The sequence below is a fragment of the Triturus cristatus genome, chromosome 6 (assembly GCF_964204655.1).
Source record: "Triturus cristatus chromosome 6, aTriCri1.1, whole genome shotgun sequence".
In the NCBI taxonomy this organism is placed as follows: domain Eukaryota; kingdom Metazoa; phylum Chordata; class Amphibia; order Caudata; family Salamandridae; genus Triturus; species Triturus cristatus.
Window position 1 is genome coordinate 1,345,019,691 of NC_140589.1, and position 72,089 is coordinate 1,345,091,779.

The 72,089-nt window shown below is 45.8% G+C and overlaps 2 long non-coding RNA genes across 2 annotated transcripts; one reads left to right on the forward strand and one right to left on the reverse strand.

Moving 5' to 3' along the window:
- Positions 1–16,215: 16,215 nt before the first annotated feature.
- On the reverse strand, positions 16,216–17,303 carry LOC146821403 (uncharacterized). Its single transcript, XR_014963158.1, has 4 exons — positions 17,227–17,303; positions 17,007–17,090; positions 16,828–16,918; positions 16,216–16,653 (listed from the first exon to the last, which is right to left on the reverse strand). It is a non-coding gene; the product is annotated as an uncharacterized LOC146821403 (long non-coding RNA).
- Positions 17,304–23,398: 6,095 nt separating this feature from the next.
- On the forward strand, positions 23,399–24,474 carry LOC146821404 (uncharacterized). The gene is made up of 3 exons (XR_014962708.1): positions 23,399–23,422; positions 23,559–23,642; positions 24,195–24,474. It is a non-coding gene; the product is annotated as an uncharacterized LOC146821404 (long non-coding RNA).
- The last annotated feature ends 47,615 nt before the right edge of the window (positions 24,475–72,089 follow it).

Here is a 72,089-nt window from a genome sequence, read left to right on the forward strand (position 1 = left end):
GCCCCCCCCCCGTCAGTGGTGATACTTCACCTGGGGGAGAATGATTTGGCAAAATTGGGGAGGCGCGTGCTTATTGAGGAGATCATTTCCACTGCGGGGTGGGTGGCCAGGGCTTGCCCGGGTTCCACAGTAGTTTGGTCTCAACTTATCCCTCGGTGGCAGTGGCGAGGGGGGGTCTCGGTCAGGGCGTTGAACCACTCAGTACGGAGGTTCAACACACAGTTGGACAAATTATTTCGGACCCCCCAGTTGCAGACGATTCCACATGGGTGTATCTGGGGCGAGCAATTTTACTTGAAGGACGGGGTGCACTTGACGGAGGCAGCGAACGTCTTGTGGTCTAATAATGTCTGGGCTTGGTTGGAGGGATTTGCAAAATAAGCGCGCTCTTGGTTTAGGTCTAGGTAAAGGGGAGGCCAGATCGTCGGTGAACAATGCTGGCCTGTGGCGGTAAGGTCATGACCGGTGAGCAACTATTTGAAGGTCTGAGGGGGCGGGCATCATCCTACGGAGGTGCCCGCCCAGGGGGAGGGGCTATTTGCCCCTCCTAGAACTTCAGGGGCAAGGTAACTGGTGCTTCAAAGGGGCGCGGGTTGGGAAGTCACGCTTTCCTTAGGCTGGTAGCCACCCCGCGCGCGCATACTCATGACGTCACCGGATGGCGCAGAGTAAGGGCCCTCCTTTAGTGGGTAAATGAAGTTCACGGCGTGGACCGGGTAATTACCGGGCCCGGCTGCGCATGCGCACACCTTGTAGGGGAGGCGCAGCTAGTAGGACCTGACACCGGTTAGCGACCTTGCCATATGGCCCAGAAATGTTAGTATACAAAAATGCAGAGGAGGATGTTAGACTCGGTTAGGAAACAATCTGTATTAGAGTCTCTGTTAAGGATAGTCACTCACACCTGTTGACAATGATGTATCTAATGTCCTGCTGAATTTTTGTATAACTGTTTATCATGCAAATTTAAAAAATTTATTGTTTTGTACTTAATAAATACGGCCGGGGGGTCTCGCGACCTCCCGCCTTCCAAAGATACCACGTCTATGTGCTGTGTCCGGGGGTGGTGCGGTTATAGGGGGAGGGTGGTAGCCAGTCACTGACCATGTGGAAAGGGGGGGCTCTTGGCCCCCCCGCCTGCATGGCGGTGCGGCGACCTCCCCCGGCCCTCTCGGTGGTGGGGGCGTGTCCACTGGGGCGCGCCCCTACCACCGATTGGCTGCTTACATGACCCGGATGTCGCTAATCGACATCCGGGTCGGAGGGGAGGGGGGGTGGGCCACTGGGGTGGGTTAAAGAGGTGGGGAGCGCCCAGGTGACCCCCTTATTGCCTGGACGCTCCCCCACACAACGGACGTGCCCCGGCGCTCAGGGCGCATAATTTTCCCCACCCACCATCCCTGGAGTACGTGGTTGACGCATTGCTAGTCCGACTAGCGGACACTGGGCGCAGAAAAATGTTAAGTAATGTCAGTTTCTGATGAGGTTTTTCTTTAGGATTTTTTCTCCCATTTTAGTGAGCAATATTGTAATGTGCAGTTATGTTCTCGACTATGCTTTCTCGTAGGCCTTTTTTCTCCCAAGGTAAGGAATGATACTGTTTATGTGGAACTGGTGCAGTCGTGTTTAGGCCTTTCTTTCCCTTATAGCTTTATGGTGTTATACATGACGTGTGATTTTAGTCAGTGTAGTTGTTCTTTAGAATTTTCTCCCATAGGTCGTCGTATTTATTAGGTATGGGGCATGCGGTAAGGTCATGACCGGTGAGCAACTATTTGAAGGTCTGAGGGGGCGGGCATCATCCTACGGAGGTGCCCGCCCAGGGGGAGGGGCTATATGCCCCTCCTAGAACTTCAGGGGCAAGGTAACTGGTGCTTCAAAGGGGCGCGGGTTGGGGAGTCACGCTTTCCTTAGGCTGGTAGCCACCCCGCGCGCGCATACTCATGACGTCACCGGATGGCGCAGAGTAAGGGCCCTCCTTTAGTGGGTAAATGAAGTTCAAGGCGTGGACCGGGTAATTACCGGGCCCGGCTGCGCATGCGCACACCTTGTAGGGGAGGCGCAGCTAGTAGGACCTGACACCGGTTAGCGACCTTGCCATATGGCCCAGAAATGTTAGTATACAAAAATGCAGAGGAGGATGTTAGACTCGGTTAGGAAACAATCTGTATTAGAGTCTCTGTTAAGGATAGTCACTCACACCTGTTGACAATGATGTATCTAATGTCCTGCTGAATTTTTGTATAACTGTTTATCATGCAAATTTAAAAAATTTATTGTTTTGTACTTAATAAATACGGCCGGGGGGTCTCGCGACCTCCCGCCTTCCAAAGATACCACGTCTATGTGCTGTGTCCGGGGGTGGTGCGGTTATAGGGGGAGGGTGGTAGCCAGTCACTGACCATGTGTGGTGGCGCAAGGGTAAACTTGCGTGACGCATCTTTCCTGGCGCATCCCTGCTGATTTGCAGGGATGCGCCAGGAAACATAAATCTGACCCTTAGTTTAGACTAACTTTGAACCTTTTCCCACTTTATATGTGTGCTGTACAGTGCAGCACACATGCAAAGTCAGAAAAGAAAGGATAAATAAAAGCATTACTCTTTCATAGCGCCCATGCACCACCCATGGAATGCCCCTTGGCGCTAAGTAACGGAAAGCAGCGCTTTGCGCAGCGCTGCTTTGTGTTACTTTCAGGTTATTTTCCAGCATGAAACAGGTTGATTGGTGAAAAAGATTTTGTCAAAAGTGAGGCAAAGACAGCGTTAAATCTTAGTAAATAGACCCCTCTGAGTCACAAAAGAAGTCCCACAAACCCTTAGTAAACCTGGGCCTCTGTTGTAGCTGGATTCAACCACTTCCCCAGTGGAAGAATCAGAAATATGTTAGCTCAGTTCCAAACACTGTTAAAGAAACTTGCCAAATGGGAGGCAATACCGCAAGAGATAGTTTCTTCACTGAACGACCAGTGTGTGTTCGCTCAGTTTGTGTGCACCATGAATTTATTTTTACAAAGCTTCGAAGTGGTTGGGTCTCAGGAGTTTAACGTGGAACACAAGGGAGAGTGAGTGACGGCAGCAGCTGCTTTACAAAGCGCCTTGAAGTGTATCAAGAGAATTTCCTATGTTAAGGGCTATGAAAAAAGGGTTGACTATATTGTGTTGGTTGAAATGTGTCCTAATTTGTTTTCACATCTAGTAAACGTTGCATTTCCCTTGGCCCCATACCCAGTTCAGTCCAATCAGGTTCGAATAAAACCATAGAACTGAACTGTAGTGATTAGGGCCGCGTTCCAAAGGTGTTTCAGATTTATTACACGGCAGATGTACACTTTGTTCCTCTTACCTCAATGGAATCATTTCTTGATGTGCTGCATGGCCTGCCAAGGAGGGTTGTTTATCAGTCTGCTGCCTTCCCTGCACCTCCATAACACAAGGATATATATGAACCTTTGTAACAGCAATTTGACCCTCTTGGCCAGAAGAGGCCCTGTGGACTGCCAATTCGAGATTTATAGTTTACTGTAGCATAGCACTGAAGAGATTAAAAAAACTGATGTCCTGAGGATGTAAAGTTTTCAGTTTTCAGTTTCTCACACTTGTATTTATTTAAGATGAGCGCATTTAAGCTATTATTACACAGCTTGTGTGTACAGGGCCTAATGTCTGATCACTTATATATGTGCTGCGCTCTGATGCCAAGACTGGCTTAGTTAGTAGTAATTGAAGCCTTGAAATACATTTTACGAAGTCTGTTTCTATTTGAGGTTGTGAAAATCAGATTTAACAGGTCAGTGGTGATTTTGTGGAATATGGGTTAGTTTTGTTTTGGCATCTTTGCATCTCTCTGAAAAGTGGTTCCTTGGGTCCAGGTTGAGTCTGCCCGCAGTCTCCTTTGATTCTGGACAAGTCACTTAATCTCAAAATGAATGTGTCTGTTTGTAATGCAATTGGTGATCATGTAAAGCGCCCCGATATCTTCTGGTCGAGTTTGCGCTATGTAAAACTGCCAAAATAAACGAACAAAAAAAAGTGCCTGTAGAAACCTGCTGCCAGCTCGCCCACATGCTGGGGTTGCCCACTACAAATGCTGCCTATTCTTGATTCCACCTAATGTCTCTCGCTTCCACCACCCAGTATTTCCTGTCTGTTTAACTCACTGATGGGTTCTTTTGCATCCCTGCTTTATCCCCTTGTCTCTGTTTTCTTACCTTGCTTTACTTCCGTCTTTCTCCCTTTTTTGACTTTATCACCCTTGCTCTGGGCCAAGCCTGTTGATGATAAATAAGTTGCAGTCCCCACAAATAAAGCCAGCGCCCACCACCTGCAACCACTGGCGCAAATTAAGCACTGGAGGCACTAATCCCACATGGACTCCACATGATACCCCTGTTCTCCAACCAATAAAGCCAGAACGCGCATAAGTAGCCATTTTGAAGGCAGGTGGTAGGGTTCAATATTTTGGTAACCCTTTAAACCCCAAATCAGACTTCTTTGGGAATTAATTTATCTTTGGGGCTCGCTGAAGTCTCATATTGCATGAGGTGACACACAGTGACCTACCAATTCAAAAAAGAAAACTCTTTAGAGGGATGGTGGAAATAGTAGCAGAGGTGGAAAAGATACAACGCCAAGTTGGAAGAGCTAGCCAGTGATTTTGCAAGAGACATGCAATGCAGAAGAAGCGGTGGTGGAAGAGACAGCTAGTATTTGAGGAAGAAACATGCAATGATTGTGGCGGAGTGATGGTGGAAGAGTCAGGTACAGGCAAAAAAGATGGTGGTGTTGGAAAAGATAGGGAAAATGAGACAAATTGTGATGACAGAAAAAGACCAGAAGTGGTAATGGAACAGACATGTATTGATGTTGGAAAAGAGAGTGGAGATGGAGGAGACTGATTATGTGATGATGAGACAGGTAGTGAGATGGTAGAGAAAGGTATAGGAATGATGAGACTGACAGTGGAAGAGACAGATAGAAACAATGGAGGGTAGGTTGTTCAAGCGCTCTCGCTACGCTCGCACGCCTAAGGGAAGTACAACAATTATTTTGCGCCCCACAACTTTCAAATGTCACCAGCCGCCACTGCTGCTGAGGACGGGACAGCGAATCACCCCTCCCCCCCCCCGACTCTGACAGTAGGCGAAATTCACCTGTTTTCCCCTGGGGGCCCTGGAAGACGCATGGGCAAGAACTAGCCGCAGAGGGGGGCTGGAGCTGGCGCTGTGCTGTCCCTGGGCTCCCGCTTGTGTACTGTTGAGTGGTAAGGGAATGAGAAGTGGCCGTGATCCGGTGTGGCGCTGTCCAGCACAGCAGTAATAGTGCATAGTGGAGCGACTGCAGGAGGGCCCAGCTATGACGAACTGCTGCCTCGAGCTCACCATTGAAGTGGGACACGACGCTGTGACTGGGGGCTGTGACCCGTGGCACTGAAGTATGCCGGAGCAGTCTAAGGTGCTGGCAGCTGCTACATAGTCCATAAAGCACACTGGATGAAAAGTGTGACTGAGCGCCAACGCTACTAGCGAAAAGGGTGAATCGACCACCTGAGAGTGGGGTGGCCACTGCTGGGACTGAACCTCCCTTGCATTGCGAATACACCGAAACACTGGAGAGTGCATGTTGGCGGGCCAGAGAGCATGCGTTGGCCCAACAAATATACCGTACTAGGAGGGTCATGGGCAAGGGAGATCCCAAACTGAGAAAGCTAACTTTTGAGAAGCCGGGTGGCAGATCGGATGCCACAAGTACATCTATGGCGGAAGGAGGAGATGGCGCGGGCCCCCTGCAGGCAAACCTCCAGGGTAATGAAGCGTTACTGACTGAGTTGCAAGCAGATTTCAAGGCGCTTCACAAGCGCTTTGAATTATTGGACAAACGGCTTGATAAAATGAGAGCCCGGCTGGATCAACACGAAGGTCGACTGGAGACAGCTGAGGGCAGAATTTCAGACCTGGAAGACGGCACTGCGCGACCACAAAAAAGATAAAAAGAATGGAAAGGGTGCTCAAAACAATGGCCCTTAAGAACGAGGATTTGGAAGCCAGAGGACAGCAAAATAATATACATTTTATGGGAGTGCCAGAGTCTACGAACACAGGTCGCTTGGATTGTTTTGTAGAGGGGTTGCTGGTTGAGCTGTTTGGCCAAGAGTCCTTCACTTCTACATTCGTGGTAGAAAGAGCACATTGCATCTTAGGGCCCCGGCCTACCCTGGCTGTCCTCCGTGTCCCATCATGACGAGGCTCCTTAATTTTAGGGACTGAGACACTGCATTGCGTATGACTCGAGAGAAAGGAACGATGGACTGGCAGGGATCGACCATAGTCTTGTATCCAGACTTTACGGTAAAGGTGCAGGATACACATAGGAAATTTTGCTTTGAGGAAGGCGGGTCTGAGATAAGGCATGTTGTACCCTGCAAGGCTCAGAGTAGGCATGGATGGTTGGTCCTGCATTTTTGAAACACCAGCTACAGTTCAAGAATTTCTTCGAACCCGAGAGATGAATGGATATCAACGGAAGTCCTCGACACCGGATCGCTCGCCTGGGATGCAGGACTCTGGTGCCAGGGCCGATTTGTTCTCGGCTAGCTGATGGACTGCTTGCTATACACATGGTTGATGAGTATTATTTGAACTTTAGTACATTGCTGAATATTAGGATGCTCGCTGTCAGAGTGGAAGGCCAATTTCAATGTGTGTTTCATTGATAGAATGCAATTGGGGACTAGGCGTTGCGTTGTCACCCCCCTAGTGCTTAGGCACCTATATTGTTTGTATTTTGGATTTCAGTATTATGATTCTTAGATGGTTTGGGAATTGGAGGTTTCCCCTAGCTAGGTTTGTGGGGGATGGGAGAGGGGTGGGAGAGGGCTGGGAGGGATGGGTTAACTTCACAGAGTGTTTTTTGTTGCAAACGTGTAGACACATGATTGCAATATATGTACTGACCGCGAGATTGAATAGTAGCTTAGATACAAGATTGAAGAATGATGCATGGTAATAACGTTGTTGATACCAAAGCGTTGATGTCTTGGAACGTGCGTGGCCTTAATGATGCTTGGAAGAAGAAACAAGTACTACACTACCTGCAGGGGCATGGCCTTCCTGCATGGCATTTATTTACAACAAAAACAAGCATTGGCATAGCCAATAGGTCTCGCCTTTGGGACCTTATAAGTGTTTAGCCATGCAACAGTTGCATAACTAAATACTTATAAGGTCCCAAAAGCGAGACCTATTGGCTGATGCAAAGCGGCCATGCTCGGCACAGGCCAAGCATGGCCTGGGTCAGCGCATCGCCTGACCCAGGCCATGCGCTGGATCAGGCGAGACCTACAGACATACAGTGATTGAAGATAGGATGAAAACCGACGACTATTGTAAAAATCTACAATTCAAGGATGTTGAACTTCATTTGTTTCTAAGAGATAACTTTTGTAACAAACAGCACAACGTGTGTCTTGGTTGTTATAGGTCACAGGTGATGTTTAAGCCAGCTGCATGCTTCCTGGCGTTAGGTGCTTTCCCCTCTTTTTAACTCGTTGCTTTTCAGGTCTTGCTAATATCAGCTTTACTGTTTGAAAGATATCATGGGAGCCCAACAATTATACCAATACAAATAATATACAGTGAGGGGTTTTGGGCGAGTCCACTTCAAACATTTTCTTCTTTGGGTGAACCCTCTTCAGTCATTGTTTGGATGAGGTATTCATCAAAGCATTTGAAAAGTCTGTACATTTTATGCTGGTATATTTTGCATTGGTGATCTGGCAAAAAGTAGTCTCTTCTTTACCTCTATTGAGGGGCTTTCATTTTAAAATCAGAGCTCCTGGTGGCTTCGCTGCTGCTCCCCTTTTATAATGCTTGACACACACTATGCTGCTGACAGCCTATCCACCAGTGGCGGCACCTAGAGGGAGTGCTGCGGCCGGTGAGGCGGGGGTGGGGCAGGGTGGGGGGTAGTAAACTCCAAAATATGGCCAAACAGAGTTGAGTAAATAAATAAATAAATAAATAAATAAAACAAATTACATCGCGCACTGCATAGCCGATTTGGAGTTGCAGCGCGCGCAATTTAATTTGTTTTATTTATTTATTTACTCAACTCCGTTCGGCCGTATCCAGAGTTTACCACCCCCACTCCTCCCCTCCCCCGCCCACTGCCCTGCAGCACTCCCTCGAGGAGCCGCCACTGCAATCCACTCAGAAACATAGAGGGGTTGATACATATTTTGTATTTCAATGAGTTAGGTCAGGAAGCATCCCTCATCAGATACACAATCCCTCACCCACCAAAGTGGCATGATTCATTATCGGGCTGAGCTCCTCGCAAGACGTGTGTTGCAATGCCCAGCGGCCTCCAACGAGGGGGTCTTTCCCGGAGATCTTTTCCTTACCCAAAATTGCCCGGGTAATGCCCTGCATCTAGGTTAGAGGAGTGAAAGATGGTATATTGGGGATAAGTGATGTTAAAATTGGCTATGAGTTATCAATAAATTATTTTTTATTTATGCTGAGAACTCAAGCCAAAATTGAGAACAGATGTAGAACCTAGAAGGATACCAATGAATCCCAGGTTAAAAAAGAGGCCAACATGTTTACTGCGTAAGTCTGCTCACAGAAGAGTCAATGGCAAATCATCAGGACCGACCAACAGAGCCCTAACATACCTAATTAGCAGTGCTATTCGTGTAGATATGTAGGTAATAAATCTTGCTTTAGATGAAACAAAGACATTTAAGGAGTAGGCCTCACAACGGGGATCTTCTATGTATGATCTCTTAAAAAAACGAAGAAATAAACACAAACCAAACATGAAAAACACTTATTTAAACATTTAGTTGTAGCAGGCAAAATTGTGGAAGAATGATGATGATCATGCCCCAGTCATGCATTCAAGGGAACTTTGCACACAGCAAACAAGAATGTGGTCACTCAGCAGTGGTAGTCATTATACATCTTACCCATTATCTAAAGTGAACAGGCCCCTTTGAATGCCATTGAAACACTTCTGGAGCGCCCAACTGATTCAGAGAAAGTGCATGCCTTGGCATAAAAGAGCATATTTTCTCAATCTAGCAAAATCTGATATTAAGGGGTGGTGTCCTACTTACTGGGGTCGTCCGACAGCGTGGTGGAAAACCTACCTGCTCACCAGCATTACGATGATGTTTATTGTTGCCGGAGTGTCTGTTTTTAATGCAGCCGGTGAAAAAGGAATGCTGATGAGGTGCGTCAAATATGTCATTAAGATGTTACTATGATCATGCACATCTAGAACGCATAGCAGCATGTTGGTATGGGTCACCATCTTGGATGGTGATCAACATGTGACAGAATAGGAGACATTTACAATGTTTCGTGGCATACAAAAAATTTAAAAAAGCTCTGGTATGATAAAAACCCATTTTAAGGGAGTTACCCTAAAATAAAAAGATATTTATGGGGAAAAAAATGGAATTCTTTTATTAAAAAAAGATGTTTAAAAGAAGCCATCAATTCAGGGCTAAAAAAGAAGAAAAGAGAGAACGTTGTTATTTGCACTTAATTTTACGTCCTATGTGAAAGCAGTATTCTTTGCTGAAAAAGTAAAAAATAACTTGTGGATGAGGTAACCCATCCTACCCCCACTGAGGACTGCAAATCCCTAGTCCTATGGCAGAACTTTGACATCATCACCGAAATGGCCCTCCCTGAAAGCATTCTAGAAACTAAACCCTCTAACCATCCAATCGACCCCATCCCCTCTGACATTGCCATTGACTTTTACACCCACACACTCTTCTACTGGACCAGTCTGATAAACCTTTTCCTCAACCAAGGCTCCCTTCATGCTGCCCTTAAAACAGGACAGGATACCCCACCTCTTAATAAACCCTCTGCTGATGCAAAAGATATCAACAACTTTCGGCCTATCACCAACCTCCTTTTTCTTGCTAAAATTACAGAAAGTTGTGTGGCGAAGCAACTTTCCTAACATATCAAGGTCATCTCCCTCCTTGCCAAATTCCAATCTGGTTTTACCCAAGGCTGCAGTACAGAAACAGCCCTACTACAAGCGATCGATGATGCCCTGCGAGTACTTGACTCTGGTGAATCTGTCTCCTGATCCTTCTTGACCTATCCGCAACCTTTGGCACTGTTAATCACAACACTCTTTTGAACACATTGAAGCTAAGAATGGGTTTTGAAGGCACAGTGGTCAAATGGTTCGAATCTTTCCTCTCGGGCAGATGCCAGATGATCGAAATAACTAATTGTCTCTCCACTTCAATGGCTATTGGACAAGGCGTCCCTCAAGGCTTGATCCTTGCGCCCACACTGTTCAACCTTTACATTGAACTGCTGGGTAATCTCCTAAAAAAATCTGGGATCAATTATCACCCATATGCGGACGACACACAAATCTACCGAAAGGTATCTTCCACTCATGACATTTCAATCCTCAACACCACTCTCAACTCCATCCACCACTGACTGTTCACTCATCAACTGACACTGAATCCTTCCAAAACAGAATTCCTTCTCCTCTCAACCTCACTATCTCCTCCTCCCATCCAATCTTGGATTAACAATCTGAACATTCTCAACAACAAGCTTATCATTGTTGATAGTGACAAATCTCTAGGCGTCATCCTAGACAAAAGGCTCAGCTTACAATCCCTGATTAATACCATCGCTAAGAATGCACACTACCAACTGTGCCTCCTCGTGGGTGGGGGGAGGGGGGGTTGGCGTTTCTTTCCTGAAAAAGACCTATAAACCTTGGTCCAATCATTTGTTCTTTTCAGATCCGACTGCTGAAACTCTATCCTTGCTGGCCTCCCCAAATCCTATCTTTACCCTCTAAAATCCATGGGCTAAAAGAAATGATCACATCACACCCATACTGTTGTCTCTTCACTGACTTCCTATCGAAGCAAGGTCAATTTACAAGACTACCTGTATCACCCACAAAGCCTTGCACATCTCCACCCCATGCTGTCTTGCTAAAAAACTCAAAATCTCAGGAGGCTCTAGACCTTCACGCAATGCGGATAACTTACTGCTCGAACCTCCTACCTTCAAAAGGGAAAGAATTATGGCTCAATCCTTCTCTGATAATGCGGCCAGAATCTGGAACTTACTTCCTCCATCCCCCTGAACCACCACCTCTTTCTAGACCTTCAAAACAGATCTTAAAACTCTCCTCCTCCAAAGGCACTTCCTGGAATAAATCAACCGATTTCTTGACCATTACGGCCATCTAGAACTCACATGAGGTCAACTTTGTAAATATGTTATTTACACCCGTTTTAACCTAACGCTGACACCTTTTATTTTTTACAATATAAATATGCTACTTGTTGCGTTGTAACTGCATATATGTAACTTGTTAACATTCTCAGTCTATCTTTTGTACCTTTGTAACTGTATATATGTAACTTGTTAGCGTGTTTAGTATATCCTGTGTACCTTTCGTTACTTACCTGGTACTTTTGTAAAGCGCTCTGACACCTTCGGGTAAAGTTCGCGTTCTATATAACTGCATTAAATACACAAATAAATAAATAAATAAAAGCAGGACAAATGGAGGCAAAAAACCAGTGGGATGGTTTACGGATATTCAAAAATACAATAGGAATATTGTATTGTAGTTGTATATGAGGATTTTTCTAATTTCAAAGTTTATTTCGGATTCAAAGGTACGTGAAACCACATATATTGAACAAAGAGACACATCCTCATGTAAAAAGTAAGTGTTAAAACCCATAGCAATATTAAAATAACTTTAAACAATAAACAGTGTGTGTCTCAATATAACAATTCTTCAATAAGCTTGAAATTCATTGCCATATGATTAGTAAAAGAAGGTTGTAGTTAAAATAGGTGCAAAACAGCATTTCAGAACAAAATGTAAAACATTTCCCTGATGATCATACTACAGGATGGTTTGCCCTTAGCATAAGGACCTTATTGCGAATTAACCACGCAGAGGATAAGAATTTAGCAACACTGATACAGATCTTCTCATCAGTGTACGATCTCATTAATCTCATTGCATGTTCCATTCTCCTTGTGCCTTGCAAAATGCACATAGGTTTGATCCACTTCCTGTGAGGAGAAACTTAAGCTTTGCAAAAGAAAAATTAATGATGTAAGGTTTCCTTCTCTAGATTGCAGGTGGGACATAAAGCTTCTAGTACAATAGTTTGATCCCTGTAGTGTTTGCAAATACAAACGTTGTTGATGGGTAGTGTGCTGGATCTAAAACACATAAACAGCTGCTTGCCTAAAGGGCAAATAAACTTGTCAGGGAAAGGCTCAAAAGATGGAACTGCTTTGATATCTAAAAAGCTGTCTGTACAACTACCCTGATTACATTTTCTTAATTCCTCATCCCATAGGAAGAGTTTTAATTTATTTTTAAGCATTGATCTTGAAATAGAGGCGACATCATCAGGAGAGTTCCATAAGGCAGATAGGTAAAGCATGGAAGTCATTTCCCTAATAAACCTTAACCAATGGATTTCCAGTGAATATTTAGACGCATTTGTTCAGTGAGTAGGAACCTATACAGGGCCAACTCTCCCCTAGACCATAATCTATGCCATTATAACAGAGGGCGCATTTTACAGACTAAACAATTGGAAAAATGCCAATGTCTATAAACTGAGTAACAAAAAATAACATCACTATTCATTGTTAACGTGGCTTTTGCGTAAATGGGCACCATTTGTGGTGGAGTGCCACATACGTTGTAGCTGTAAAACAAAATAACAACACTTCTCATTGTTAACGTGACTTTTGGTGTAAGTGGGTGCAATGTGGGGTGAGAAATACCATACATGTGGACTTCCCGCAAGTGTACCTTCTAGAACGATCCCATCAAGGCATGCCATGGGAATCATTGAATGAATAATGATGTTAGTTTGTCTTACAGCGTTGTGATGAAAAACCATAAGTAACGGGATCACCCCCACACAGTTAGTAAACCTTAGTGTGTGTACTAGTTTTTCACTAGGCCTTTTGCCCTCAAATCACTTCTGATCCTGAAGAAAGCCTATCTAATTTCGGTACAAAGGCTGAAACATGTAGACCATCATCAGGATATTCAAGACCAAGTCTGTCTTAAAGCTATCCACCCTTTTCTTTTTTAACCTTGTCCCAGGACCTCAGCATTAAAGTACCTCGAGTTTGGAGGAGGATCCTAGAGACATTTTTAACCTGTACACTCATCTCATGTTTTTCATAAAAAAACACCCACTCCGCTGTAATCAGGCGTCGAATCACACCTAGGATGCACTCAGCACCCTAGGTCGGAACCCGATGATGAAGCATGCCACCAACTAGTTTGGTGGGTGAGGGTTCTTCTAAAAACCCAATGGGTTTTCCTTATATCTTGGCCTGTTGAAGCAGTGAAGTTGGATTTCCTCCTAGTGCCCGTCTTTATTGTTACTTTATAATGTTTTCAGGGGAAAAGGACGTGCCCCTTTCTTCGCTCTTTCATTGTTTATGCGATTACATAAGATATACATATCTATATGAATGTATATGTATATATATGGCCTGTGACATGTGTCAACAGCAGTTCCCTGATGTTTATAAATGGGCCATTTTATAAATCTTGCAATCATCGGTAAGTAGGGTAATGAGCAAAGTGTCATCCAAGGAATTTCATCATTAGACCCATGTATATCTGCTCTAAGTTTGTAGACCCAGCGTTGTTCTCTGATCAGAAGTTTCCTTTGTGTGTCTGGTCCATCACGCAATTTTTCAAGAATGATCCACTTCAAATCATTTGCTTTTCCACTCATTCAGGCCATGCTGGAAAGTCTGAGGCTTGTCAAGCCACTCATTTGACATTGTGAGCATGGGTGGCTCACTTGTACCTGCTGTGAGCCACAAGGTTTTGGCTGCTTGCTGGAATATGAAGTCCCTATCATCCTTTGTACAGTAGCTCTGAAGGGATGAAGCTCGCCTGACCGCTGCCAAGCACAGTACTTTGCAGACTTTTTCAATTTCTATGGTGTGTATGGTTCCTGGTTATATGTGGATATATCCGAAATGCCCAGCTGCCGTTTTGCTAAGTTTGTAATATTAAAATACCATATACAGAGAAAACCAGTGCAATCCTAAAGGAGGAAAGACAGGTTAGTAATTTCAGTTAAGTACACGACTTACAAGTTCACTTTTTGGAGGGTTTGACCAACACTGGGTAAGGTTCGGACCAAGGTAGGTACTGCATCACCAGTTGCACCTGGGTGGCCGGGTGCAGAGGTCGCTGGGCCCAATGTTAACCTATGGGAGCTGGGGGCACCTCGAAGAGGCATCGGTTGCAGGTAGGTACCCACGGTTTCCAGGACAAGGCCCAGGGATCAGAGGTGAGCACAAAGAGGGCCACAAGTTGGCACCAAGAGTGCACTTACAGTGGCACACGGGCGGTAGGTCGCAAAGCAGGCGTCGGGCTCCCAGTGGAAACCAATGGAGATCATTGGTCAAGGAAAAAGGCTGCCGGCTTGGACCAGGAGGCTATACGAAGGTGACCAATGGCTGGGCAGGTAAGTTGGATCCCTGGGGGACACTTGGACACCATCAGCTGGACTCCTCAAAGTCGTGGGATGGAGGATGCTGGGGTGCCCTTTGGTGTCGGGTTTTCCCAGATGCTTCTGGTCACGATCGGGGGGGACCCTTCGAACAGAGGCTGCAGGCGTTGAGGGGGGATCCTGGAGAGGTCAGCCATCAATGCAGGCAAGGTCAGGATCACTGTGGGGACTTCACAGAATAGGTGGGGACTTCTCAGACTATGGGCGTCGGATGCAGAGTGTGCGGGGTTCACAGATCCGCCTAGTTCTGGAGTCCTTGAAGTTGGGGTTTCTTTGTTGGACAAATCCATGTCCACGGAAGAGGAGAGTCTTTGTTGAAGTCAGCTCAGGCCGCCGGACATGCTGGTTTCTTCAAGTGGGGTCGCTGGAGGAGGAGACAGGCCAGTAGGGCTGGGGCCAAGACAGTTGTCTCCTTCTGCTGCACGGCTCTTGAGTCCTTCTTCGTAGGTCATCATAATCTGAGAAACAGGGTTCAGGGAAGCCCTTAAATACTACATTTAAGGGTGTTAATGGGGTTGGAGGGCAGTAACCAATGGCTACTCTCACATAGGGTGACTACACCCTTTAGGTGCCTCCTCCCTTTGAGGAGAGGGGCACATGCCTTTTCCTATTGGGCCTATTTCTCCAATTTAAGATGGAGAATTTTCAGAAGAGGGATTCACCTTAGCTCCGGGCCACCCTAGCGGTGTCCCAAGCCAAGGTGGACTCTCCTACTTTGCTTTCTAAGTTGTCCGCCTATCCTGCATTCAAAAGTGGGGCTGGGACAGGAGGTAGGCATCTCCACTAGTGGGAGCTGTCCAAATCAGCATAACATAAGGTGAGAGCCTTTGAGGATCACCACCAAGTGTTGCTGTTCCTGCAAGTGGGAGGTGTAAAGCACCGCCACCAAGAGCAGGCTTTATTTCTGACCTTCGAGAGCACAAAGGCTCTCACCCCATGTGGTTAGAAACCTGTCTGGTGGTGGCTGGCTGGCAAGGACCAGTCAGCCAATACACTACAAGCTGGTCGTTTTTAAGGGGCATCTCTAGGATGCCCTCTGAGCACATTTGTATAATAAATCCAACAATGGCATCAGTGAGGGTTTATTATGCTGAGAAATGTGTGCAGAAAGTCCTGTTCGCGTTGGAGAGGGCTATGGGGAGCAAGAAGAGCGTCTCAGGACTCTGTTGGCATGGCGCAAAGAGTTTGGTGGAGCTTCACATTGGCGGTCCCCCATGGGCAGTCAATGCTGCTGTGCGAAGAGACAGGCTGGAGGAGGCTCACACTGGATTTCAGCAAGGTCACAAAGAGCCCAAATGCTTGATTTAAGCTTGCTGAGCCACACCAAGGATCCATGACCTGAGGGTCACCACTTGGGTGTCAAAACATGCTGCAGCTGGGTCGGGGAGCTGGTTGGGGTACTATTTATATTGCTAAGGCTGAGAGCAGGAGTCCAGCGCACTAGCCCTTGGAGTCAGTCTGGAGTCCAAGGTTCAAGATGAAGTTGCAGGCCCAGTTCTTCTTCCTCGTGCAAGTTGGCCACAGGCCAGCACAGCAGGGCAGCAGTTTCTTTAGAGCAGCAGCATTCCAGCAGAGTGGCAGTCCTTGTAGCAACTTCAGGAGATACTATCCCTATACTGGGACACGATGGTAGAATATTGCATTAACACAACAATCATAATATTCAGAAAGAGCACAAAATATTCCTTGCATTTATTATAAAAAGTGTATAAATTTCATAAAATCAATTATACAATTGCATGGATTTTAAAAACACAAAAAAAACACTATTTCAAGATTCGCTAGTTTTCACTTCAATACAAACAATCAGCCTGTTATGAGCCCGCATAACAGAAGACAACAGAAGACAGTGCACTTTGTCATAGATTACACATCCTAGTGGGTCGTGTATATAGGACCGTGGTTAGTGATATATAGACACCGTTATATCTACTGAAGATCAACCACAGTTCTCCCTCGGATTGTGTTATTCAGATGCGTCGACGCGTTTCGATGGTATTACTTATAAAGCCATCTTTATCAAGACAGGTCATAGGCTACAGGTCCTCATCTATTATACAGGGACCTACATAAGAGAAAGAAATTCTTTTATTAAACTCATCATAGTAGTTTGTTGCTACACGGAGATCATTTTACTCTGTTTGGTTAACTCTACTTGGAAATGTGTTAATTCTATTCTTAATAGATATCCTGTTCTATTCCAGGTGTACCTGTCAATAAAAATAAGGTTATGCTTCACCTGTTTGTCTCTATTCCAACTTCACGAACTATAATCAGTGTTCTCTTATTATGTAGTGTAGTGGAGCGCTGTATGTTCTCGTTATTTTATGCTGTAATAGAAAAAACAACATAATGTTGTTTTAAGGTCATAAGATCTCCCTCCCTCGTGGCATGGAAAAAATACTCCATATGACTTACTAAATATATTCAGGCTGATATTCCTGATAGGTTTTTCATAAAAGTGACGGGGGTCCGTAGTGTTTCTCCCTCAATGCTCGTCACCTATTATGGAAAGAAAATAAATGCGCTCGTGTTAGCGCCGCTAAAATCTATCTTGTATCTCTCATGTAGTTTAGCCAGCACAATATCCGCCACCACTACAAGAGGATATTTATATAGGCTAACGCTGTAGTCTCACCTTATGGCCTCAATAACATCGGCTTCGAATGCGGAAGTGCTCCTGTAATCTCTCCCCTAATCCTTGTCTAAAACGGCTGTTTATTTGTTCGTACAGACATCGACCGTGATTGGTTGAATTTAGCACGTGTTCCCTAACCCACGTGATGTTATTATTACGTGTGGGGCTTTTTTTGAAAAAATAATCTTTATTGCTTAACCTATCGAGCACAGAATTGTAGGCGATTAATAAAATATCCCTACACTACGTGCCTTCCCTTATCTACCCTGCGATCGACCCTAATTCAAATGTCGATTCCAATGCATATTGTCGTTTTAATGCATGTGAGACCCATAAGACATAGTTATCCCATTCATAGAGTCGTTATACCGACATTCTGTGTGACATGACATCCTCGTCAATTTTTTGTCATATACATTATTTAACATTATCTAGCATGCGGTACACGGCTACATATTCATCAGAAACTTCACCATTTTACAGGGATGCATAATTGTAAAAGTACAGTGACAACAATCATCGTCTAGAAGAGACTAATAGCATGTCAAATTAATCGAACAATCTTTACATTTTTAAGACATACATAATTATAAATGATTGTAAAGGTGTTTACAACTATTGATCTGCCTTTTAAATTGGGGTTACAGTGATCTCTACTAGAGGTAAAGTGATGACCAACGTCCTCATGGGGGGATTTATAATGTGCTGAATCAAAACAGGAAGGTCATAATGTTCACATTATCGCTACCCATATATTGTGTCAGTTGCATATGAAAGCAACACAAAACATTTATCATTTCTTAGGGATACATATCACTGAAGATATTTTGCAACTTGTGATATACAAATCAAATTGGAAGGCAATTATGTTTATTTTTTATACCCATCCTATGATACATAAGTTCCCTATGTCGTATTCAGCAACCAACATATAGGGATCTACAGGTACCGTAGCACCAGTAATATACCTGTTACCCTTTCTAGTATGCCCATTTTTTTAAGTGCCGATGATACTCATCCAGTCCTCTTTCGAATTCAATCCCCTCTCAACTGTATTTAAATGACATATGAACCATTGTTCCCTCTTTTTCCTTTTGATGTTCAAGTCACCCCCTCTTCTGTTCACTGTCACTTTCTCCAGAATAAACCATTGGATTGAATCCCAGTTGTGGTTCGCTTCTTGAAAGTGATCTGTCAGAGGGGCATTGACTTTCCTGGTTTTTATTGCCGATTTGTGCTCCAAAAGACGGATCCGTAGTTCCCTACTCGTTTCCCCTACGTACCCGAGCCCGCAGGGGCAAATTAAGAAATAGACTACGTTTCTGCTCCTGCAGTTATTCAAGCTTCTAGCCCAAATTGTTTTGTTGTTATGGATAAGGTTTTTCGCTTCCAGGCATTGTGGACAGATGGAACAGGTTCCACATTTATAGTTGCCCTTAGCTTTTTCTCCCTTCATCGTGGTTTGGGATTCATCTTTGTTGTCATATGTCCTTACTAGTGCATTACGTAATGTTTTATTTCGTCTAAATGAAAATAATGGCTCTTCTAATATGGTATCTGATCCATAATTTAAAATCTTCCAATTTTTGTTGAATTTTAATCCGATTGCTGAGATTGGAGAATTGGGAGACAAAAACTATACATCCTGCTGCTTTGTCATTGTTTTTAACTTTATTCATCTCCAATAAGTGGTCGCGATTATAAAATCTCGCTCTTTTGAAGGAGTGTTTAATCAATTTACTAGGGTAGCCTCTCGCTGCTAGTTTTTTCTTAAGAAATTCGGAGTGATGGTAAAAATCAGAGAGAGAAGTGCAGTTGCGCCTAAGTCTTAAAAACTCTCCAAAAGGGATATTGTCCTTTTGAGAACGTGGATGGTTGCTGCCATATAAGAGAAGTGTATTTTTGTCAGTGGGTTTGGAGTATGATTCTACCTGAAGAATATCTCCAACATTCTTGATTTTTATATCTAGAAACGCCACCTCAGAGTCACTGTAGTGTGCCGTAAATCTCAGATTCGGATCACGCAAATTAATCCATTCAAGAAAACGCTCTAGATCCTGGCTGGCACCGTTCCAAACAAAGATGATGTCATCTATATAACGGTGCCAGCAGGTGACGTTTTAAAAAAACGGAGCCATCTCATTGTAGACGTGTTTCATTTCAAAGTCACCAACATAGAGGCATGCCAAGCTCGGTGCACAGGCAGCCCCCATGCTGGTACCTTTGATTTGGATGTAGGCTTCGTCCTTGAATAAAAAGATGTTATTTGTAAGTACCATTTCTATACATGACATTATAAATTCCTTATTAGCTCCCTCTAAATCCTCATGATCTAGAATGTTTGAGATGACTCTTATGGTGTCATTCTGGGGGATATTTGTATACAGGGCTTCAATGTCCAGGGTCACCAGAAACTGGGTAACCCTGTTGAAGCCCTGCCCCTCAAATACGGAGATGGCATGTGCTGTATCTTTGAGGTAAGATCTCTGTTTCTGTACGATCAGTTTAAGGAAATGATCCACATATCTGCTGAGGGGCTCCAAAATGGATCCCACACTACTGACAATTGGTCTCATGGGTGGATCAGTGGTACTTTTATGAATTGTTGACAAATATAATACAGAAGCAGTATACCCATATTTAGGCAAAGATTATTTTAACAATAAAAATGACTACAGATGGGACAGACCTCAATATACTAGACCACTCTATTCACGAGGGGGTATCAAACGAGTCACCTTTTCTGAAACGTCAGGTTCCAGTAGTGAAGAGGAACATGAAGGGGAAAGGAATGGGAGAGGAGCTCCCACATTTGAACGGGAGTCTTTTTTGGGCAGGCATCAGAATCGGGGGCAGAGGGGATACAGAGGTTACAACCGACAGGAACCCTCGAGAAACCATCAACCTCAGACTGGACAGGAATATGTAGCCACCCGGAGCAGACAATATTGGAGGTAGAAGAACTCCCCATTATCAATCTATCTAAGAGGATTTTAACCAGAGATGAAATTGAAATTTTAAAGAAAGGCTTTAGCTTTGCACCTAGTGCCCCGCACAACTCATACGAATTGGAGAGTGATTTAAAGAGTTTTTTTAGAAACATTAGGCTTAATAAATTTTTCGAAGATAAACACTATGCACCTGCACCTAACGTATCCGGTTTGAAACCGAAATCCACATTTACTCCTAATTTAGGTCAAGTTGACAAAAACGTGGAGATATTTGAGAGAGTTGTAGAAATGGAAATCAAAAATATGAGGCAGGCGGCTTCCAAGTACTACAATAATAACCTCCCTTTTGATCAGAAAAAAGCATTAAAAAATCTACAAGAATGCAATCTTATAACTATTAAACCTGCCGATAAAGGCGGAGGCGTAGTTATATTTGATACCACGGACTATGAGAAAAGGATGAGGGACCTCCTTAATGTGAGGGAACATTATCAACCCATCCGGTTGACAGCGATCGATGTTCTCAAAAGAGAGGTGGCATCACTCTTAAACTTAGGGAGAGAACAAGGATGGATATGTAAGAATGAATATAGATTCCTACTGAACTCACACCCCATGACACCTGCTATTTACGGACTCCCCAAAATTCATAAAAGTACCACTGATCCACCCATGAGACCAATTGTCAGTAGTGTGGGGTCCATTTTGGAGCCCCTCAGCAGATATGTGGATCATTTCCTTAAACCGATCGTACAGAAACAGAGATCTTACCTCAAAGATACAGCACATGCCATCTCCGTATTTGAGGGGCAGGGCTTCAACAGGGTTACCCAGTTTCTGGTGACCCTGGACATTGAAGCCCTGTATACAAATATCCCCCAGAATGACACCATAAGAGTCATCTCAAACATTCTAGATCATGAGGATTTAGAGGGAGCTAATAAGGAATTTATAATGTCATGTATAGAAATGGTACTTAAAAATAACATCTTTTTATTCAAGGACGAAGCCTACATCCAAATCAAAGGTACCAGCATGGGGGCTGCCTGTGCACCGAGCTTGGCATGCCTCTATGTTGGTGACTTTGAAATGAAACACGTCTACAATGAGATGGCTCCGTTTTTTGAAAACGTCACCTGCTGGCACCGGGATATAGATGACATCATCTTTGTTTGGAACGGTGCCAGCCAGGATCTAGAGCGTTTTCTTGAATGGATTAATTTGGGTGATCCGAATCTGAGATTTACGGCACACTACAGTGACTCTGAGGTGGCGTTTCTAGATATAAAAATCAAGAATGTTGGAGATATTCTTCAGATAGAATTATACTCCAAACCCACTGACAAAAATACACTTCTCTTATATGGCAGCAACCATCCGCGTTCTCAAAAGGACAATATCCCTTTTGGAGAGTTTTTAAGACTTAGGCGCAACTGCACTTCTCTCTCTGATTTTTACCATCACTCCGAATTTCTTAAGAAAAAACTAGCAGCGAGAGGCTACCCTAGTAAATTGATTAACACTCCTTCAAAAGAGCGAGATTTTATAATCGCGACCACTTATTGGAGATTAATAAAGTTAAAAACAATGACAAAGCAGCAGGACGTATAGTTTTTGTCTCCCAATTCTCCAATCTCAGCAATCGGATTAAAATTCAACAAAAATTGGAAGATTTTAAATTATGGATCAGATACCATATTAGAAAAGCCATTATTTTCATTTAGACGAAATAAAACATTACGTAATGCACTAGTAAGGACATATGACAACAAAGATGAATCCCAAACCACGATGAAGGGAGAAAAAGCTAAGGGCAACTATAAATGTGGAACCTGTTCCATCTGTCCACAATGCCTGGAAGCGAAAAACCTTATCCATAACAACAAAACAATTTGGGCTAGAAGCTTGAATAACTGCAGGAGCAGAAACGTAGTCTATTTCTTAATTTGCCCCTGCGGTCTCGGGTACATAGGGGAAACAAGTAGGGAACTACGGATCCGTCTTTTGGAGCACAAATCGGCAATTAAAACCAGGAAAGTCAATGCCCCTCTGACAGATCACTTTCAGGAAGCGAACCACAACTGGGATTCAATCCAATGGTTTATTCTGGAGAAAGTGACAGTGAACAGAAGAGGGGGTGACTTGAACATCAAAAGGAAAAAGAGGGAACAATGGTTCATATGTCATTTAAATACAGTTGAGAGGGGATTGAATTCGAAAGAGGACTGGATGAGTATCATCGGCACTTAAAAAAATGGGCATACTAGAAAGGGTAACAGGTATATTACTGGTGCTACGATACCTGTAGATCCCTATATGTTGGTTGCTGAATACGACATAGGGAACTTATGTATCATAGGATGGGTATAAAAAATAAACATAATTGCCTTCCAATTTGATTTGTATATCACAAGTTGCAAAATATCTTCAGTGATATGTATCCCTAAGAAATGATAAATGTTTTGTGTTTCTTTCATATGCAACTGACACAATATATGGGTAGCGATAATGTGAACATTATGACCTTCCTGTTTTGATTCAGCACATTATAAATCCCCCCATGAGGACGTTGGTCATCACTTTACCTCTAGTAGAGATCACTGTAACCCCAATTTAAAAGGCAGATCAATAGTTGTAAACCTTTACAATTATTTATAATTATGTATGTCTTAAAAATGTAAAGATTGTTTGATTAATTTGACATGCTATTAGTCTCTTCTAGACGATGATTGTTGTCACAGTACTTTTACAATTATGCATCCCTGTAAAATGGTGAAGTTTCTGATGAATATGTAGCCGTGTACCGCATGCTAGATAATGTTAAATAATGTATATGACCAAAAATTGACGAGGATGTCATGTCACACAGAATGTCGGTATAACGACTCTATGAATGGGATAACTATGTCTTATGGGTCTCACGTGCATTAAAACGACAATATGCATTGGAATCGACATTTGAATTAGGGTCGATCGCAGGGTAGATAAGGGAAGGCACGTAGTGTAGGGATATTTTATTAATCGCCTAAAATTCTGTGCTCGATAGGTTAAGCAATAAAGATTATTTTTTCAAAAAAAGCCCCACACGTAATAATAACATCACGTGGGTTAGGGAACACGTGCTAAATTCAACCAATCACGGTCGATGTCTGTACGAACAAATAAACAGCCGTTTTAGACAAGGATTAGGGGAGAGATTACAGGAGCACTTCCGCATTCAAAGCCGATGTTATTGAGGCCATAAGGTGAGACTACAGCGTTAGCCTATATAAATATCCTCTTGTAGTGGTGGCGGATATTGTGCTGGCTAAACTACATGAGAGATACGAGATAGATTTTAGCGGCGCTAACACGAGCGCATTTATTTTCTTTCCATAATAGGTGACGAGCATTGAGGGAGAAACACTACGGACCCCCGTCACTTTTATGAAAAACCTATCAGGAATATCAGCCTGAATATATTTAGTAAGTCATATGGAGTATTTTTTCCATGCCACGAGGGAGGGAGATCTTATGCCCTTAAAACAACATTATGTTGTTTTTTCTATTACAGCATAAAATAACGAGAACATACAGCGCTCCACTACACTACTGTTATATTGAAGAATACGCTACACACACAGGTAAGTTGATGCAGCCTTTATTCACTGACCATCCGCTCTCACAACAATGAAAGACTTCACCTGAACATTCCAAGGTGAGCTCCCTAGGCTCATACCATATACTAGAAAGGGAGGGGGGGTTTGGAACATACCAACTCACTCTAAGTATTTCAAGATTATAACAACTACCTAATAAGAGAACACGGAGTATAGTTCGTGAAGTTGGAATAGAGACATACAGGTGAAGCATAACCTTATTTTTATTGACAGGTACACCTGGAATAGAACAGGATATCTATTAAGAATAGAATTAACACATTTCCAAGTAGAGTTAACCAAACAGAGTAAAATGATCTCCGTGTAGCAACAAACTACTATGATGAGTTTAATAAAATAATTTCTTTCTCTTATGTAGGTCCCTGTATAATAGATGAGGACCTGTAGCCTATGACCTGTCTTGATAAAGATGGCTTTATAAGTAATACCATCGAAACGCGTCGACGCATCTGAATAACACAATCCGAGGGAGAACTGTGGTTGATCTTCAGTAGATATAACGGTGTCTATATATCACTAACCACGGTCCTATATACACGACCCACTAGGATGTGTAATCTATGACAAAGTGCACTGTCTTCTGTTGTCTTCTGTTATGCGGGCTCATAACAGGCTGATTGTTTGTATTGAAGTGAAAACTAGCGAATCTTGAAATAGTGTTTTTTGTGTGTTTTTAAAATCCATGCAATTGTATAATTGATTTTATGAAATTTATACACATTTTTTATAATAAATGCAATGAATATTTTGTGTTCTTTCTGAATATTATGATTGTTGTGTTAATGCAATATTGTACCATCGTGTCCCAGTATAGGGATAGTATCTCCTGAAGTGTGATAAGTACCCCATTCCCTTTAAAAAATAAGGGGTCTCTCTCGGTCATTTATACACAGTCCTTGTAGCAACACGGCAGTCTTCTTCCTGTAGAGTATCCACAGGTCCAGAAGTGTAGTGAGGAGTTGGTGTCTGAGTCCCAGAATGCATAGCCAGGTGTGCCTTTGAAGTGGAGAGAAGCTTCTAGAGGTTTCCCTTTAAAGTTCCCAAGCATCCTGCCTTTCACTACACTGGCTCCAGATGAACTACAGGGGGTATGCAGCCCTTTTTGTGGAGGCAGGGCACATCCTATTCAGGTGTAAGTGGGGCTGTGTCCAACTCATCCTACCCAAACCTGCCAGTAATGGCCCATCCAGGCACACCTAAGCTCCCTATTGAGTGGCTGTCTAGGGGAACTACACAAAGCTCAACTGTCAGCTAGACCCAGTCATGTAATAGATTGCAGGCACTCAATGGTTAGGGCAAGAAAATGCCAACTTTATAAAAGTGGCATTGTTAGAAATGGGATTCAGGGTTGGTTAAGGTATGTACCCAGGCAAAGACCACCACTCTAGTCAAGGTAAGCTAGATACACACTAAAGATAACCTGTGCTCACACTCTGGTAGCTTGGTAGAGAGCAACCAGGCTTATCTAAAGTAGCAATGTGGAAAGTATTTGTGCAGCACACACATACAGTAATACAATGAATATACTCCAAAAAGACGACACACAGATTATAAATAGATTATATTATAAACAATACAAGACCAAAACAACAAAAATCAAATCAGTAAAAGTTGAGATATTGAATTGTAAAGGAATACATTCAGTAAGGCACTTAGAAGAAAGCAGCGCTAAAAAGGTTACTTTAGGTCACACTGGACTGGAACACAGTCAAATTTCGGGCTGACTGCGATGAAGTGCCGGACGATTTCAGGACCCACGCAGGCCATGATGAACAAAGTACCTTTCCTTGTCGCAAGCAACAAGATAAGTCAATGTCGTGTCTTGCGTGCTCAGGATACTTCGATCTTCCCTACACAGTGAAGGCGATGCATCAGTTCAAAAGATGGGTGCTGTAGTCGAGAGGTGTCGAGCGATGCGCCGGATTCTGCCATGCAGTTGAGGGGATGCATCGATCTCACCAAGCTACAGTGCTGGCAACAAGCTGTCTCATGCATCAATTTCTGAAGGCAACGCGCTGGTTCTGATGCGATGAGCCTATTTTGCTCCGGCAACCCGGTCAAAGTGCTGGTTCTGATAAACGTAGGCAGGAAATCCATCGATTCTGTAGCAATACAGCTGTAGCCCCCACTTCTGAGGTACAGAACTGGAGAGGCAGCTCAGGTAAGGGTAGGACTCGCAGATGGTAGAGACCAGCAGCACCAGCAGACTGGTAAGAAGTATTTTGTTTCCCTAAGACTTCAGAAAACAGGCTGCATGGCAGCAAGCCCTTAGAGATCACTTTGGAGAGAAGGCAGAGTTCAGCTCTCCTTCAGTACTGTCAGAGAGCAACAGGCATCAGGGTAACAAGCAGAAAAGCAGTCCTTCCAGAAAAGCAGTACAGTTGAGTCCTTTAAGCAGCACAGCAGTTCTTCTGACAGACGTCCAGTTCAAGATCAAGAAGTGTCTGATTTCCATAGACAATCTACTGCCTGAATACATCTCTCACCCTATCAAGTCCACGTCCTATGCCAACACCCTTCTGAACAATTTTTTTGAATGCTATGTGAACATCTATGTCCCAATTACAAGTGCAAGCCTAAGCCTTCAGCACCATGATACTGTAAAGAATCTGTTGACAATCAACAATCCATCAGCAGACAGTAAAGAAAATGGACTACAAATAGATCTTCAGAGCACCTCTTGATAGTCAAGTCCCTCCATTCAATATGTAGAGAGCTCATCACATCAGTGTTAGACCTGGTACCATTGGCGTGAGTCTCCCTTCCATTTTTTACTGATTGCCTCCTCTGTTTTTGATATGTTTTTGCTGGTTAAATGCTTTGGGCACTGTGCCACTGCTATTCAGTGCCACAATGCAAGTGCTCCCTATGTTAAATTGATGTTGTATTGATTAGTGACTCCATGATTGGCTTATTTGATTTACTTGTCAGACCTTAGTAGTGTGCCCAGGGCCTGTAAATCAAATGCTGCTGGTGGGCTTGCAGCACTGATTGTGCCACCCACAGAAGCAGCTTGTAAAGTGTGTCTCAGGCTTGCCATTGCAGAGCCTATGTGCAGTCTAGTACTGCCATGTCGACTTGGTAAGTGCACCCACTTACCAGTCCCTAAACCTTCCCTTTTCTACATATCAGACACCCCTAAGGTAGGCCCAAGGGCAAGGTGCATTGTAGGTGAAAGTTAGGACATGCCCTGATGTGTGTGTCATGTCCTGATAGTGAATTTCAGCCATTTTCATTTTTCACTATTGCAAGGCTACCTGTCCCCATAGGTCAGAATGGGCAGTTTGATTATAACATCTTATAATCCTAACTGGCCCAGGGAACTTGGTAGAAAAGCGAATTTAGTATGCCTGAAGTCAGAATGATAAAATACATCTTTTAATGAAGTTGGTTTTAACATTCTGACGTTTGAAAATACCACTTTTAGAATGTAGGTACTTTCTTCCTAACCATCCAGCCTGCCTCTTCTAGCTTGTGTATTGTATGTCTGGTTTGTGAGTGACAGGGGCTGGGGAGACTCCAGGAGACAGGGCTGAATAGACCTATCTGCATGTAGAGTGGTGGGAGGAGTAGCACCTGGGTCTGAAAAGGGCTGTGCCTGCCTTCCACAATGCTGGCTCCACCTCCTGTGGTGTGTCTGAGGACCCTGGCCCACACTGACAAAGGAAGAAGGTGTGCACTGGCAGAATGCACCCAGAACTGGTTTGGATTAGGTACAGGACCCTCTGCCTTCAGAGGACAAATGATTTTGCAGTATAAATATTGGGGCCCACACCCCAGGACTTTAGATCACTTCTGGAAACAAGACAAATCTTTGCCAAGGAGAAGAACCAAGGAAGCTGCAGGAGTTTGGACTGCCCCCCTGACACTGTGCTGTGTCGCTGGGTTGGCAGGCAGTGGTTTCTTTATTGCTAAGGAAAGGAGAAGGAACTTTTAAAGAACTTTCATCATCTTGCAGAATATTTCTCCAAGTGCTTGAACTTGTGCTTGCCTCCTTCTGAAGTCTCAGGGACAAAAGACTTCACCACCAGCTTTCCTCTGAATTTCCTTGCTGGAAATTCTGTCTGCAGAAGCCTGCGTGTCGCTGACAGCTGGAAGAGCGACTCAACGAGAAGAAGCGTGTCGCAGTCACAGCTGTTGCCGTCGCATCGCCGGAGAAGCGTGTCGCCACTGCAGAGGTCGCCACCGCATCACCAGAGAAGCGTGCCTTTGTCGCAGCTGTTTCCCGACGCATCACCGGAGAAGCGTGTCGCCATCGAAAGGGTCGCCGTCACATCACCGGAGAAGCGTGTCGCAGGGTCTGTCGCAGCTCCAAAGTTACAGAATTCACCGCACGGCCGTCGGGCTTGCACGCATCGTCTTCACATCGCATCAAGGGCGCCATCTTATCGCATCTCACCAGATTGTTGCATCGCATCGAGGCGCCATCTTGCCGCATCGTAACCGGAACGCAGTACGAGAATCAACGCATCACCTCCTCTCCGGTTAGGAACAAGATGCATCCCCTACTCTGCAAAAGCATTGAGGAGCGACGCATCGCCTCCCCCGAAGCAAGGAACCGGCGCATCACCCTCCCTGCGAACCTTTTATTTGTTTTGCATTACGCATCCAGCTACTTTTGTGAGAGACGTGTCGCATTTATCATCAACTTGAACTAAGTTACTTCTATCATCTTTAAATCTATTTTGAGTACAATATTCTGGATGTTTGTCGTTTGTGGTCTTGTGTTAAGTCTATATAAAGAAATACCTATTTTTATAAAACCTGTGTGGTGTCCATTTATAAAGTTTTCATTGTGTTACTGTATGTGTTCACAAATGCTAAACACACTGCCTCTGAGATAAGCCTGTCTGCTCGTGCCAAGCTACCACGGGGTGAGCAGGGGTTATCCAGGAGTGTTATCCCCTTTCCCTGACTAGAAGCAAGGGTCCCTATTTGGGCAAAGGTCTGCCAACTAGAGACCCCCAGTTCTAACAATCAGCCAAAGCAAAGTACTATACCAACACCATCAATGAAGCCATCAACTGAAGAAGAACGCTGTTCAAGACAATTAAGCACTGCATCCCCTGACTGCTGGACCTACCTATTCTCACTCCACAGGAAAGTGCAACCCATCAATCTCTCCTTTTGTTAAAGAAATACAGAAGAACAAATAGCACAGTAATGACACCTAGCTTGTTTCAATTCTTATACCCACCACTTTCAGTAGAATGCTGCAATGGCCAGCAATCAAAGCTTTATCTCTGTCCCTTGCTGGTATATACAACTCTCTCAAAGGCACTTCATATAAAGAGGACGTCTTATCATTGCCTTTAATCAAAGCTCTCTCTGGAGATGCTCTCTTACCATTACATACTGATGTTAATATCTCCCTCTTTCAAGACATCTTCCCAGAAGCTCTCAAGACAGTCCAGATCCTCCCACTACCAAAGAAACCCACATTAGAACCTAACGACCTCGACAACACTAGCCCATCACTCACCTACCATTCATCAGCAAGATCATTGAAAAAGCAGCCTATGTTCAACTCCAAGACCACATCAATGCTAACCATCTCCTTCATGAATACTGATCTGGCTTCAGATCATACTGCAGAATGTAATTGTTAGAAATGGGGGTCTCTAGTTGTCAGAGGTATATACCTTTGTCCAAATAGGGACCGTTGCTTCTAGTCAGGCTAAGGGGGATACACACCTTAGATAAAGCTCTGCTCCCCCCCTTGATAGCTTGGCATGAGCAGACAGGCTTATCCCAAAGGCAATGTGTAAAGTATTTGTACCAACACTCACAGTAACACAGTGATAACACCACAAATGGACACCACACCGGTTTACAAAAGTAAAGTATCTTTATCTACACTTAACAAGACCAAAACAACAAAAATCCAACATACAAGCATTAAGAAAAATGACTTTCAAAGGGTTTTAGCAACTGAGTCCATAGAAAACTATGGATGCATAATTTCTTTCAAAGTACCTGTTGTTGCGACAAATTTCACCAAGCCAAACAGCCACAGCGATGGGAAGCGTTGAAAAAGAAAGAGATGCGTCGTTTCCTGAGTCGTTCGTGGATGAGATGTGACAGTTCCGCTGGACACAGGGAAGAGGTGCATAGGGTCCGGTCTGTAGGGGAAGCGGTGCATCGATTCTGAGACGACTCCGATCCGTGGGTGATGCGTCAGGGAAAACTTGCTGCACAGGGACGATGCGTGAAAATCTGGGATGTGTCAGCAAACGATGCGGCACCGTCAAGCGGCGCAGTGTCAATTTCTTCAGCCACGATCGGTGCGGTGAGATTCTTCTCGCACCACGGCATTGCATCGGAAAAACTGTTGTAAGAACAGCGATGCGTCGATTTTCTTATTGTTGCGTTGCTTTCCAGCTCCCTGTAGCAGAAACAACCTCCAGAGGCCACACACAGCCACAGGCACCCCTGGCAGGTCAGAACGCCCAGCAAGGAAGTTCAGGGGAGCTGGGGGTGAAGTCTTTGTGTTCCTTAGACTTCAAAACAGGAGGCAAGCTCTACTCAAGCCCTTGGAGATTTCCCTCAAGCAGGGGACACAGCACACAGCAAAGTCCTTCTTTCCTTGGCAGAAACAGCAACTGCAGGCCAACTCCAGACGCACAGCAAGGGCAGGACTTCTCCTCAGTTTCTCCAGCTCGTATCCTTGGCAAAGGTTCCTCTTGATTCCAGAAGTAGTCTAAACGCACATGCATCAAGCCAAAAGCAGCTCGCAAAAATAGCGAATAGCTATTTGCGAGCGCATGCAAGCGAATCCCCATGCATCAAGGAAAAAAATGAAATTCGCAAAATTACCGAATCGCAAATACCGTGATCCCAGAGATAGCGATTCGGAATCAGCGGCACCCAGATTAGCTGGAGCAAATAAGGAATCGCAGAATCGACCCGCAAATGGATGCATCAAAAATCGCTAATAGCGATTTTGTCAAAAATCGCTATTTAGCAAGAGCAGAATAAGGAGAAACATAAGCAGGTGGTAAATAATTTTTTCAAAAAATAATTGGAATACAATACATGGAGCTGGAGAGGGTCATTGCAACTAACCAATTAGTCCAAACAGGACGCTCACAAAGGCGACACTCTACTTGTGTGATATGAGGATGAGGACCCATGCAGCAGGCCAGGGCAGGAGGAGAGTCCAGGAGATGGCCTTCTGCCTGCGCATCAGTCAGATGTGACACACCCAAGAGGACACATATGAGTAGTACTTGAGCAACGCTGCGATCCAACTCAATCACATAGCCTAATTGGAAACAACAATGCTGCGCCAAACACAGAGGACCCATGAACACCGTCCCCGTGTCCAGGTGCAATGTTGCTTGCACCTACTTGCATCCAAAGGTGTCCAGGGGGTAGTGGCAGTAGTGGGAGGGGTATCACTAGGCTCCCACTCACGTGTTCAGATGACCTCCTTGGCTGCCATGATGACTCAGACCCACGACTACAGCAGCCTCCCCAAAACCCAAATGGATTGGAATCCACCCAGACTCCATTCATATAGGATTGCACAGTTCCCTATTGCGATATGAATGGCTGGATAGCACACACAACCCATATATCCACCATCAGGCAATGAGGAGAGCTTCCGTAACCGGACTGGTTATCACTCCATCAACGTCCAACCAATGTGCAATGTGGATGACATCATGTCGGACATCGCAGCGCAATCTCCTTGGAGCATCAATGATCCACACATCTTCGGATACATTGGCATTCACACATGCCTCCCAGGGGGGGACATGGTGAGGGACACCTGCTAGGTCAGACAATATACTCATGCACACTAAAGCATACTGTAAAGGCAATGCTAACCTGACACATACACATTCCACACTACCCTGTAGGTGACAGTGCATGCGCGGTGAGGTACTATTTCATGACTCCATTGTTGAACCCAGGCACCCAACTGTAGCTGCGGTACAACGCACCACCCACCAGGACAGGTAATGTGATCGAAAGGACATTTGGATAGGTCAAGTGTAGGCTCCACATCCTGCACAAATCTGGTGATGCGATGCTGGACCATCCGGTGACCTGCTGTCGGATAGTGGCAGCATGTGCACTGTAGCCCATCGTAGCTCCCAGGATACGCATACCCATAGATGACCACGGCACTGCGGAAAATCAGCCCCCTGTACACCCACCACACCCGCATCCTGCAAGCTATGCGGAGGGGCAGTTGATACGTGCCCACATCACCCAACATATCCTCAAATGTACGTAATCATGAGACAGAAACGATCATCAATCACATGGCAAGTTTTATTGACTCTTGTGAGTCTAAACATACATGTAGCCGAAGGATATATTCACGTCTTGTACCGGGGCACTATGCAGATTGAGTTATTGTACTCCATTGGCAGTCCCTCTGTATGTGCTGACCATGGTTACGCCACCATGGGCAATTGTCCGGAGGGATGTGACTGCTCAGCGCTTCCTCCCACGCACACCGAGGCACCTATCTCCTGCAGCGACATCCTCACCCATTGGTGGAATCGGAGGTGTTGAACGGCGTGCACTACACCTTCTGCCAGTGCTGACTGGCGCAAACATGCTGCTCACGCTGGATGCCCCCTCACTCCCCTCTTCTCCAGTGGCATTGCTGAGCCCACCTACACCGGCCTGGATCTGCTCTACAGCAGTTGTGACTTGGCCAAGGGCCCTGGCCACGTCCCCACAACAATGCCCCATGTCGATCTGCATTGCCACCGACCGACGTGACAGCAGTGCAGTGGCGTTGCTCAGCTTGTGGTTGGAGCGTGTCAATCCAGCCAGGCGCCCCATGAATTGGCGATGCCTCCTCCGGTCGGTATTCTGCCCCTCCTGCATCACACGCACGAGCTCGAGCAATGTGGCATTGGTGTCCCTGTTGCCCTCCACAACTGCTTGAGTGAGGTCACTCATGTGCTCTGCCATGGTTGCAAGGTTCTTGTTCAATTTGCCCATTTGCATACTGATGGATCCCATGTGGCGTGCCTGCAGGCGCTGCACCCTTGTCATCTGCAGCTCCATAGGTCCCCAGACATTTGGAGTGGATGGCTCCTGCGCAGTTGTGTGGCCCCTTGCCCTGCGTCTGTGCATCGTCGGGACGGGTGTCTGCAGGGTGGTGGTGGTGGACCTCACTCGCGGCGGCCCTTCGGCAGTTGCCCTTTCAGGCTCAGGTGTGCTCTCCATTGGCTGCATGGGAGGGACTGTAGCCCTGCGTCGTTTGGGTGCATGGGATGTGCTGGGAGGTGTGTCTGGTCTTGCTACGGCAGGCTCTGCGGTGGACTGGACGCTCTCCCTGCATTCGCTCCCTTCACTGTCTCCTTCCTCTGCACCTGTGGTGTGAAACAGTGCAGGATTAACATTTCTTTCGATACTGTTTATCTACATGGTGCTTATGTCTGCTCTTACGTTCTCACTCTCTGTATTCCCTGTCTGTAATGCATATTGGGCACAATGGTCACACTAACTGATATGTGACTCACTAATTGGTTCATGGGACTACAACTCCCAGGATGCATCAGTGACTGTATATGGACTGTGGACTGGGGTTGGTTACAGCTTCCTGCCTTCTTATTACTGTATGGGCGCTATTATTATGTACATTGATGGGTATTTCATAGTGCCTCTTACCTTCAGTACTGCAGGCTGAGCAGGATGTATCCAACTGCGTGACCCCCGCAGCAGCTTCAGGCAGGATTGTGCCCTCCACCAGGTCCTCCAGGGCTGTGTTGTCCGGGACTGTCGATGGACCTCCTCCGGTGCTCCTAGCCTCCCTCAGCCTCTGGGCAATTCGCTCCTTGGCACGGCTGCGCAAATCGTACCAGCGTTTCTTTAGATCGTCAATACTGCGGTGTGTCACTCCCACAGCATTGACCCTTGACTTTATCTTGTTCCAGAGGCGTCTTTTCTCTGCCTCTGGGACTTTAAGGGAGAGCTTCCCGAAGAGCTTGTCATGGCTCTTCACCACATCCTCAATGAGGTACTCAAGTTCCCTCTCACTGAACTTCAGTTTTCGTTTTCTTGCACCTGCACCCTCCTCAGCTGCTGTATTTGCCATTTCCCTGGTTTGCAGTGGTCTGGATGCTCAATAGTCCTCTTCACAGCTCCTTACTGGCACTCAGCTTCCTGCTCTGGCTTGCTCTGAACACAGAATGCACCATGGGAAGAGTTACTTCCTGGTTCTGATGTCATCAGGCTGTTCCCAATGCGACTCTCGCAATTTGCGATCTCGCAATTTGCGATCTCGCTAATAACGATCTCGCTATTTGCGAGATCGCAAATTGAGTGTTTTCAGCTAATAGCGAGTTTTGGGTGCTTTTTCGCTAACGCGGTTAGCGATATTTACCGATTCTGTGTTTTTCCGCTATTTGCATCATGCATAGGGAATAGCGAGTCTTTATGTGCGATTCCTTATTTTTCGCAAATACCGACTCGCTATTTCTTTGCTTGATGCATGTGTACCCTAGGGGTTTTAGGTCTAATACTTATACCCCAAAATGTCTTTGTTCTCTTTGTGCAAGGGTCTCTAAGCCCAGTCCAAACCAGTTCTGTCCTCTCTTGTGCAGCTGCCCGGCAGGAGGTGGAGACAGATTGTGTAAGATAGACAGGCCCTATTCAGGTGCAAGGGAAATCTCCTTTCACCACTCTACATGCAGACCAGGCCTATTCAGGTGCTAGTGACAACTCCTCCCCATACTCTGAATGCAGCCCAGGTCTATTCATCCCAGCCCTGACTCATGCAGGAAAGGCAGCACACACATCAACCCCCCCCCCGGTGGCTGTCTGAGAGAATGCACCTCCCCAGCCCCTGTCACTTGTCACTCCAAAACCAGACAGTCAATACACAAACAGGCAGAGGCACACAGAATGGTTAAACAAGAAAATTTCTACTTTTTAAAAGTGGCAATTTCAAACACACAATTAAAAAAACATCTTTAGTAAAAGATGTGTTATTAAATTCTGAGATCAGAGAGCCTAAACTTTATTTTTTAATCTTATCCCCATGGGAAGATATGCTTGTAAAATGTTACAAATCATTCCCCATTATGTCATACAGGACAAGACAGCCTTTCAATAGTATTTCACTATCAGAACATGCCACACACCCCAGGGCATATCCTACCTTTCACATACACTGCACCCTGCCCACAAACGTGCCTTGGGCCTACCTTAGGGGTGACTAAGATATAAGAAAAGGGAAGGTTAGGGCCTGGCAAGTGGGTGCACTTGCCAAGTCGACATGGAAGTTAGCAAACTGTGCACAGGCACTGCAGTGGCAGGCCTGAGACATCCTTTCAGGGCTACTCATGTGGGTGGCACAATCAGTGCTGCAGGCCCACTAGTAGCATTTGGTTTACCAGCCCTGGCACACTTAGTGCACTTTACTAGGGACTTACTAGTAAATCAAATATGACAATCAGTGAGAACCAATCATAATAACAATTTACACAGAGAGCATATGCACTTTAGCACTGATCATCACTGGTAAAGTGCAGAGAGTCCTAAAACCAACAAACACAGGTCAGGAAAAAATAGGAGGAGGAAGCAAAAAGGTTAGGGATAACCCTGCAAAAAGGGCCAAGTCCAACAGTAACCCACTACTTCACACATCATAAACAATGCCCACTTGACCACAGATATGCAAGAACCCCTGCTTCCTGATGTTGCCCTCAGCTGCCTTTGACCCAGTTAACCATTGCAAACTCATATGCACCATGAAGTCTCAAATAGGATTTCCCGGCAATGTCCTTCACAGGTTCTCGTCCTACCTTGGCAACTGTTGTGTCCAAAATAATTATTCCAAGGGCCACACTTACCATTGGCCCGCAATATTAGGTAAGAAGGAGCAGTTGGCAACGTGGAAGGTTCAAACGTTTATAAGCCACCATAGAACTCTATATAGAGGAGCCTCGTCGATCCTCACCCATCAGGTGCGCCGAGGAAGACTGCTGGCTCCTTGACAGTAACACACTTTTATACATTATCAGTACAGCATACAAAACCATATATGTGGAAAAGTACCAGTTAGTCCTGGCGCCCCTAATGAGCTCATGCCTATTTCTAGTTTCGGTTACACATACAAAGGGTTACTATCTTTACAGAGAAGGTCGAAAGGGTGACTCCCTTCTCGTCCCAGGCCTTAGAGGAATTTGCCTGATACTCCCTTTTAGCAGATGTGACCTTGCTTCTCAGCAACTCAGCCTGTCTCCTAATTAAATGCAAGGAAAGGGGAAAGCAGAGGGTGTGCGGAAAAGACCACGTGACTCCCAAGTGAGAGAGAGAGCCGCAATCCAAGATGGAGGCGGTTCGGTTTCTCGGCCCTTTTTGTCGTACTAAACATAATCGGGGATTTCAAACCGTTTGATACACCATAACGAGGTAAACTATCATTAGATATACTGCGCTAATCATATCGTAATATCTTGAATACCTCAGAACGGCCCTTTTAGCGCAGCATAGCTAATAACGGGGTCAGTCTTCGAAAATACCCTCATCAATCTGCATTAAGTCGTGCGTCTCCTTCTGAGCCCGCTGAGTATCTATTCTGGTTTGGACGGGCTCGGGCCTGGGGATGGATCGGCGAACTTGAGCAGCACAATATGCACAGCAAGCAGGCCCGCACTGTAGACAAAGGCAGCAGGTGAAAATGAACCCCACTATTCCCAAAAGAATCATGAATAACTTCCATCCCCAGGTGGTCACCAGATCCCAAAACCACCCGGACAAAGACCAAGTACCAGTCTCGGTGTGAATTTCAGAGGCTAGCCGGTGCAGTTTCTGAATGGCTAAATGGACAGAAGGGGCGGAGTCAGGTATATATACACAACAGGAGCTGCCGATGACTCTACAAGCTCCTCCGCGATCAGCTAGGATAACATCTAAAACAAGACGATTTTGGAGGGTCACAAGCCTGGTCGCCTGGAGCTCCACTGTGATATTAGTTAATATTCCTGCAGTAGTATTAACCACCCCTTCCACTACTCTAGATAGCCTCCTGACTTCTTTACTATTGAGGATGGGTCCCCATATAGGCAATGCCCCTTTTATGATATCAACGAAGTGTTGGGCTGGAGTGTCAGTCTGGTCGGTGGCATCATTACTGGCGGCTTCAGCTTTTAGGCTCCGCCGATTTAAGGAATGCGATTTGTGATAATCAGAAGGAGCTATGTAGACCGGTGGGTAAAGAAAAGATAAGTAACATCGACCTGCCCATCCCCTGGGTAGCCAAGTGTATGCATTTTCACCGCACACAAAATAAACATTGGGAGGGGTGAGTGTTGGGGGACTACTAAAAGTCTGTAGTCTATAAGTGTAATTACATCTACTATAACCTACGGATAGATGTCCGGTACCCTGCACACAGAAGGAGGAGGACGTATTCAATACCGGGACCGGAATTATTTTCTCATCTGAGACATTTCGCTCCTGGAAATACTTGAAATACTCAGTAAAATTAAAGGTCATGAAATCCAACACTTCATCCCTCAACCAGGTATCATTCTCATGATCAGTGTATACGTTCATACAGGCGGCAGGATCAAGGGTACCATCCGTCCCCTCAGCATTGGGAGTAAAACCTTGGTGTGTCTCTATATAGGCTAAGATCAAGGCATAATCCTTCTCTGAGAATCGACGTTCATCTATAGCATAGTGTTCATATAGCATGGATAACATTTTGAACCAGGCTTCGCAACTACCTAAATAAGACAAGGGCATTGATATGAACAAATCTTGCTTATGCATCACTGACGGGAGAAGACCACAGACCCAACAATCAGTAACATTTGTGGAACTATGAGTCTGGTGTAGCATCTCAATGAAAGCATTATGTACATATGTCTGTCGGTGTCTCTCCTTATGAGGGGCAAAAGTCTGGAAATGATGTTCCTTAGGAGCAGGGGTAGACACTATCAAGGTGTGCACAGGATGGCGAAACTCTAGATATATAAACAGACCCAAGCATAGCACAAAGGATACAATCAATATAAAAATGAAAACAATTTTAACACGCAAACTCCATGAGGAGAACATTGGCAAATGCGGGGGAATGGTACGGGGTACTATGGGCCGCCCTTCTTCAGGGACAAAACGAGCAAAAGGGTACATTTCCTCACTAAAAGTCCAATATAATCTCGGGAAAAGGGCTACGAGCAGTCCGACCTGCCGGAGGGTGCTTCTTTCCTGTGTCCGTATAGAGCCTCACAGGCAGACTCCTATTGTTCAGAAAAAGAAAAAAAAGAAAAACTTCTCGCGTTGGGGTCGCACTTGACGCAACCCTTGTTGAAAGGAAACTCCACCTGGGCCCCCACCAGTCCAACCAATGTCTCTACCTTCGTTCTGAACAGAGCTTGACTGAAAGTTCCATGCTCTGAACGAGTTCAGTCCAATGTTCTACCAATCCTCAGGTCTTTGCCGAGGCTTCCAACTTCACTTGCCAAGGCTAGACCTGGGATTCTCTATTTCCGGGGCCGCAGGTGATATCGATCCCGACCAGGGGTGTCAGGATTCACAAACAAAGCAGGCACAATGGGATCAGACGAGGAGCTGGGCTCCTGACCAGACGCCTCACTCGGAGCAATTGAGTGGTCGCAAAAAGGGTCTTGCAGGCTCACAGCACTCTCCCCTCGCCCGTCAACTTCTCTGCGGGTGTCCAGGGAAAGTCGTTTCCTAGTGCTGGGCTCGCCCTGGTTTGGCAGGCCTTCCTCCTGGTCAAGCTGCTCCCTTGGCAATGGGAGAGGGACTCGCTTAAGATGGGAGATATGGATCCAGCGCTGCTTACCCTCAACTTTCACCGCCGTTCGCGTTGCCAGGAGCACCTGGTACTGTCGGGACCAGCGCGGATCCAAACTCGATTTTCGTTGATAGTTCCGAACCAAGACCCACTGTCCAGGTTCCACGCTGTGTCCGGGTCCCTCCGGCAGGGGCTGCAGTACAGCAGATATCTGTTGATGAATGGAATGGAGATCTTTAGTCAAAGCATACAAATAATCAGTCAACATAGGATGGTCGATGTCCCTGAAGGATTTGGGCCGAGGTACTCCCCACACGTTGGCAGGTCTGCCAAAGATTACCTCATAAGGGGAGATACCGCTCCGGGAATGGGGAGTAGTTCTTACGGACAACAGGGCCAGGGGCAGGAGATCAGGCCATTTTAATCCTGTCGTGTCCTGAAGTTTAGCCAGTTTCAATTTCAGAATCCCATTATATTTCTCAACTAGGCCCGCTGATTGAGGATGTCGGGCTGCGTGAAACTTCTGCTGAATGGACAGACCCTTGCATACATGCTTAACTAAGTCAGCATTAAAATGTGTCCCGTTGTCACTCCAAATCACCCGTGGCAACCCATATCGAGGGAAAAACTCCTTTACCAGAGCTTTCGCGGTTGCCAGGGCAGTATTTTCCTTTGTGGGATACGCCTCCACCCATTTACTAAAAGTACAGATCACTACCAGCACGTATTTCAGATTGTTAACTCGTTCTAGTGGTATGTAATCCATTTGAAGTACTTCAAAAGGCAGGGTGGGCGGCGCAAAACTACCCGCCAAGACGGGAATGCTAACCCCAGGATTATGTTGGAGACAGATCATGCAATGCTGAACCAGGTTCCTAGCTGTCTTATGAATATTAACATTGTACCAGACAGGATCCAATGTGGCACAGATGCCCTGGACCCCTACATGTGAAGGTCCGTGTGCCATAGCTACTACTGCATTTACAAATGCGTTTGGCAGTAACCATCTACACCTCTCTGACAAGTCAGTCCAACATCCATTCTCATCAAGCCTCCCCACCTGTTCTTGCCAGTATGTCAGTTCTTCCGGGGTCACCTCCTTTTGTAGCTCTTTCACACTGTCTATGGTGTTGTTAAAAACCCCTGCCTCTATCATTTTTGTCACTACAAACATGGAAGTGGTGTCAGACTGGGCTGTTTCCTTGGCGATCCTATCCGCAAAGGAATTTCCCCTCCCCACATCATCCACTACAACCTTGTGTGCGCTACATTTCACTATGGCCAGGGTTTTAGGCAACGTTAATGCAGCCAGCAATCGGTCAACTAATGGCCCATTCTTTATCTTTTCGCCATGAGATGTCAAGAATCCTCTTTCCGCCCATAACCTCCCGAAGCTATGTGCTACCCCGAACGCATATTGGCTATCGGTGTAGACATTTAGCTTCAAGCCTTTCCCCAACTCGCAGGCCCTGAATAATGCAACCAATTCGGCCGCCTGGGCCGACCGGTATGATATCTTGGCTGCCTCGACTACCGTTTGCAGGGTAGTGATCGCATAAGCCGCAGCTGTCGTACCATCCGGTAATCTAAAGCAGGACCCATCAACATACAATTCTCCTTGGGCATCAGATAGTGGGGTGTCAGTTAGATCTATCCGGCCCTTGGTTTCTTCTTCAGTTCGAAAAATACAATCATGTATGTCTTGTTCACCATCCCCTGAAGGGAGGGGCAACAGCGTGGCAGGGTTCAAGTTAACACATCGTTTGATCGTTATATGAGGTGCAAACAGGGTCAATTCGTACCCTGTAAGACGCGCACTAGTTAAGTGCTGCGTCTGTGTCCTGTTTAATAATACGTCCACAGCATGAGGCACCATCACTGTCAGATCCGTATTCAGGACTAGCCCTTCCGATTGTCTGATCGCTACAGCCACTGCCGCTGCAGCCCTCAGACAACTGGGAAGTGCTCTGGCGACATTATCCAAAACCGCCGAGAAATATGCACAAGGCCTTTGCTTACCACCAAAGTCCTGTGTCAACACTGAAAGAGAACAACCGTCCACCTCATGCACGTAGAGCACAAAAGGTTTCCGGTAGTCAGGGGTGCCAAGCACAGGAGCAGAGCAAAGAGCAGTTTTCAGAGCAGAAAAGGCAGTCTGGCATTCATCAGTCCAAGGTAAGGGTTCATGCACATCCTTCGTAGTTAGATACAAGAAAGGTTTAGTCAAGAGAGAATAGTTAGCAATCCATTGGCGACAGTAGGAGGTTATACCAAGCAAAGCGCGGACATCTCTTTGCGTGAGAGGAACAGGCATGTTAGTTATGGTTGCGATGCGCTCAGAAGTCAACCGTCTTCCCTCCTTCGACAGGAGATGACCGAGATAGGTCACCTCCGGTCGACAATATTGAAATTTAGAGAGCGACACCTTGTTACCATGAGTGGCCAAGTGCCGTAGCAGGGTAACCGTAGCATCGCGGCAACCCTGTTCTGTATCAGAGGCCACAAGGAGGTCGTCAACATACTGCAATAGGACATTACCTAGCGGCAATTGTAAGGAATCCAATACCTTTTTTAGGGCTTGGCTGTAGATACTAGGGCTTTCGGTATACCCCTGGGGGGCGCGACAGAATCTAAAACTGCGGCCCCCCAATGAGAAACCGAACAAATGTCTGCTATCCGGATGTATGGGAATGCTAAAGAAGGCATTCTTCAAATCAATCACCGAGAAAAATGTGGCAGTGGGAGGAATCATGGTCAAAATGGAATTAATGTCTGGTACCACCGGATATTGGGGTACCACAATCTTGTTAATTTCTCGCAAATCAATCACAAATCGGTAGGTATCAGCATAATCAGGGGATTGGGGTACGGGGGCTCGTTTAAGAATCGGAAGAATGGGACTGTTACAGACATTAGAAGCCGTTTCCTCCACCACCCCTGTTCTAATCAAGTCAGAAATAATGGCCAGTAAAGCGCGTTCCCCTGCGGGGGCTATTTTATACTGTGGGATCCTCTGCAATTTGGCATTCTGTTTCAGGGTGATGGACACCGGGGGAATTTGTAGGAATCCTACGTCAGTGTCCCCCAGGGCCCAAAGATCCTTCGGGAGTTGTTCAAGCTCAGGAGGTAGTGAGTCCGTTTTCGAAAAACATTGAACGGAGGGGATAGAGGTATTCCGAATGGTCAGATAAACTCCATCGGGGGAGCAATAGATGTGGGCATGCAATCTTTTCAATATATCCATACCCAGGAGATTTTCCCCACACTGGGAGGTGAGGAGGAAAGGCGATTCTACCGTAACCGGTCCCAGAGTAAGGGAAAGTGGCTTAGAAATGGGGCTCACCACCGGAGTTCCAGAGAACCCCACGGACACATTAGTCTGGCCAGACAGAGCGGCCCCCGGGCACGTGAAACAGAACTGTTCATAGCCCCTGTGTCAACCAAAAACTTACCTGATGCATCCAACAATCGTGCATGGACATAAGGTCCAGCTTGATCTATCGGGATTGACACATGCCCCTTACTCTGCCCTTGGCTGTCCTATGCTTGAGTATACCCGGCGTCTTCGTTCGTTACACGTCCATCATTGTAGTACTGTTTACCCTGGTTTTGGTCGAAATAATTCTGACTGTTCTCACCTCGGGCTGCCTGTTCTTGTCTCGTGTGTCCACCACGATGCCCACTCATCCTTCCCCGTCCGCGACCCCTTGAAGCCGTATTCTGTTCATATAGTAACGGACACTGCGCTCTCCAATGCCCCTCCTCTTTACAGAAAGCACATTGATTTATGCCCAAATCTGTTCGCCCAGCTGTTTGCGTTGGTCCCGCCCCTCTTGGAGCGAAATTCTGCAACCCTCGTCCTCTTCCTCTACCCCTCTCCACTTGCTGTAGTAACACTCGTGTTTTCAATTCTTTCGACTTTCTTTCTGTCTTATCCTTGCTCTCATTCTCCCGATGCTCATAATACTGAGCCATGCTCAGTATCGTAGAGGGCGTGGTGGTCGTCCAGGTACTCTCGGCTGCCTGTAACCGAGCCGATACCTCGGGTAGCAAATTTGTTACAAATCTATTTACAAATAAACGTACACCCCCTTCCGTTGCCAAGTCCTGTCCGCTAAAGTCAATGAATACTCCCTCAAACCTCGTCAAAAAATCAGAGACACTCTCGTCCTTCTTTTGCTTACAGGCCGTCAACTTGTCCCAATCTACTTTCCTGGGTGGGATCAGTGAATGCATATAAGTTATTATTCTCTCAGGCAAGGCCAGTATCTCAGGTCGGGGCTAGTTCCCTGGTTTACGATCTCTATCCCAGTTTCTCAGTTGATCCCATGTCCCACCAAATTCCGTAACATGGTCCTGGTCATGTACCTGGCGCCAAATGTCCACCGGTACTAATAAGGCAAAGAATAATTCAATATCTGCCAACGTCATTACTGCTGACGAGGCGGCCTCGGTCAGTTCCTTGTAATATGCGGTGGGGTTCTTTCTAGGATCTGGTAACTGGCTTTTTAGGGATAGTACCTCACTCCGCTTCCAGGGGGTATAGACCCATTGTTCCTGGAACCGGGCATCTACCCCGGGACGGGTAACGACGCCATGGGCATCTACTACTGCGGCAACTTCTGGATGGAAGATAGGGTGCACTTCCCGCATAGGGAACTGGGAGAATCCGGCGGGAGTGGCAGACTGCAAACGAGCTCTATAAGAGACCAAAGTCTGTACCTTCCCATACACCTCCTCCGGTGTCAACTGAGATTTATGGACCTGATCAAGAATATCATATAATATAGCCGGAGCCTTCCCTTCCTGATGTACCTGTTCCCACACAGAAATAAGACGGTTGGCCATATGCTCCAGAGCATGATGTTGCATCACCGGTTCATAGTCTCTCATAGTACTCCAAATATCAGCAAGCGTATAGATGGGATGTCGCATCCACTGGGATGCTTGTGTAGCTATAGTTTCCCTTTCTTCCGTTCCCAAGGCCGAACGAGTGAACAACTTCCTACCCTCAGTGAGACTGGCCGGACGTAGCGGAGTAGTAGCAGCTGTTACCGGCGTGGTACTGGCGGAGGAGGAGGGTAGAACAGGAGGGGAAGGCATTGACCCCAGCGACAGCTGAGGGGTCCCGGCTGCAGCTGTCGCCAATAAATTAGGCAGTATGGCCATAACTTCAGACACAGATGTCGGTAGCCGGGAGAGGTTCGGCAGGGAGGGAGGGGTAGTGGTGGCCGGGGGAGCCGAAGCCGAGGCCTCCAGGGACATATTTGGAGCCGGGGCCGAGGCCCCTGATACCTCCGGATATATCCTCTGTGGCACATAAGGGGGTGGTGGTCTGGTGTCCAGTAAATCCTCTATCTCATCTTCTGCATTCGGGCGGGTCACATAGCTCTTATCAACCTTTAATCGAAATTCGCGATTCATGCAATCCAATCCCCTTTCCACTCTGTCTCGGTCATAGGCCATAGCTTTCTGAGTAACATTCTGTCCGGCCTTGGCTCTGGCTACTTTCTCTTCCCTTATTCGCCGTTGTTTGGCCTCCTTCTGCCATGCAATTAGAGCATCAAACATGGCCTGCCTACTTCGCCTAGAAAACAGCTGTTCCTGTAGGAACGCAATTTTCTTCTCATCAAACGAACCCGTTTTGGGCCATCGTAACTCCTCATTGCCCTTGGTATACTTATGCCACAGAGTGCAGAACAACAACGGAGAGATCCCATGTTTGACATACATAAAATGGCTAGGACTGCCCTCCGGCGGGGCGGGTTGGCTCTCCGCTAGTCTAGAGTCACTTGTTCGACAGCAGCAGCCAAAACAATTCAATTTACTAAAACAGAACATTTTGGTTAGTTTTCAGACATGTATACACAAACAACAATCAACACGAATCATACACAACGTACAATCAGTATCAGAGAACCAAGCCCGTCGACTCTGGTTCACAGTCCAAACACCAAACTACACGCGGGATTCCGGCCACCCTCCTGGCTCACCACTAAGACCAGCCCCCAACGAGGACTTGCCCCGTCAGGAGTATGCCCTGTGGCTACCCAGTCTAGGTCGCGGGTCCCTCCACGTGCAATCCGTTTATAATCCTTCGGCGCGCCGTTTTTACTCAAATCAAATACAACCTGTACGTACTTCGAGTCAAACCACGGTAATGCTAACCTCGATCAAGCAAGACACCACCCTCCGGTGCGTGTCTTCAAATCAATGCACCGCTGTCCAGCGCGAGCTTCAAACAAATGCAATCCGTGTTCAAAATCAAAAACGCATCGTTCTCAACGAATGCTCTCAAATCAATCAAATAGCACACCGTCTCCAACGCGTGCCTTAACCAATAATGCACCGTTTACAACGCGTGCGTCAAAATCAAATCAATACTCACCGGGTGCACCCAGATACGAATGTTCGTTCTCCGCTGCCAACTCCTCCCGACCAAATCGATCCAGTTTCTGGGTTAAGCCCGTAGGACCCTGGTGAAGGGTAACTAGCAGCAGGGGACGTACCGAAAAGTCGTGCAGGGTGGGAGAAATCCTCAGGCTGCTTTCCCGCCAACCGGTCAGGACGCCCCCAACCCCACCACCCGAATACGGGGGGGAAGACCCTTTCACGGGGTCCCTTCGTGGTCGCCAACTGTTGTGTCCAAAATAATTATTCCAAGGGCCACACTTACCATTGGCCCGCAATATTAGGTAAGAAGGAGCAGTTGGCAACGTGGAAGGTTCAAACGTTTATTAGCCACCATAGAACTCTATATAGAGGAGCCTCGTCGATCCTCACCCATCAGGTGCGCTGAGGAAGACTGCTGGCTCCTTGACAGTAACACACTTTTATACATTATCAGTACAGCATACAAAACCATATATGTGGAAAAGTACCAGTTAGTCCTGGCGCCCCTAATGAGCTCATGCCTATTTCTAGTTTCGGTTACACATACAAAGGGTTACTATCTTTACAGAGAAGGTCGAAAGGGTGACTCCCTTCTCGTCCCAGGCCTTAGAGGAATTTGCCTGATACTCCCTTTTAGCAGATGTGACCTTGCTTCTCAGCAACTCAGCCTGTCTCCTAATTAAATGCAAGGAAAGGGGAAAGCAGAGGGTGTGCGGAAAAGACCACGTGACTCCCAAGTGAGAGAGAGAGCCGCAATCCAAGATGGAGGCGGTTCGGTTTCTCGGCCCTTTTTGTCGTACTAAACATAATCGGGGATTTCGAACCGTTTGATACACCATAACGAGGTAAACTATCATTAGATATACTGCGCTAATCATATCGTAATATCTTGAATACCTCACAACCTTAACCAGTTTGTACACATGGTCTAATACACATCACAAAATATCACTACCACCTGTGGAGTTCCCCAGGGCAGTATGGCATTCCTGTAATCTTCAGCCTATACATGAAGCTACTTGGTGCTTTACTCACAAGTAACGTAAAAGGAACAAATGATGGACGGATCACCCCCAGTCACAAAGATCTGGGTTTAATGCATTGTTCTTTCGCTCACCACTCCACCCCAGTTAAGACCCAGCTATATGCAAATCAGTCTTGACCATGTACCTTATGGGAACAGTCCAGCCAAAACTACCAAGCCAGATCCTCTCTGGAATGGAAACAAGCATCCTGGGACCAGTTTCGGGGCATCACCCCTCATAAGCCAGGCTAGCTTGAATCCAGTGACGCAGTGAGCGTGGGACCCACATCTGGGCATACCCTTCCCACCTAGGGCGACAAAAGCAAAAGGAACAAATGATGGACGGAATGCTGAACAATGGAACCATTCACCCCCAGTCACAAAATCTGGGTTTAATCCACCGTTCTTTTGCTCACCACACGAGCTTGGACCCAGCTATATGCAAATCAGTCTTGAACCTGTTCCTCATGGGAACAGTCCAGGTTAAACTGCCAAGCCAGATCCTCCCCGGTCCGGAAATAATAAATCTGGGACCAGTTTTGGGGCATCACCCCTCATCAGTCAGGCTATCTTGAATCCAGTGGCACAGTGAGCAAGAGACCCACATCAGAACATACCCTTTCCACTCAGGGTGACAAAAGCAAAAAGAACAAATGATGGTTGGAATGCTGAACAATGCAAACATTCACGCCAGTTACAAAGACCTGGGTTTAATCCATCGTTCTTTTGCTTACCACACCACCCCAGTTTGGACCCAGCTGTTTGAAAATCAGTCTTGACCCTGTTCCTCATGGGAACAGTCCAGCCCGAACTGCCAAGCCAGATTCTCCCTGGACCTAAAACAAGCATCCTGGGACTAGTTCCGGGGCATCACCCTTCATCAGCCAGGCTACCTTGAATCCACTGGTGCAGTGAGCACAGGATCTATGTCTGGGCATACCCTTCCTAACTTCCCACCTTCAGCACAATTTCAGCCAGGACACCATCAGAATGCAGACTAAGAAAAGAGAAGACGTTGGGCCTTTTCCATCTATGCACCCAAGTTCTGTAACAACATCCCTGTATCCATAAGGACTGCCCCAATACTGCTCCATGAAAGACTTGAAGATTCTAATCCTTAAAGAATAATACATTGCAAATGAATTTAGCATTCTCAACCCAGCTCCATATCCTTTTACTCATTAATTTTATGCTTGCCTTTGACCATATACAGCACTCCGCTGCCTTTTGGCTAGGTTCGACCTATAGAAATACCATATCCATGCATACATACATAAAGTATCTGTAAGGAAATGGGGTGTATTATTTGATGTGATTATGCAACCTCACTGTGTAATAAACTTACCAACCCCTTTAGAACCTTTAGGTTTCGGCTGTCAGACCCTCACCTCAGACCTGGGTAGCTGTGGCATTGAGCACCAAGGCTTACACAGAGGAACAAATGGCATTTAAACAGCACCAAAACAATTGAAGTAGAAATCGACACGCCACTCAAGAAATCCAACACCAATTTATAAAAATAGACTGTATTTTTTAAAGAATTCAGACACCACAATGAAAAAGATCCATGGGAGGGTTCTGCAGATATGGATTTTATAAGCAATAATGAATCAAAGATTTTTCACTCAACTGCAAACAAGCAGTAACAAATTTAACAAAGTTGACACTTAGAAACTTTTTCATGAAAAACTTGGGTAAGTGTCAATGTGGTCAGTTAGAAGTATTTAGGTTGACCACCTCCAGAAGGGAGCTAGTTAGGGGGACCAGCAAGGTCCTCAAGAACAATTATCTCCACAGAAGGAGCAGTCTTCAAGCAGTTACAGGCACTTTATCCACTTTGCAATGGATTCTTATGGAGTGGTCTTAATGCAAGGGATGAAGGATACTGTAGATGCTCCAAGGAGGCTGTGGATGCAACGTGATCAACAGGGTCTTCCTGGGGCACTTCTCGATCGACAACGATGATGCAGGGGTCCTGGTTAGAGGGTCGACGTCCCACAAGGTCCTCTCCAGTCTGGCCACTGGACTACCAATCGACCGGTGTTGTGGTCACACGCCAATACTTTCTGGGTCTATAACTCACCTACTGAAGGTCCCAGCAGCTCTACGACAACACTCCCGGGCTCAGTGAACTCAGGTGCAACTCTGTGTGTCAAGTTTTAGTCACAGGTGCTGCCCGACGGCGGTGGTATCAGCTTGAAGACTTTGGGCAACCAACTTGCCCCAGCAGGCATCTTTAGCTGTTGTGTCCTTTTGCTGCGAACAGGAGGCCTGTCTCTTGGCTTTGCTGGGCTCTGGAGGTGACTTCTCCTTGTGCAGGACATGGCAGGTACTGCCCTTCCTTCACTAGCCACCAGATGCAGTCCTTGTCGATGCAGCTTCTCTTTGCTGATCCTCCTTTGGCCCTTCTTCCAGTCGGTAGAGTTCTGACGTCTGGGTGCCTGGGGTGCCTCCTTTATGCTCTGGAATGGCCCTCAGGGCAGGATGCAAGTGGTAGCCAATGGTCTACCAGGTATCCTCCCATCTGGTGACTACTTCCTGTGGAGTGTGGCAGCTGCCTATCCCAGGATGCACCATTCTGCCCACTCCCAAGATGGTGTGACCCCTCTATCAGTGTTAGACCTCACTAGCCCACCACTGGGGTGTGGCTACATCAGGGCTATATGCCCAGGGAGAAACCAGTTTGGCAACTGGTTTCCTCTCTCTGCTCCGCATGCCAGCCTGTTTGCCTAAACAATGGGGCAGCCCTCCTCCCTAGTGTTACACATCTGCCCTTCAAAGACGGCTTCTCCTTTGAAGCCTGCCTTTTGGGGCTAACACTCAAGTGGCATCTTGCTGGGGCAGATATTTCCTCCAAGGCCAGTAATACCTCATTGCTCTCCTTCCTAAGAGTCATTGGCTCATCTATCCAGGAGGGCAGAAAGCTCTCCTGTGGAATAGGCTCCATGTGTACCCCGAAAGGCACAGGAGTTTTAAAGGCAACAAGGTGTAAGCTTTGCAACAAGTTACATTAATTTCGACTTGAGATACAATACAGGCTTAATGTAATGAGTTGTTTATTACCTTGGAGTGCCCACTTTAGTAGCACGATTCAGGAGTTAGCACAGCCAAGTGGTCAGCATGTAATCCTGTACTCACCAATTGGATGACCAGGTCTTCCCAGAGCGAAACCAGTGATTTCGCATGTTTACTGTCAGAACATGTAAAATGAATGTCCTGTCTGTGTCATATGTTGCACCCTGCCTTAGGACTCAGTAGACCTGCCACAGGGATGACTTACACAGATGCACATGAGAAGTAGTGGCTTTGCCATTACTTTCAATGGTAAAGTCGGGCTAGCATGGCACGACTGCTCTACCAGGCTACAGTTAAAAAAGAACAATTGATGGACAGAATGCAGAACAATATCATACATTCACCCCAGTACTGAGACCTGGGCCTAAAGCCTTCGGTTTTTTGCTCCCCATGCCATTCCAGTTTGATTCAACCCATATGCAAATCGGCCTTGACCCTGCTCCCTATGGGAACTGTCCAGCTCGAACTGCCAGGCCAGGCCAGTCCTCCCTGGACTGGAAACAACCATCCTATTATTATTATTATTATTATTATTTCTAAATTTCTAAAGCGCGAACAAATACCATAAATGGTGTCTCGGCGCTGGGCAGACAAGGAGGCACGTCCTGTGCATTATTGAGTGAATAGCCATGTCTTCACTTGCCTTCTGAAGAGCAATAGTGAGGGGCTGGTTTTTATCCTAGAGCCGGTTTCGGGGTTTCACCCCTTATCAGCCAGGCTAGCTTGACTCCAGTGGCATGTGGAGCATGGGACCCACGTCTGGGCATACCCGTCCCACTCAGGTGGCAAATGCAAAAATAACAATTGATGGACAGGATGCAGAACAATGTCATACATTCACCCCAGTACAGAGATCTGGGCCTAAATCCATCATTTTTTTGCTCCCCATGGCAATCCAATTTGAACCCCGCCGTATGCAAATCAGTCTTGAGCCTGCCCCCTATGGGAACAGTCCAGCCCGAACTGCCAGGCCAAGTCCTCCCTGGACTGGAAACAAGCATCCTAGGACCTGTTACGGGGTTTCACCCCTCATCAGCCAGGTTAGCTTGACTCAGGCGGCATGGAGAGCATGGGACCCACGTCTGGGCATACCTGTCCCACTCGGGGTGACAAATGCAAAAAGAACAATTGATGGATAGAATGCAGAACAATGTCAGACATTCACCCCAGTACAGAGATCTGGGTCTAAATCCATTGTTTTTTTGCTCCCCATACCACTCTAGTGTAAATAACCAAGACCAAAATAATTGTTTAGTCCTGATGAATGCTTAGGGGCCCCATTTGGGGACTACAGCAGGCAGAAACATGTTGCCCTATGACCATTGAAAAGGGTATATACATATTCTTCTCATAACCCCAGTCCTCTTTTTAACCCTATCCACAGTGCGCCACATAATAAAGTTTATTAGGTACCCTGGAGGTAGTTTTAATCACTACTGTATTATTTTTGCACTCTGTTCCTTGCTTACCCAAATACTATCACTCGTCATAAAACACCTCAGCTCCTCTCCACTTGGAGAGTTGTAGCCCACACCGTGGACCTCGCAGTCGGGGTGTGAGCCCAATGATGAAGCATGTCACCCTCAGGTGAGTGAGGGTTCTTGTCTTAAACGGGTCTCTTCCCCACCAGTCCCGTCACATATTCATATGTTGATATACCTGTCTTTTGTTTTTGTTTTTCTTGTTAAAAATAACAGACGTACTTCTTTGTGACTTTTTTCTGTTGCTATGAGGCACAGGGTCAAGACTGATTTGCATATGGCTGGGTCTAAACTGGGGTGGCATAGTGAGCAAAAGAACTATGGATTTAACCCAGATCTCTTGACTGGGGTGAATGTTTGATTTGCTATGCATTCCGTCCATCATCTGTGTGTCTTTTGTTTTCTCGCCCTAAGTGTGCTAGTTATGCCCAGACTTGAGTCCTGGGCTCATTGTGCCACTGGATTCAAGCTAGCTGGGCAGATGAGGGGTGAGGCCCCAAAACTGTTACCAGGATGCTTGTTTCCGGTCCAGGGAGGACCTGGCTTGGCAGTTCGGGCTGGACTGTTCCCAAGAGGCACAGGGTCAAGACTAATTTACATATGGCTGGGTCTAAACTGTGGTGGGATTGTGAGCAAAAGAACAATGAATTTAACCCAGATCTCTTGACTAAGGGTGAATGTTTGATTTGCTCTGCATTCTGTCCATCATCTGTGTGTCTTTTTTTGCCAGGCTACAGTGGCAGATTGCAGGACTCATTTTACTTAGGGGACCTCCAGGGTGGCACAACCAGTGCTGCAAGCCCTGGAGTTTTCCTCTAACTTACATGTCCTCGGTACCAGGGTACCTTATATGAGGGGCTTACAGGTAAGTTAGCCATTTTTAATTGGGTACAGACAATTTGACATACACTTTGGGGTCAGGGCCTTAGCACTGAGGTGTGGTTAGCAGGCCTGAGTGCACTCTCAGAATCAAAAAACCTGGGCATGACCCTATAAAAAGAGGTATTTCCTTGCAGTATCATATACTAGGGCCACCATTTCATGTACTTTATTTATATTACTTTTTTGTACTGGTAGGGTAGCTGGTGTCTCGTGGAGTAAAGCATACACTGGGATGTTAGATGGGGTCTCCTGTTAGTTACCCTGAGCTTAGTATTACCTATGAAACTTATGTACACATTCATTAATGATGACCCAGAATTGCAGGGGAAATATGAAGCTCACTGTTAGGCGTGTCACCCTTTGGTCGATAACTCAGCCCTCCTAAGGATTTCTGTAATGTTCTGAAAGCCGATAGCAATATATTTGCTTTCCGTTGCATATCCATCCTATGTGGCTGAAATGTTCCTTGGTCAACAAATAATACTCCCAAGTATCAATATGTGCTTACTTGCTCTAATTGTGAATTATCCAAAATCTATTTATACTTATGTTTTACCTTTCGATTTTTGCTAACCTCCATGATTTTTGCCTTTGTTTCGTTGATAACCATTCCGTTTTCTTTAGAGTATCTTGATATCCTGTTTATCAGGTGTTGCAGTCCAACCTTTGTTTGGCTAAGTAAGATAACATCATCGGCATATAGTAGGTTTGATATCGGAGTATTAGCTAATTTGGGTGGACAGGCATTCACCTCGTCCAATGCTTGCGTTAGATCTGCTAAAAACAAATTAAAATGTAGGGGGGCCTGTACACACCCTTTCTTCAGGCCTGATGTGGTTGGAATTTCTTTCATTATGGATGATCCATCCCCCATCTGGACTCTGACCCAAGTGTCGGAGTAGAGAAGTTTAATTGATGTTAAAAGGGAGAGAGGTATCCCTTGATCTATCAGTTTTTGCCACAAGAGATTTCTATGAAAACAGTCAAAAGCAGACTTGAAGTCCCCATAGCACAAGTACAGTGTTTTTTTCTTTGTAATATATTTATCCATTAACACAGATAACACAAGAATGTTTGTTGTAGTGCCTAAGCCTTGTTTAAATCATGTTTTAATTTGGGGGATTATCTACTTTTCTTTTACTCATTCTGTTAAATTTGATAATAATACACCTGCAAATAGCTTGGCATCAGTATCCTGTTGCGTAATAAGTCGATAATTCTCCGGCTGGGACCAATTTCCTTTTTTATAAATTGGAGCTATCAGTGAGCCTTTCCAGGTTTCTGGTATCGTCGATGATCTAACAATTTCCTTAAATAGTTTTGTCAAATATTCTGACCATAGACTGGGATTGTCCTTAAACAGTGCAAACAGTACACCGTTTGGGCCGAGCACGCCATTTTTTTGTTTCCGAATTAATTTACATAATTGCTTGTTTGTTATAATACTTTCTGGATTCAAGTCATTCCTTGATGTATCAGTCACATTGAAACTAACATTCAACATGTTTGTTTCCGCACCTGGATTAAGATGTGTTGACAAGAAGCTGATCCAATCTTTCTCACTCAAAGAAGATGTTGCAGCTGTTTTATTTGGTCGCGCTAAACCATTTATCAGTTTCCAGAATTCCCTAGAGTTCGATTGATTACTGCAAAAGAGCACTTTGGACCAAAGGTCATGTTTTTCTTGATTCCTTTCATCCCACAATAATTTCTGCAGGTTGTGGTTAACATTTTTTAGGTTAGAGCACAAATCTAAATCTTTAGTGTGTTTTTTTATCTGCCTTCTAAGATGGTTACGTGATCTTTTCATTATCCTCGTTGTTATTGATAATGAAATGTTATTCCTGTTTCCTAGTTGCATCTTTTGTTTTTTCTTATGGTAAGTTATAACTCATAGGATCGACACGTTTTTTTATGAAATCCACCCATTGTTCAATTGCAGATAAAGTTTTATCTTCAAAACAAGCTCTTATCCGGTTATGGGCTAATTTGTTAGTATCTTCTTTAGTGTGTTCTTTACAGATTAGTTTCCTATAATTTACTGTACCCGTCTGTGAGAAGGTGGCCTGATATATGCTGTCCACTAGTTCTAGTGGGTACCTTGTATAAGTCCAAACAACCCCTTATGGTGATAGGTTAAAGACAACCTTTATTGAAAGCTATCCTAGTGGTAGCTATGGAGAGCAGCCTTCAGGCTAAGTCTTGAAGGAATGTAAAGCAGCTTGTTTTACCAGTCTATAATCTCCTGAATGATCAACTGAAAGGACAACCACACCAGGTATATATTTAAAATATATGTATTTAGGTTAACACACCCCCCTCTAGTCTCTTTATGAGACTGGAGTTTGAAGTACTTAAGTTACAAGATAGCAATCATCAGTAATAGCACAAATACACGTTTGGACCCTGGGGGCGTACCAAACCATATACCAAAAAAGTGGTATAAGAACCACGACTGGAATAGACACTAGGCCTATAGCCTGTAGAATCGCTGGGGCCCAAGGAATCACCCAAAGTAGTGACAGAGGGGATCCACGGGGACTGTATGCAGTGTGTAAACACAACCGCGGGTTCCCGTTATCTTCTATGGGCAATGTTGCGGTTGGAAATTTAAAGATTAGGGACACTTTTAATCGAGTGAGGACCAAACCCTTTTGAACTTAGGAACTGGAGCACTGGAGTACTCGAGTTACCTCACTCAGGGAATCCGGGTGCATAGGTGTCGTTTGGTGTCGAGTCGCGTTGTCGATTTCAATGGAAGCCTGCAAGGAACTGCTGCCGTGAAGAGGAGAAGTGTCTGAAGAGATCCAAGCCTGGAAATTGGAAGGAAGGAACCTGAAAGCAGAGGGGACAGAGTCTGGGTCACTAGCCAGTGACTGAGGGCAGGAGGGACCAATGCCCACAGATGTCGGGTGCTTCAGGTGAGTTGATGGGTGTCTTGACTCTTCAGCCACGAGGTTCAGGAGGCGTCAATGAAGTCCACGAGCCGGATTCGAGCTGTCCCACGAAGTCTGTCGAGTGCTGCGGTATCGGCGATCAGAATGGACCCAACAAGCCTTGGCAACGGCAAGTCACTGGAATTTAGAGAAAGGACTGCAGTGCAGACCAACAAGATCTGAGGGACTCACCCAGTGAGGGCAAGTCAGGGCACGTCTGGAGCAACCAGGTAAGCCCAATCAGAAAAGGAGTTGACTTCGTGGGGACCTGCTAGCCAATGGGCTAGTGATCGCAAAGGAGCCTCAAGCAGTCGCACTTGAAGCTGACCCACGGGTCACTCGTGGAGTGGAGGCCAACAATCTTTGGTGCAGGAGGTGCTCAAGGCTGGGGCTACTCGGAGCCCAAATCACATCTTCGAGGAGGACCAGGAAGATAGTGTTGCTGCAAAAGTTCACTGTGTCCAGGGGTCACGAGTCCACATCACCCACGATAGCCACGGGCCACAGCTTTGCTGTGGACTCAGGGTAGCCTCAGGGAAGTCTGGAAATCCACCTCTGGGGATGCAAAGACTTTGGCGTCCGGCGGGAGCTTCAGAATTGCAGACCATTCAGTTGCTTCTGCCAAGCATGGGAGTCACTCCTTGACCCCAAGGGAGAATTCTTCAGTCTTCTAGTCAGGATAGAACGTCGAAGGTCCAGGATGTATGTTGCAGAGTTTCGTCCAGGGTAATCTAAAGTCCTAGGGACTGGATTCCTATACTTATACCAAGTTTAGGGGATGGACTAACTCTAAGGCCCCAGGTTACACCCCTTCCCCTTTGTCCAGTTTCATGCCAGAGCCGGGGCTGAGTGCCCCTGCAACCGGTTTGAACTGGGCTATGCACAGAGACACCTTGTGTGCCCCAGGCAGTGTCTCAAAAGCATTCTCTGAATGCACCCACCCTGCCCCAATACACATCTGCCTGTCTGGGGAGGTGGTTACACCTCCCTGTGACAGGAAACCTATTGTCCAGGCCTCCCCTGCTGGAGTTTCCCTCAGCAGCAGGAGGCCAGACCTGTGTCTGTGGCAGTGGCATCCATTTTGTGATGCCAGGGCTTTGGAAAGATTTAACCGGGTAGACCAGTGTGAACATGTCTCTCCCTCTAGAAGGGTGGAATGCTACCCCGCCGCCAGAACTGGCAGGGGGGTAGTATTCCAAAGCGTTTGACACCAAACACGACATGTTTTGATGCAGCCATTCCAAAGTTAGCATTTACCGCGAGGTTATAATGCACTTAAGAGTATATGGTAGGGCTGTATCACAGAACAGCCATAAGGAAGCATTTCCGAAAGCTGCAGAGGGGCATAGCTCATGCTTGGGCACCCTCTCACATAAAACCAAGCACTCAGCCTTCAGGATTGTCAAGGCCTGCCATAGGAGTGGCTTATAGGTTTATTTGTGTCTGGATATAGGTAGCCTATACCACTGTAAGGGGTGCAAGCACACCCTTACCCAGGCTGCAGTAGCAGACCTGTGGTGCCAGTTTGGAGTGCTTCCCAGGAGTGGCATAATATATGCTGCAGCCCCTGGTAGGCCTCTGAGGTGCCTATGCCCTAGGTACATAGTATACCATATACTAGGGGCTTATAAGGCAATCTAGAATCCAATTAGATATGTACCTAATGTACATGGAAACCATTTTAGAGAGGAAGCAGATAGACTGGGGCCCTGAATAGCAGGATCCCAGTCCAACTAAGTCATAAATCAGCAAAACACCAGGAAAAAAGTGGGGGCAACCATATAGTCAGATTCCACCTTCCTACACCGTCTGTCCAGGTAAAGTATTATATGCTGTATGCTTATTAATATACAAATTTGTAATAAGTATTTGCTGACTATGGTCACTCTCGGACACTTTTTCAAAGGAGAAAGAAGTCACATTGTTAAAGATATTCAATGAGACTACCGTATAATCGATTCTTGATTAGTGATTTTGTGATCGAAATTTCCATGCTGGTGGTGAGTCTTGGGGTAATCTCCCATTTAAAATTCTTAATCCCATTGCTTCTATATCTTTAACAAAGCTCATACCTAGTTGGCTTTGAATGGAACTGGCTACAGTGGGTAGTGTTTGATGTGGGGTTGCCCAAAGATAGTCCTGTTGTTGGGTTATGTCATCTCTCACATAGGGCACAAGCACATTTAAATTCAAATCCCCTGAGATTATATATTCTGTGAATGGATCCTCCAAAATTTGCTTTGTTAGTAGGGTAATAAGGGTAGTGCACATATTAGCTCTCACACTTGCTGTAGGATGTATGTATACATTTATGATTAACAGGGTTTTTAATTGACTATGTTCCTTATACCTTAACTTTACTAATGATAAATTTGAATTATTCATAAAAACCTGTTCATGGTCTACTTTTAATTCTATGGCGATAAATGTGGCTAGGCCCTCACTGGGGCATCCGCATTTATTCTGTTTAATTGCTTGCTCAAAATACCCTTTGTATCCCTCGAGCATTACTGGGTTAATAGACCAAGTTTACTGTAAAAGAATAGCCTGATAATAGTTAGTCATTGAGTTTAGGTGAGCATTATTATTTTTTTTTACGTTGTCCTCTAATATTCCATGAACATATTTTTAATGTTTTACTATCTTTGTTTATTTTGCCTGTTGGATTTCTTTTTTTATTCTGTCACTGCGTATTTGTACCATGAAGAGCCAAACAAATCCATTTTTCATTTAATCTAGTTGGTTTTTCTATTTCAATTGGATTCATTGTCAAATCGATGTTATATCTGTTTTTCCTATAGGACTTTTTAATACTGAAAATACCCGATGACTTGGTTTTTTTTGTTGATGGTGATTCAGGGATAAGGATATAGCAAATGGTTTGGGGTACACTGTTGGCTGTGGCCGACTAATTGTTATTCCCCAACTGTGAAAGACTTCCTTTGCATCTATTATAAGTTCAGCTACCAGACTAGAGTCCAAATGTATTAATGTCATTTCTCGGCCGCTATCTGGGTTTGAAAGAAATTCAATAGATTCAATGTTTTCACTCGAAACTTTCTCTAATGATTGAACGGATTTAAAGAGGTGAAGTATATTTCCTCTATTTAATATATCATGGCTGCCTCTAGTGCAATATTCAGGTGTAAAAATCAGTTGTGGTTTATCAGACATTACCGTTTGTTTACTTCCCAAACATATAGGAGCCGATTCCGATCCTGTATATTTTTTTCCCGTCCGACTCGTATCTGTAAATTTTTCCATACAAATTGTACAAGTCCCTACCGACCCGTGAAGTACGATTCATACGGGAAAAATACGACTTTTCCCGATCCGATTTGTACGGATCGGCCCGATCCTTACAAATCGGATCGGGAAAAGTTGTACCAGACGGACCCGGACACTTTTTCGTACAAATTGTAAAAATGCAGTCCAACCGTACTAGTACGATCCGGACCGGCTTTCCGATTTACGATTTGTACAGAAAATGTCCCGTACGCGGGGAATAACATTACCCACTACGAAGCGAACTTTGTACGACTCGTATCCCGGGAAAAGTTGTTCCCGGAGTGCGAGTCGTACAGGGGTACGAGTCGTACAGGCATACACCCCCATGCGTTGTGTATGTACGGTGCATACCCCAACATCGCGTATGTACTGTGCGTACCCCCAACATCGCGTACTCCAACATCGCATATGTACGGTGCGTACATAAACGATGTTGGGGTATGCCATGTTGGGGTATGCGATGTTGGGGTACGCGATGTTGGGGTATGCGATGTTGGGGGTACGCACAGTACATACGCGATGTTGGGGTATGCACCGTACATACACAATGCACGGGGGTGTATGCCTGTACGACTCGTACCCCTGGGGACTCTGCTTTTACAGCTGTTTTTGGCTCCCGTAAGAAAAGAGCCGTACGGAGTGCCGTAGGGACGAATCGTACTTGCTGGGCTGGAAACCGCTGCTTAAATACATACAGACGTCGCGTGCAAGCTGTTCCGGATCAGAATCGTTGGTTTATTTTAGCTGTATGGTCTTTTGTACGATTTGTATGGAAAGAGGCTTTCTGTACGAATCAAAGTTTACCGGGTACGAGTTGTACGGGAAAAACGCTCCATACAACGATTTGTACAGCCTTTTTCCAGGATTGGAATCGGCCCCATAGTAGGTACAAGATCATAATTTACAGGCTGAAACTCTTTAATATGTCCCATTACATCTTCTTGGTTCATATTTGTTTGCCTTTGGAGGTATTGGGGAGTTTGTTGTATACTTTGATTCGCATTTTGGTATTGCTGGTTTGGTCTATGTACTATGGAGGTTAATTGACCTTCCATACCCTCAATCCTTGGTATCTTATCTTTTCCAATTATAGGCAGGGTTTTTGTTATTTCCATTTTTTCCCATGCACTTTGCTTTGGATTTTGTTGAACCTGAAATGTTCTTTGTATTGTTGGTGAAATAGATCTTTCTTTCTCATTATTCCATCCCTCCTTGATCTTTACATTTGTGGTAGGGATCTTTAAGTTATCCTTTTTTTCCATCTGTACTTGTATTGTTCTCTGTATTGTTTGTAGGGAATGGCTTTTAGGTTTCTCATTCCACATCTCCTTACCTTTTACAATAGTGGGATTGATTTTTGATTTTTCAGTTTTTTCCATTATTACGGCTTTTGTGTCCGTTAAAGTCTTCTCTGTTACTCCATCAATTCCTGACAACCCCCTATCTATCCCACCTATCTCTAAGTCGTTAGAATTTCCTTCACTATTAGTTGTTAAACTGTGTGTCCCATTTTGCCTTTGTGTGTTGGTTCTTTGTTCCTTAGGATTATTTTCCCAATTACCTTTGTTGAATAATGCAAAAAACGTCATACTATTTCCATTAGTAATAGCGGTCTGATCCCCATTTAGTTCTTTATCTTGTTTTTCCATAATATCTTCATTTTGTTTTGTGTCATCATCCCCAACTGCATTAGGCTGTATTTGCCCTTGTACTGATATTGCTAAACTACGTTTGGCCTTGTTCCGTGCTTTACGCAGTTTTTTCTCATGTTTCTTTGACAAACAGAACTTCGGAGATACCTCTTCCCTGACCTCGCCTTCAATGATGGTTTCTTCTATTATAAGACTAACTCGATTTTTTACATCATATGTTATTCTTCCATCTTGTTGTTGGTTCTGATCTACTATCAGTATTCTATTATCCGTTGTAGCCATTACTGTGCTATATTTGACCTTATTTATTGCTTTGCACAATTTTTTCTTGATTTTCCTTGCCAAAGTGAATATTGGAGATTCCATTTCATTCACCTCCTGCTCTTTGGTGGTTTCTTCTATACATAGGTCAACCAGTTTTATTGCATCATTAGACATCTTTCTTTCATGTCATTGGTGATGGCCTGCTGAAGTTGTTAAACTATCAGTTTTAGCGGTTTCCCCTGTAGCAGATCGATGATCAACATTGCATTGCTGTTTTGCCTCCTTAATAGGGCCGGTGTCATTACTTTTTCTATTTTCCCCTTGTTCCTTGTGCCTTCCATTTTGCAGACTTAATTTTACATCTTCAAGTATTGTAGTCATTGCATCAGGTATGGTGATTAATTTGCTTATTTTTGGGGCATATGTAGCAGAAGCCTGGGATTGTGCTCTTTTTATCAGGTTATTCAGCTTTCCAATTTCTGATCTATGCCAGCTCCCGCATTTGCCATTACGTTCAGTAAATCAATTTGAATCTCCATTTTATTTGATTGAAATGTCAGAGCGTCTAATGTCAATGTGGATGTACGGTAAAAAATGTCCCAAATTGACCCTAGATCCCGACTGCTTGTAGTAGTAAATTTCTGGTTTTTAATGACAATTCTGATTTTGCTGGCAATGATAATCAAGTTGGGTTAAGTTCTCTGTATCACAATGGGAGTTTGCTTGATTTTCCTCTACTGTTTTTGTATTACAAAAAGATTTTTTGTTGTTAAAGGTTGTCCTGTCGCTTGGTGTACTACAAAGCTGTATATCATCATTTGTTGTTCCTAATTCTCCTTTATTTCGTCTATAGCCGTCCAGTTCATCCGTATTGTGATAATAGAGTATACTATTTTCCATATCTGGTCTTTTTTCTGGAATAATAATAACCCCATCGATACCGCCCATGGCATTACTACTAGTTGTACTGGGTAGTGTTACAGCTATTAGTGATTCTTGAGTGACCTGTTTGGCCAAAGGCGTTGGTGAATTAAGCTCAGTCCCAATTTCACTGCTGATCTTCTTAATTACTACTTTTACCTCCAAGGGTTGCGGGACCTTGGTAGTCAACATTTCCTGACATTCTTTAGGTGTATCCGTATTGCTCTGTTCTCCTTACATTGTATGTACTATGCTAAGCATTTCAAGATCTGTGACATGTCCCTCTGTTATCTCTGTATGTTCTGATTCTAAAGGATGCATACACTTGTCCTGCCTTTGTGCATCTAGTACTTGACCAGCAACTTGCATACTGTTATTTGGTTTAATCGGTGTTGGTAGATTAGCTGCTTCTGTTACTGTTTGCATTGTCATGATAGCTTCAAGTGGATCCTTCTTAAAATCAAATTTGTGCTGAATTTTCATGGACTTTTCGAACAATCGTGTAATTGGTGAAATTAAGGATTGATTCCCTCCCGCAGCATTTGCTTTTATTTTTTTCGATGCTCTTGACGCTTGCATTTTCCTTGTTCTTCTTGTGGGAGAACCAGAGGCTCGTTTTTTTACCTGAGCGCATATTACCACTATAGTCACTACTGCCTCTACTGTGCTATGCAATTTTTCAACTATTAGTTTATTATATTATTATTTTAACCTGGCTAGTTAGGTCGTTTTTGATCCTTCCTACTTTAAAGTTTACTCATTGAGTATCTAGGCGGATAGCCAGATGTTAATATGTAGAGTTTAAGGGCTTCCCTCTGTCTCACTTTACACCCTACATGCAAGGTAGTCATCCTCTTAAGTCCCGGACCCAGGCCAGGATATAGGACCCCAACAAATCCTGCAGTAATCCTGCACCGGCCAAGAAAGAATGTGAATTGTTATGGCCCGTAAATTAAAACTACTCGATCCACTTGGGCAAGCGATTCAGTAGTTTTCAATAGCGGTTATTTTTGAGACCGGGGAGCCAGGGTAGCACCAGTTCCAGCTGCAAGAGCGGGGGTGCCGCAAACGGCACCCGGTGAAGCCGGGCCATCCCCGCAACACCTGGGGGCAGTACTCTTGTCCAGCTAGATCTTCTAAATCAGATTCTACACCCGCTCAAGCCCGCAAGCCCACTTCCTTGTTTCCTTCCTCTTTCTTCCCACTCCAGATCTCGGCTTCAACCTCAGCCAGTCTGTCAGCTTCTCCCCCTCCACAACCACCGTAACCTACCCTTACTTCGTATAGGGAGTACGGGGAGAGGGGGATATTTCTAATGCCTCTCACCGTTGGAGGTGGCATTCCCGCAAAAACAAGCCGCAAAACACATGTCGCAAAAACAAGCCAGCCGCTGACCACCAGCTCCCTCCAAGCGCGGCCGCTCTTCAATGTCTCATTCACCGGCCCTCCCTCCCTGCCTCACTCAACCCCCGCAGCCGATTACGAATGGTGGACTTGCGGGGGGAGCGAGCGGACTGGGGTAGCAAGCGGAGACGTGAATGGGCCCAGCTCGATCCTCAATGTAGGAGCAGCAGTGGCAGCGGCGTTCTTGGTGGCGTTCTCGGCAGTTTTGCAGTTTCTCGCTCCTCACTTACTTCGCTCTTCGCACACGCGGCTAATCGCAAGAGCTGGACTGGAATTCAATGAAACTCAGTCCCTCAAGTTACATCATACGCAGCTCCTGGAATCTACACATAGGCTTTGGGGAACTGGCATAATCTGCACTTGCAGGCGAGAGAGGCGGTTTGTAGTTGTTTTGGTAGCGCCATTGGCAGCGATGACACAGGCAATGGGTGGTGCAAGCTGCAGTGGGCTCCTGGTCAGGGCCCTGGCACTTATTATTTTACAAAGTAAGCACTGCACCCTGGTACTAACCATTTGTTGTATCCAGCAGAGAAATCTTTTGAAGGGTTTATCACCATTTGTGGTGTGTGCATCAGTCTGGTTTTTACCCATTCTTTTTTCCTGTCCTTTAAAACTCCATTTCAAAACTGAGAGATAGCATGCACGCAGTCACCTCACTGTCTTTAAAAAGCGCCTAGGCGCATATACCATATTAGGTCTCGCCTAGGAAGTGCATATGCTGTATGCGCAGTCTCTGCGAGACATACTGTATCTACTGTATGGAGTTTCGACATGCCCCTCACTTGCCATTGGCACCTGTGTGCATCTTTTAAAATCTGGTTCTTTTGGTTGGGGAATCCATCACATTTGTCCCGCCTTTAGTGGTTTAGTTCTGCCCATGGCGACTGGTCCCTTCACATATCTACTTCATGATTTACGTTGTTTTTGATGGGCTATTTTTTAAGTTTGTCTTGATTGTGGCTTGCTAAGTTTCAAGGGTGGTGAAACAACCGAGATTAAGTCGACGCAATTCTGCTCTTAGGTAACACCATTATCATTTTTAAATCACAAGGCGTCCACACAATGGGAGATACCGCATCTCTCATCCATGTTAACATTTTTATTTATTTATGTGCTTTGTGCTTTTGTATATAAAATATATTTACAATTTTACAAACTCCCCCCCCCCAAGATAACGGAGAGCTATATATAGAGCCTCCCACCGATACTAGACCCCCTCTAGCCCTACTTTCAATTCCGCTCTCAGAACGCGGGTGAAAATCAAGTGCTAGAACTTTAAATGCATGAGTGGGACATACAGAAAGACGCACATACTTGTGGCAGCCATTTTGAAGCAGGATGCATTCCTTTACCACCCAAGAATTACCTTCATCCTGATGGGTATTGGCATTAATTACTGTCAAAAAAATGTTCTTTTTAAAACAACTTATCAATAAGTAGCAGAAGAAAAAAAAACATAAAATTCAGTTGTAATATAGTTTACATTCTATGATGTAAAGCTGTGGTTACAATAGAAACTTTGAACGTTAACTATATGTGTTCAACAAACTGTCCGGTCAAGCATGGACATTCTTAAAATGGTGAGTGCATGGTTGGAAGATGGTGACTAAGCTCCCATTGCCCTCACTTGCTCCCGGTCCGTGTTGTGGCTGAGAGGGGCGGGGGTCCTCACTGTTCATAAACCAGTGCTACTAGGAGGCGCATTCCTGGGGCTGCGTGAAAAACTTGAAAATTTAAAAGCTGTTTTCTTATTTCCCTTGGTGCCTGCAATGGGTCTGATGCTGTCTGAAACTGGGGTAAAGTGCCTGCCTGAGGGCCTCTACAGTACATAGTTCAGGTGGCCCAGGCCCTCCCCCTCGTGTGTGTCAGCCCGGCTGAGACAGCTTCCCGGGCACACACACAGACAGTTTTTGAGCTTATCGCAGACGCACCCGAGAACTTCACAGGTCTTTAAAAGACCATTTACGTGTTAACGAGGCTTTGTTGTTTTTTTCACCCCTACATCTCCACTCTGCCTATTGCTGGAAGAATTAGCCCCCCCCCCCCGAATATTTAAGTAACGCCCCATCCCCTCCCCCCCCCACCGAAATTTGGCTCTAGTTGCGCCTCTGAGGTGGGCTAGTGACGCTTGCCTGCTGTATGCCCTACTTCTGCAGGAATGGCGCTGCATGCAAAGTGTGCACACATGAACAGAACCTTTCCTAGGCGCTCTGGCAGAGCGATATGTCGATTTTAATCTCGCTGAGGATACTGTATCTATTTTTCTGAATGCCCAACTCCAGAAACTCCCACAGTACTTTATCCAAGCGGTGTTCTAGTATATAAGGAAGTGGCAGCATTTTCTGTCAGGCAGCTTCTCTTGGTTTCCAGCCATCCACATAGGAGATAGTTTTAACTGCTGGCCTCAGGCTTTTCAGAGTTACGTCTGTGTTAGGGTGGCCAACTGGCATGGGTGCAAATTCAGGATGGGGAGTGTAAAAATTCAGGACAAGGGGTCAAAATTCAGGACATAAATTCAGAACAGGATGTCAAAATTCAGGACAAAAATTCGGGGCAACAGGTATGCTTTGCAGACACATCAGTGGATGTCATGCAATAGTATATAAATAAATAGGCAAGGAACATAAGTACAAGTCACTTCTCCTGCCCTGTCACTTTCTCCTGCCCGGTCACTTCTCCTACCCCGTCACCGCTTCTTCCCTGTCATTTCCCCTGCCCCGTCACTGCTCCTGCTCGTTCACTGCTCCTGCCCTTTCACTGCTCTGGCCCCGTTACTGCTCCTGCCCGTTCACTGCTCCTGCCAGTTATCTGCTCCTACCCGTTCACCGCTCCTGCCTAATCACTGCTCCTGCCCCATCACTTCTCCTGCCCCGTTACTTCTCCTGCCCCGTTACTTCTCCTGCCCGTCACTTCTCCTGCCCCGTCACCGCTCCTGCCCATTCACTGCTCCTGTCCAGTTAGTACTCTTGCTCATGCTCGATCACCGCTCCTGCTTCGTCACTTCCCCTGCCCCGTCACTTCCCCTGCCCCGTCACTTCTCCTGCCCCGTCACTTCTCCTGCCCTGTTCACTGCTCCTGCCCTGTTCACTGCTCCTGCCCTGTTCACAGCTCCTGTCCGTTCACTGCTCCTGTCCCGTCACTTCTCCTACTTCGTCACTTCTTCTGCCCTGTCACCTCTCCTGCCCCGTCACTTCCCCTGCCCCGTCACTGCTCCTGCCCGTTCACTGCTCCTGCCCTTTCACTGCTCTGGCCCCGTTACTGCTCCTGCCCATTCACTGCTCCTGCCCGTTCAATGCTCCTGCCAGTTATCTGCTCCTACCCGTTCACTGCTCCTGCCTAATCACTGCTCCTGCCCCATCACTTCTCCTGCCCCATCACTTCTCCTGCCCCGTTACTTCTCCTGCCCGTCACTTCCCCTGCCCCGTCACTTCTCCTGCCCCGTCACTTCTCCTGCCCTGTTCACTGCTCCTGCCCTGTTCACTGCTCCTGCCCTGTTCACAGCTCCTGTCCGTTCACTGCTCCTGTCCCGTCACTTCTCCTACTTCGTCACTTCTTCTGCCCTGTCACCTCTCCTGCCCGTCACTTCCCCTGCCCCGTCACTGCTCCTGCCCGTTCACTGCTCCTGCCCTTTCACTGCTCTGGCCCCGTTACTGCTCCTGCCCATTCACTGCTCCTGCCCGTTCACTGCTCCTGCCCGTTATCTGCTCCTACCCGTTCACCGCTCCTGCCTAATCACTGCTCCTGCCCCGTCACTTCTCCTGCCCCATCATTTCTCCTGCCCCATCACTTCTCCTGCCCCGTCACTTTTCCTGCCCCGTCACTGCTCCTGCCCATTCACTGCTCCTGCCCTTTCACTGCTCCTGTCCAGTCAGTACTCTTGCTCATGCTCGATCACCGTTCCTGCCTCGTCACTTCCCCTACCCCGTCACTTCCCCTGCCCCGTCACTTCCCCTGCCCCGTCACTTCTCCTGCCCCGTCACTTCTCCTGCCCCGTCACTTCTCCTGCCCTGTTCACTTCTCCTGCCCTGTTCACTGCTCCTGCCCTGTTCACAGCTCTTGTCTGTTCACTGCTCCTGTCCCGTCACTTCTCCTACTTTGTCACTTCTCCTGCCCTGTCACTTCTCCTACCCCGTCACTTCTACTGCCCCGTCACTTCTCCAGCCCCGTCCCTGCTCCTGCCCGGTCACCACTCCTGCCCTTCACTTCTCCTACCCGGTCACCACTCCTGCCCGGTCACCACTCCTGCCCCATCACCTCTCCTTTCCTGTTGCCCCTCCTGCCCATCACTGCTCCTGGCCCGCCACTGCTCCTGCCCTGTCACTTTTCCTGCCCTGTCACTTCTCCTGCCCCATCACTTCTCCTGCCCGTTACTTCTCCTGCCTGGTCACCTCTCCTGCCCCATCTCCTCTCCTTTCCTGTCGCCTCTTTTGTTCCGTCACTGCTCCTGCCCTGTTCACTCTGTGTACAACATTGACAAATTACACAAGGTGGCAAGTTCCCCACAGTACTCTGTTTGGGGAAAGCTCCTCTGTAATCACTAACTACGATCTCGCTGGCACATGATATGCTAAAGGCAGACGGCAGGCGCATTGTCATTCGAAAGGCGATAATCAGCCTCAATCAGAATGACAATGGGCCTGTCCACAGACTGAGAGAGCTCAGGGAGGGGCTGCTGCAGCCTTCGGAGTTCAACACAGAGAAGTGCAAGCTGGCTCCTGAGAACTTTTAATCTCTTGGGGCATCTCGCAGGGAACGCTGTAATTAATGTCCAAAATTATGGACAAAAGGCGTCCGTAAAAGGAATGGTTACGGACAACGGACATCACACCAAAATGAAGGACGGTCCGTGAAATTTACGGACGGTTGGTCACCCTACTCTGCATTTTTCTTAAAACTATTTATTGTCTAGCACGCCTCTGTTTTATTGTACAGAGCAAATGGGGCCCATGGTTTTTATACTTCACTCGCCGCCTGCTGGGGGAACTGGCAGAGTGGCAGTGTAGTTCAGATAGAATGGGGAAGAGGTGTAAGAACGACAGAGGTGTGTAGTGTTTTTATATATTTATATATATATATATATATATATATATATATATATATTATATATGTACATATATTTATATATATATATATACACACACACACATACACTGCAGTGCTCTCTATCAGGTCGTCCAACGTGGGCCATAGCAGACGTCTCGTATCCCGCTAATGCAGGTCCTCTTTCAAGCCGTACTTTATTATGAACTGAGGTTTATTTTCTCTATTTTTTAAATGCTATGGGCCCGATTCACAGAACTAACTTAAGACAAAATCCTAAACTTACTACCATTTTGGTATTCACAGAAGGCACTTACTCATTTTGGTATTCACAGAAGGCACTTACTCCTTTCGGTATTCACAGAAGTCTGGAAACCTAACTTTAGGACTCCTAAAAGTCTTAAAGTTAGTATTTATCTCAGTTTAGGAGTAGTAAAATTAGGACTCCTAACTTTAGGACTCCTAAATGCCTTCTGTGAATACCGAAAGTCTTAGTTAGGATTCTTCTCAGTTTAGGAGTAGTAAAGTTAGGACTCCTAACTTTAGGACTCCTAAATGCCTTCTGTGAATACAGAAAGTCTTAAAGATAGGATTTTTCTAAGTTTAGGAGTAGTAAAGTTAGGAGTCCTAACTTTAGGACTCCTAAATGCCTTCTGTGAATACCGAAAGTCTTAAAGTTAGGATTTTTCTCATTTTAGGAGTAGTAAAGTTAGGAGTCCTAACTTTACTACTCCTAAACTGAGAAAAATCCTAACTTTAAGACTTTCGGTATTCACAGAAGGCATTTAGGAGTCCTAAAGTTAGGACTCCTAACTTCTGTGAATACCGAAATGAGTAATTGCCTTCTGTGAATACAAAAATGAGTAAGTGCCTTCTGTGAATAACAAAATGGTAGTATGTTTAGGATTTTGTCTTAAATTAGTTCTGTGAATCGGGCCCTATGTGAGTATACTTTTTTTTTCTTTTGTAGCATAGACATTAACCCATGGGATGTTAGAGCTTTACTTAATAAAACGTTGGCAGGTTGGATCAGATGTTCAGTGATCCTGCAGCTTGTCACAAGCTAAACGAGCTACAGAGGATTGGGGATGCTCAGCTCATTTTCAGGTAAGGGGATTGGAGGTTAGTGTGTATTTTTAAAAAAATGACAGAGTACTTTCTTTTTAAAAAACAAAACTAGGTTTTGGATATTTTTTCAGCTAATTATTTTTAGGTCTGGCCCAGAGACAGCTGTAACTTTTTGTCCAATCGCAAGTTTTCTTAAAAATGCAGACTGTGTTTTGTTCCAACCATCCATTGATTTGTTTAACTGGCATTCCCATTTTGCGTCTGCGCACTACAGCATAAACCATGGGGCAGTAGGTCAGCCCTTTTAGCTATTGGCTGTCTTGCACAGTGATTGGCGCCATTTTGATCCTGATAATGTGCTCTGCCGCCTGAAAAGGAGTGTACTTAAATACGAGTGCTGGCCTGACCAGGCTGCTGGAACACACTACTTTTAGGTTGAGCATTCAAGACCTCTTGTATATACTTTAGTATATAATCATTATATACTTATATGTGTATGTACTTTGTGGTCTCTGGATATCAGCCCTAGGACTCAGCCGCGGCCCGTGGAGGGAGTTCCGTGGGGCGGTAAGGGGGGGGCGGGGGGTTCTAAAAACCGGAATATGGATAATTGCAGGTAAGTAAACAATTAAATAAATAAAACGAATTTCGTAGCGCGCGCTGCATCGCATTTTGCGATGCAGCGCAAAATGCAAAATACGTTTTATTTATTTAATTGTTTACTTACCTGCAATTATCTCCATATTCCGGTTTTTAGAACCCCCTAGCCTGCCCCTCCCCCGCCCCGCCTTACCGCCCCACGGAACTCCCTCCACGGGCCGCGGCTGCTAGGACTTATATGCTTCAGCTTAGGGACTTTTTTTTCTGCTCAACTGCCTCTATTTAACTGTCTTGATGGAAAACGATTAGCAGAGGTCAGTGAAATACCAGAATTGCTTTCTGCTGAGGGACTTTCTTTTTTAAATTTTTCTGGCAACTGCCTCTATTTAACTTTCTTGATAGAAAATGACCAGCAGAGGTCAGTAAAATACCAGAATCACTTTAGCATTCCTTAATATAAACGTTCTGCAAAAGTTCTTCCAACTAAGCTTTTATTTGGTGGCTAAATTTTCACACAGTCTCTAAGGGCCTATATTCAAAGTTATTTTGTGGTCGCAACAGCTCTAAATCAAGATTGGCGCTATAAGCCCAGCGCGCACACATGAACAGAACTGCTTCTAGGCGCTCCGGTTAGATGATGATTCGAACCCAAGCACGAGCCCTGGGTCCCAAAAATATAATTTACCTATAGATCACTGTCTGCTCTAAGTTTATGTACTTCCACCTCAAGACTCGAATACTTATTGCAACAGCCTATTATCTGTTAGCTTCCGTTAGCTGCGTGGGCTGGGGTGGAGGACACAGTCGGGTCCTATTACACCCTCCAGGGCTATTGTAACAGAACAATGCTGGATATTTCTGCTTTTAGGACTGTTTTGGGTGGGAAGCTTTCACTATATGTTAATGTCAGAACGTGTCCATACTTTTAAGCTTACTGAAATGTTACAGCAACACCGCATTTGGCACAAATGCGTGAAATCAGAGGCGTTTTAAGGCATGGGCAAAGTGGGCTTTGGCCCAGGGCCCCCAGACTTTCAGGCCCCACCTCCTTAGGGATCTGGCTCTGTTCTCTGCACAGCAAGGCCCTGGTAACCTTGAATGATTCTTAAAAATAGATTGTTTTAAATACTATTTTCCATTAATGTGTTTTTAGGTCTCGCCTATACAGCGCGCATGCGGTGCATAGGAAAAAGACCTTAAGCTATCGCTTAGGTTTTTGTTCCTTAAACGTGCACGCGTTCCATTGCCTTCAATGGCAACGCGTGCACGTCTGGCAATTCCCTTGCGGGAGGAAGCTTGACACCATATGTTTGTAATTAACTGACAAACACATGTTGCCCCTGGCTCGCTCCCGCAAGGGAAACGCTTCGGCCGTACTCCCCTCAACTTTTCTTTACTAGTTAAAACTGCCATTTTATGATTGCCACTAGATGGCAGAAGCACCTTGCGTAAATTGAGTTTCTCGCTCGTGTTTGTATGTGTCATTTTACGAAAATGTCTTTTTAGGTCTCGCTGGCGTTGCAGCGCGAAGCGCTGCCGCCAACGAGACTTATTGTTGCCGTGTTTGCTCCCAAGGGAGACAGACGAGGGCACGCGCAGCGATCGGGGTCTGTGGACGCGCAGACGCACAGACACACGGGTGCGCACACACGCCTAACGCGCGCGCACACACCTCGTTGCTGACTTGCTCCACTTTTTTCTAGGTTGTGTCTCTCTACCGTCTGGGACTACTGTCCCTCCAATCGATTTACTTCTATCTTCTGTAAATACCCCCCCTCTGCTTTCTAGTTTTCCTGTTCCCTCTGCCTCTCTTTTCCGCTGTCCCTTTGTTCCCCCACCTCTCACGTTCTTCTCTTCCTTGCTTCACTCGGCCTTATATCCCTCCAGGTGTGCCACATCCTCCAAAGCTCCACCCCTCTCCTCTCTTCTTTAACGTCCTTTTTGCTGCAGTCTGTCTTCTATCTGCATCTCCATCTTCTCCCTATTTCACCTCTTTCTCTCCCCCTTTGTCTGCCTTGCCATCTCTTCTCACTCTTCCCTTTCTCCTCCTCGCTCTTTTCCGTCTCACTGCTCTCTTTCTCCCCTTTCTTTCCTCCATTTTTCGTTCTCTTCTTCTCTCTGTCCCTTACCTCTGCCTATCCCCTTTCTCCCGAGTTATCTGAGCTCCCCTCCTCTCACCGCACACCCCCTCCCCTCCTCTGTTCTCTCCCTGTGCTCCAGGCGGTCTCTTTTTAAGGTCTCTCCTCGACGTCTCTCTTCCGGAGGTGCTCAGACCGTGCCCTACTATGGCTCTCATTGCTGCTCTGCACACCTGCCCCCCCCCGCCCACCAGGGGCCACAGAGGACTGCCTGTCCTGGCCCCTCCCTGGGGCCTGCATCAACACTCCTGACACTGGTAACTCTTGCCATTAGAAGTGTGACCTGTGCGGGGGCCGCTGGGCACCCCTGACACCTGGGCACCGCTGGCAGAGATGTTTCCGCCGAGGCACAGGTGAGACAGTCACACCTCAGCCCTCCTTCCTAACACCTACACCTCGGGCTGTTGCCTGCCTGCATGAAGGCGGACAGAAGCCTCACCACCGAGCCGGGGCCTGAGGTGGGGGCCATGCTTTGCTCCCAGCACCCGCTCTGTATCACCTTCTCTGAGGTTGCAGTTCCGTTTCCGGTCTCGTGGGCTTTGAGGTTGTTCTGATACTCTGACCTTTCTCCTATTACTGTTGTTGCGGCACCATTAACAGGTGAGGTCTCTGGGGCCTGCGTACCCCGTGCAGTAAATAAGAGCATTTGTTTTTAGATCTGGTTTACAGACGGCTTTAGGCAATGACCACTCTAAAACAAAGGCTACAGTAGTGGCATTAAAGTTAGGGGCAGTAATAAGCAGTGCATTATGGGGTCACACGTTATAGTTAGCTCGCTAAACTATAAGTGGGAAATTTCAGTGGTTCTTCAGTTTTTAAAAGTAAATTCTTTGAGAAATGAGACCATATTGGAAAGTTGATGACAAATGAATACTTATATGAACCGCCATTATGACAAATGATGAACTGGTACCTTCATCAAATGTCAGAGACAAACTTCTCAGATTGGCCCAGAGGGTAATATGGGAATGACAGGAACAAACAATAAGCATTTGCAATGCAACAGGTCTCACATTTACGCGAGTTTGAGCTATTGGCATTGTTAATGACAATGCCTTTTCTTTATGTTTTGGTTTTTGAAACCTCATTAACCCCTTCGCTGCGGCGCGAATTCCGCTGCAGCGCTGGGGGGGTTTGGGGTGAGCGCGGCGCCGCCATGCTCATGACGGAACCACGCCGTCATGAGTCACGGGCGAGCTGTGCTCATGACGGCGTGGTTCCGTCACAACTCCGCCCACTTGCATTGATCGCCCGCACAGGCGGGGAATCAGTGCTGCGTGGGCGGAGCGGCAGCCAACGGCCGCAGCATGACGGAACCACTCCGTCATGAGCACACGGCGCCCGTGG